This window comes from Epinephelus moara, chromosome 13 (assembly GCF_006386435.1).
Source record: "Epinephelus moara isolate mb chromosome 13, YSFRI_EMoa_1.0, whole genome shotgun sequence".
Lineage (NCBI taxonomy): Eukaryota > Metazoa > Chordata > Actinopteri > Perciformes > Serranidae > Epinephelus > Epinephelus moara.
In genome coordinates, this window is record NC_065518.1 from 14,109,875 (window position 1) to 14,180,788 (window position 70,914).

The 70,914-nt window shown below is 40.5% G+C and overlaps 5 protein-coding genes across 15 annotated transcripts; 3 read left to right on the forward strand and 2 right to left on the reverse strand.

Moving 5' to 3' along the window:
* Nucleotides 1-23,457: 23,457 nt before the first annotated feature.
* On the reverse strand, nt 23,458-26,168 carry fbxl15 (F-box and leucine-rich repeat protein 15). 2 transcript variants are annotated; one of them, XM_050059956.1, is made up of 5 exons: nt 26,012-26,168; nt 25,554-25,713; nt 24,965-25,467; nt 24,625-24,850; nt 23,459-24,493 (listed from the first exon to the last, which is right to left on the reverse strand). In XM_050059956.1, exons 1-4 carry the CDS (start codon nt 26,035-26,037, stop codon nt 24,661-24,663), a joined length of 879 nt encoding a protein of 292 aa, XP_049915913.1. In that variant the 5' UTR covers nt 26,038-26,168; the 3' UTR covers nt 23,459-24,493; nt 24,625-24,660. The 2 variants fall into 2 exon arrangements, with proteins under 2 accessions (XP_049915912.1, XP_049915913.1); XM_050059955.1 differs by lacking the exon at nt 26,012-26,168 and having other exon boundaries at nt 23,458-24,493; nt 25,554-25,763.
* Nucleotides 26,169-27,164: 996 nt separating this feature from the next.
* On the forward strand, nt 27,165-30,000 carry gpx9 (glutathione peroxidase 9). Its single transcript, XM_050060199.1, has 5 exons — nt 27,165-27,377; nt 27,487-27,580; nt 29,222-29,352; nt 29,476-29,606; nt 29,713-30,000. Exons 1-5 carry the CDS (start codon nt 27,246-27,248, stop codon nt 29,768-29,770), a joined length of 546 nt encoding a protein of 181 aa, XP_049916156.1. The 5' UTR covers nt 27,165-27,245; the 3' UTR covers nt 29,771-30,000.
* A 169-nt stretch (nt 30,001-30,169) lies between these two features.
* ndufb8 (NADH:ubiquinone oxidoreductase subunit B8) lies at nt 30,170-34,067 on the forward strand. Its single transcript, XM_050060845.1, has 5 exons — nt 30,170-30,302; nt 30,540-30,666; nt 30,855-30,954; nt 32,522-32,677; nt 33,909-34,067. The coding sequence occupies exons 1-5, from the start codon at nt 30,170-30,172 to the stop codon at nt 33,999-34,001; spliced, it is 609 nt and encodes a 202-aa protein (XP_049916802.1). The 3' UTR covers nt 34,002-34,067.
* A 222-nt stretch (nt 34,068-34,289) lies between these two features.
* sec31b (SEC31 homolog B, COPII coat complex component) lies at nt 34,290-52,136 on the forward strand. 9 transcript variants are annotated; one of them, XM_050059926.1, is made up of 26 exons: nt 34,290-34,426; nt 35,146-35,392; nt 36,406-36,601; nt 36,701-36,796; nt 37,270-37,410; nt 39,721-39,863; nt 39,947-40,046; nt 40,125-40,286; nt 40,673-40,825; nt 40,985-41,215; nt 41,316-41,390; nt 41,506-41,598; nt 41,693-41,810; nt 41,910-42,088; nt 42,170-42,296; nt 43,923-44,068; nt 44,462-44,635; nt 44,722-44,883; nt 45,325-45,511; nt 45,591-45,989; nt 46,095-46,133; nt 46,818-46,876; nt 48,356-48,481; nt 48,569-48,688; nt 48,811-48,882; nt 50,795-52,136. In XM_050059926.1, exons 2-26 carry the CDS (start codon nt 35,190-35,192, stop codon nt 50,972-50,974), a joined length of 3,681 nt encoding a protein of 1,226 aa, XP_049915883.1. In that variant the 5' UTR covers nt 34,290-34,426; nt 35,146-35,189; the 3' UTR covers nt 50,975-52,136. The 9 variants fall into 9 exon arrangements, with proteins under 9 accessions (XP_049915883.1, XP_049915886.1, XP_049915878.1 ...); XM_050059929.1 differs by having other exon boundaries at nt 44,731-44,883; XM_050059921.1 differs by having other exon boundaries at nt 48,356-48,688.
* An 8,201-nt stretch (nt 52,137-60,337) lies between these two features.
* scd (stearoyl-CoA desaturase (delta-9-desaturase)) lies at nt 60,338-68,614 on the reverse strand. Of its 2 annotated transcripts, none has more exons than XM_050060558.1 (6): nt 68,137-68,614; nt 67,637-67,897; nt 64,434-64,564; nt 64,086-64,291; nt 63,540-63,772; nt 60,338-62,519 (listed from the first exon to the last, which is right to left on the reverse strand). In XM_050060558.1, exons 2-6 carry the CDS (start codon nt 67,869-67,871, stop codon nt 62,320-62,322), a joined length of 1,005 nt encoding a protein of 334 aa, XP_049916515.1. In that variant the 5' UTR covers nt 67,872-67,897; nt 68,137-68,614; the 3' UTR covers nt 60,338-62,319. The 2 variants fall into 2 exon arrangements, with proteins under 2 accessions (XP_049916515.1, XP_049916514.1); XM_050060557.1 differs by having other exon boundaries at nt 67,637-67,894; nt 68,137-68,613.
* Nucleotides 68,615-70,914: the final 2,300 nt, after the last annotated feature.

Below are 70,914 nucleotides of genomic sequence, written 5' to 3' on the forward strand. Positions count from 1 at the left end.
AACGCAACAACATTTAGAAAACACAACATTTCAGAGAACACAACATTTAGGACACACAACACTTCAAAAAACACAACATTTAGAAAACACAACAACGCTTAGAAAACGCAACAAAATTTAGGACACACAATAACATTTCAGAAAACACAACAATATTCTAGAAAACACAACAACATTTAGGACACACAACATTTAGAAAACGCAACAACATTTAGAAAACACAACATTTCAGAAAACGCAACAACATTTAGAAAACACAACAACGTTTCAGAAAACACAATAACATTTAGGAAACACAACGTTTCAGACAACACAATAACATTTAGGAAACACAACAACGTTTCAGAAAACACAATAACATTTAGAAAACGCAACAACATTTAGAAAACACAACAACATTTAGAAAACACAACATTTCAGAAAACACAACATTTAGGAAACACAATAACATTTAGCAACAACATAACATAACAATTAAGCAAAAAAAAAGAAGACATTTATAAGTTTTTGCTCCATGAAAAAAATCCTGTCAAAAAATCCTGTCATGTCATATGCGTAGACTGCACGAGCGTAGTACCTGCTCACCTTTGGCTCTGCTTACCAAACACACAAAACTCAACTTGCAACCAGTAAAACCTAAAATGAGCCTTCAGATTGACAACATTATCAAACAGCTAATAACATGTTGCTAGTGTTAGATAAACTTTGCTCCTAGTTGCTTTCCTTCTTTCATTGTTGTGCAAGTTGGATTGGCCCGCAAAGTCTGGGATGTAACAAACTCTGGCTGTTAATCTGTGTTTTTGAGACTGTCATTAGGTGATGCTTATTGTGCAAAGTCTTAGGTCTGCTGTGAAACTGCGCCTACTTAGGGCAACAAAAAAGTTTATCTCTGGTGCGTTGGTACAATGGACCACCAAGAAACGACTGCAGGAGAGGAGGAGATACCTGCACACCAATAGAGCTGAGCTGGACAGCCACAAAAAAAGGTTCACAGGCTGAGATCAATGCCAAAAAATGTCAAATTATTTAGGACATCTGTGCACAAAAAGAAGGGTGCTCAAAAAAATAAAACGTAAAGAAAAATGGCAAACATTTCAGTCCTTGACCATCATCAGTGCTACTGACATGAGTGCTTCACAGTAAAGATATAGACACAGATTCCTACCAGGTGTAATGAATCAGTCAGCTGGTGGCACTAATTAGATGAGATCAACTCTGAGGAGCAGAGGACTGACTACCAAATCACAATGACCTGACTGCTTATTTTGCTCATAATATGTCTTGAAGCATCTATAAAAAAACATCATATGAACATTACAGGTTAAAAACTTGATTTTTACTTGAGGGTTAGTGTTTACAACTACCTCACCATAACTCAGTTATTTTTCTTCAAACACAAGAAAAACAGCTGAATTTGAGACACTTCCTGAGACGTCTCTGCCACTACCAGCACATAGCTGATGAAAACCAAAAACTTTTTTTTATTCTGTTACCTGTCAGTGAGGATGGAGGATGGATTCTGTGACTGCACTGCTAACACAACTACAGCAGGACCAGGAACAGCATATAAAACATGTTGCTGTTGTCTCTTCTTGCCCTTCTTGCCTTGTTTTCCTAACCCTAACCAAGAGTTTGCTGTGTCTAAACCTAACCACATGTTAACCTCAGCACAACATGATTACTATTTATTGAAAAATTAAGACAATTGCAGTGAAAATGTTATGCTCAATGTATTGCTTTCAGTTAGTGTCAGCCTGGTTTTGTTCAGACAGGTAGCCAGAATAAAATGGCACTGTACATTTCTGCAAACAAAGGATATGTCACATTCGTAAATTATGTCATTGTCTCTAAGGTGTCGTAGTTTATTTTGCAAGTACATGAGCTGAGCTTCTCAATGGGAAATAGAGGGGACAGTGGATGGTGTTAGACCTCGGCGAGATGACTGCCAAGCAGCAGCAGATCTGGCCCAGTCACAAGAAGAAAATGTTAAACAAACCACAAAACTAACTGTGATTTAGCGAGTCCTTGCTTTGTCTCCAGTAGCTTTTAAGGCACTAAACATGGGAGTTATTCCATTGAGGACAATGCCAGGACTGTTGGTTGTTTTTGAAAGACATCACTTTGTTTCCAGCTGTAATTGTTTCCCCAAAAAACTGGTATTTTAAGCCAGAACATGATGTCTTTCTAACCCTAACAAAGTGGGGTTTGTGCCTCAACCTAACTACACATTAACCACAGTGTCGTCACAACATAAAATTGAAAATCAAACCATAAATGAATTTAAATTTTCAACATATCCACCACAAAATGAAATATACAAATGTAATATATCCATCGTTTGCAGAAACATACAATACCAATATTAATTCAAGTGACACTTTATATATATAGTTTTGGGGATTTCAGGGCGCCATAAAGACATTTGGGATAAAAACATATCACAAATTTTTGGATTTGGGGGTGCTACCACAAAACTAGCCACTGTCATGGCTTCTTTTAAGGTAGTTATTACGCATATTTGTCATTTTCAGGGTATGAAATCCTGCTTAGGTCCCAAAAGTCACGAGCCAGCAAACATTTCACGAGACTAAAACAACCAAATCATGGATTACAGGATACTCACATACTCATGTGATACGAAACAATGTAATCAGTATGTTTACAGGCTCTGATAATTAAATCTGCTTTGTGCAAACAACAGAGGTAAACATCTTAAACTCCACAGATGATCGGCGGCAGTGACTCCCAGCCACGGGTGATGCAGGCAGGGGGGTAAAGATGACCTAAATCCTTGTTTGTGAGGCTGGCTGGTCGGAGCTGAGGAGGGGAACACTGCTGGAGGCGCTCAGAAGACAAGGCCCGACATAGTCCAGGTCATGCCTGAGCGACCCGACTAGCCCCAGATTTACACACTGTACACACCCCAGCATCTGGGCCAACAGGGAGCCACACATGCGTGCACACAAACACAACCGGCTCGCAGATACACATGCACGCGCTGTAGATGTGAAGAGAGGACAGGGACTCACCATGGGGAAATCTATACAGTTTATAATTGGGGGGAGGCTACAGAAGGAAGAAGAGAACCATAACAAATCTACACAAGGGTGCATGAGGCTAAATAGACCTGAATGTCTAAAAGGAGACTGAGAAGTGGGATGATTTCAGGAGAAGAGGTAAGATAGATAGATATGAAGCAGTGCCATCCATCATACTGACGATACTGTATTTAAATATAACCATTTCCAAGTTCCTCCAGGAAGTTCTTCTTTGTGTGTTTTGATTTTCGTATTAAAGCTGGTTATATGTAATTGGCCGGTGACAGGTGAATGCTGCACAATCTTAAATAAAGAATCACAGTAGGCTGTTAACTACACCTCACCTGAAGACACAAAGACTTAATTTACAATCCTCAAACTGTACTGCAGTGATTTCTGTGTCAAAGGATTTGTCACCTCTGCTGTGAGGTCTTCCTGCTTTACAAAACACACAATGGGGGAAAAATTAAATCCCTGGAGGAGGATTTAGACACTTATATAACTCCCCAATTATAAAGTTTTTTTTTTCCCTTCAAGAAGCCCCAGTGCCCTCCCCTCTGTTTATATGACTCACAAATATCTAATACTGAACTGTGTATAATGCCAGTATGCCCACATGACTGCAGAAAAGGCTCTTTTGCTTTCTGCCCGACTGAGTCAGGCATAATGGGAGGCTTGAAAAGCTGCGAGCTTAAACCAGCACGGTCTTGACAAAGCCTTGGTGGCTTGCTGGGAGACTGTGCATCCTAGGAAGTTGCCAAAAAACTAATTTTCAAGAGCACTCAGCATGGTCTTAAAGCTATCTAATGGAACCACACCCAGACTGGACGTTAAATACCTCACTCCTGCATGGGCAATTTGCTGACAATGACGAGGGAAATGACTGCGTAGGCTACTACAGTATAACTGTCATTAACATATAGGAGGAAAATCAGAAATAATGCAAATAAATGTACATTTTAATGGACATTCAACACTTTGTGCCATATTAATGAGTCATTTGCAAGGAACAAACTATATGGACAAAAGTATGTAGACACCCATTACATGTGATGATTGAACACCTAATTCCCAAACTATGAGTATTGATATGCACTTATAACAATGTCCATTTTCCTATGAAGGCTATCCACATGATTTTGGAAGCTGGCTGCATTCAGCCACAGGGGTCGGAAACTGATGTTTTGGTGATGAGGCCCGGCTCGCAGTTGCATTCCAGTTCATCCTAACAGTGGTGGGTATAGGGCTCTGTGCAGGCCAGTCTAGGTCTTCCACACCAGGGATGCAACTAATGATTATTTTCATTATAGATTTGTCTGCCGATAGTTTTCTAAATGTATCGATTAATTGTTGAGTCAATTAAATGTTAAAAATAAAAAAATGTAGTGAAAATGGTCTCACTCCTGGGGCATCAAAAATCAGTGGCCCGTGGCGTCAGATACAGAAGCACAATGCCACCTTTAGCATCTGTGCGAGACACACCAGGCTTTCAACCAACTCCAGTATAGTCCCTCTGTGTCATTATTAGCCCCTCAGAGGAACGGGCACAGTATAAAGACTGCAAAAGGCCGCTTAAGGTGGGTTTGGAGGGGAGGTGGACAGGTCCAACAAGCACAGGACTTCAGCCCAGGAGACCGTGTGAAGTCAATGTTGAGTTACTTTGCCACGTCAGCGGTTTGTCATGTGAGTCAACTGACATGACTGACGTCAACCACAACCTTTTCCGAACCCTAACCATCCAAGTTTGTGTCCTGATGCAACGCAAGAGGCTGCCCCGGATTCTGCCCGAGCATTAAAATATGATGAGCAGGGATGAAATCACATTGGTCCATTACAGCTTTCCCGAGCCAAAAGTGACATCATTAAACAACTTTTTTTTGTTCGACCAACAGTCCAAAATCAAAACGTATCCTATTTAATTTACTATCATACACAGTATTATATTTTATTGGTATTTCACACAAAAAAAGTGGAAAAATTACGGCTTTATTATTGCTTTAATAATCTTGTGACCCCTTGGATTTATCTTGGGAAACCTAAGGTTAGTAACAACTCTATAAGGTATGTGTCATCTAATGGAACAACATCCAGCAGGAAGTTAATTACATCACTCTTGCATCTGCAACTTATTGACAATGACAGTTGCAATGAGGACATAGGCCACTATAACCAACAGCAAAGGTTATAACTACTGCAAATAACTGAAACTACTCTCTGAAATTTAAGAAAAAGGAATCTAGAAAAGAGCTTATCAACCATCAAGTATAAATCAATATCTTGTTAATACCTTAACAACTTGAAAGTTGCTAGGAATTTTTTCAAAGTGATATGACAAAGACGCCTGTGATCTAATGAAATACTGTATACAACCCCAGAGATATAACAGTCAGCAATAAGCAGAAGCAAAACTGTGACAATGCACGTACCTCACATATTGTATATGTCTCATGTCCTATTCAATGGAACCTCACCAAGACAGGACATTAAACCTTACACCTGCACCTTCAATTTGCTGACAATAATGACAGAAATCTCAACATAGACCACTATAACCAATAGCAAAAATTTACAAAAGTAATGCAAGTAACTGTCTAAGAACTAAGTAATTTACAACCCGAAACATTTACAACACTTGACAGCTTGTTGAGGAGTGATTATAAGAAGTGACATATCTTTAAACTTATCAAATACACACCCCACAGATATGAAACATGCAAAAACTAACTGAAAATGCCCCTAGACATCTTATACATTTCTTCCCTGCAGTCTAAGTTAGGAATAAACCTGATATAGGTAGGAGTAGCTTGTACAAAGAATGCCTGGTATTTGCCTTTTTAGCCTTGTTCTCTTACAGGACATATTTTATGATAAACCACGACGCCAAGTCACGGAGAGGTCCCAGTCCCCTCTGATCCCCCTGTACCTGCCAGCCTCAAACCTCCCCTCCCCCCTCTACTTATGTTTCAACCCACCTTGATGTACCTGTTTACTTGTCTGTGGGTGGTCCGCCTGGTGCTAAAATAAATTCCCTCCCTCCCCCGACCCTGGCAGATCCAGGAATAGAGTATACCTGCTCATGTGATTTCAGGAAACAACTGAGCCCGCTCGTTTTAGAGTTTATGGCATAAGAGAGGTAGAAAAGAATCGAGGGTGGGCACATGGGCGGAGGGGATCATTCAGCGAAACAGCCCCCCAGCCAGGCCTCAGGACCACCTAACCTGTGGCTTCTATTCCTGACCCCATAATGTGTGTGAGGGAGGAGGAGGGATATTACCTTTTCTCCGACAGTGCTTCCCCATATTCCCTGACCCCACAGAGACATTACAGTGGGCAAATATAAAGCAGGGCTTCATGAAGCCTGAGCTTATCTGGGCTCTGAAAGTATGTGAGACATGCCTGGGAACAAAAGGCCGTCTCTCAGCCTGGGAGCAGGCCAAGGGGATCTCTTTCAGCAGCCACAGATTGCCCTGTGTTTTCTTAATTGACAGACCCCAGCCACATTTGATAGAAATGACATGCAGCTGGCAGGGAGCCCCGGCCTTCCAGGTAGACCACCTTTCAGCAGGAAAATTGTCCTCAATCTAGTTCATAAAGAGTGTTCGATGGAGGTCTCTCAGTCTGCGTCATACACATACTGTGCTGTGGTGGGTTCAGGTCGCTGTGGATTAGTACACCTGCGTGGGAAAAGGTGGTCATCTCAGAGTGTGGGGTCAGCTCTTATCTACAGCCACTGATGAGCTGGGTGGTGACTGTTTCACAAAAACTGCATGGAAAATATCCAAAAGCAACTTCTATTAGTTTACAGGGCCAAAAGTATGAGCTGAAATCTATTATCAAGGGAAACACCCACACTTAACATCAGGTGCTCATTTTTATTCCATATCTAACTGACTGTATTAAACTGACCTTCTTCCAGTGTATAGACTCTTTTGACGTCAGTTTGTTAGCTGGAGGAAAAACATGACTCTCCACCACAGGGCTGTAGGCTACATAGGAGTCTTAAAATGTCGTCTTGTTGTGTTATTGGGAGCCAGAATAGAAGGAGTCATGGCTCAAAACTTATATCACATACAAGCCACCACTGCCCGTCAACAAAAACAACAACTATGGTTAAACGCAATAAGACAAAAGAACTGGACGAGGTGATCATCAAAAATGCTCACATGTGCAGAGCACTTCGTATCAGGTTAGGGAAAAAGCATTTACTGTTGTAGGGATGAATAACGTTATGTGTATTAAGGGTTTTCATGTCCACCTCATCAGAAACTGGGGACGTATTAAGAGGAGTGCTGGAATTTGTAACGCTAACTTTTTAGCACATTAGCTAATGTTAGCTTCGATAGCAAAACAAATTGGAGGAAATCATTCAAGCATCGTCCTCCTTTTTAAGATTGGCACGGTAATCAACCACAAAGCTTCCTGTGACATCATCTATCCACTGAGTGAGCGCATACGAGTCGGCCAGTCTGGTCCTGTTGGTCAGTGTTTATTTATTCAAGTAACACTCGAACTTGCTTTCATAAATTCAGTCTGACACTCTACACAAAAATGAGAGCCCTGTTGGTTGAAGAAACGGAGCATTATATTTCTACATGAATTAATGAATGGTGAAGTTAATCATACATTCACTCCCATGGGCTCTCTGCTGCTCTGTCTCCGCAGACAGAGTGCCCAGAGTGCGCTCTGCCACTCTGAGATAACCGAACAGTGCATTCCAACATCGCTCTGAATTGTCGAACAGTCCAGTTTGTGCCAGAGTGCACTCCAGCACTCGGAGTGAGTATTTCCGAACGCACCACTCACATAATCTTCCTCCATTGTCTAAAACAAGACAACAGAACTTGTTAGCTAGTGTTAGCTAATGTCTGTGGAGAATAGTTTTGCCTCCAGCTAAGCCCCGCCCACCTAAGAACGTCATACTGTTTACTAACAGTAAAAGGGTCTATACTGTCATGTACACATATGAGCTTACTGTTTATGACATAACAAGACTAATTCTACTGTATAACCTTTTCGTTGGTTGCTGTCCACACTATACTATTATAGTTACTTTACTGACATAGTTATAGTCACATTCATTCATACTGTACATTTTGTATTTTGCTTATTGCCTTTTTTTTTGACAGGATAGATATAGTGTGAAAGGGGGGAAAGAGACGCCCCTGCTTTGTTAATTGGTAGCATCCTATCTCTTTATTGTTTAGAATCAGAATCAGATTTAATGGCCGAATAAGTGTGAACACATCCAAGGCTGTATTGTTTCTTGTTCTTATAGTACATACACAGTTATGCACATACATGCCCTGTCTATACGTACACATATTTTTAAAAAACATAGACTGTAAAAATAATGGATACAGCTACCGTGATGTCTACCCATTTGTTTGCGGATTCCCGCTTTGAAGCCTTGAGTTTGGCATTTTAGCCGGTGCCATCTTAGTTTTTTGGATCCAGAAGTAACCATATTCTGGCACGAGGCTCGCGCTGCAGAGGAGGGAGGGGTTGCCGCTTGTAAAATCGGGTATTTTCCCCCTCCTTTTCATAAAAATATTAAGTCCACACTACCTTCATTTTCCAAAATATCCCCGTGCATAAATGCAACGCAAAAATGACCCCAAATGCACAACGGCATTGGCAGGTAGTAAGGTGCACAGGCTATAGGGTTACCTTTTTCAAAGATCACATCACCATTGATTCCCCTTCGATATAAGGATGAAGTAGCTCACTCACTCTGGACATGCAAGTTTTCCTTCATATCCTCATTGACAACAACCCCACTCTCAAAACATTCCCACCATCTGCCTGTTTGACCAGGTCTGATTCAAAACTATAATTTTTTATGGACTTTAAACAACGGACACTGATGAGGACCAACAAAAACTGGGTGCAGCAGAAGCCTTCATTTGTCCATGAAGTGGTGCAGCAATACTAACTTTAAGTGTAAAGTAGTCATTGGACCAAACAGTGTGAACAAAACATAAACAAACGGTAGTCCGCCATTGTTGTTATTGTTTTAGGCTCATGGTCATTACACAAAGCACCAATGAGCATGCATGAATTGAGATGATGACGCCATTGTTTCCCAAATGCTCCGTTTCACATGTCCACACAAATACAAAGGAACCAGAGTTTTGAAAAATCTGCTCCTTAGAAGACCTAAAAATCCAAATGCTTATCAACAAGAGGCCACAGTTAAAACAAGAACAACAAAGCTGAACAAAGATAAACATAACATCTGACTATGGAATGCATTTGAATAATATGTACAGATATTAATATATGTACAAAAGTATGTGTAGAAACAACAGCACAGTGAAACTGCAAATAGTAAAACAGTAGTAAATGGAGCAGAGTGCAAATGATCCTGGAATAAAAATGGAATTATTACTGTGACAGGTTGCTTTATGTACATGAGGTGTGTGGATACAGAATACAGTGATGCTTACAGTTATGATATTAACATGTTAAAGAACAGTGAGTATTTAAACTATGACATAAATTGCTGGTAAAGTGGATGCTTGGTGTTACAGGGTTATTGCACAGGGATTGTTCCTGACACTGTGGACTGGTGTTAATTCTGTACATTTGTTTTGCTTTACATATATATGTATATGGACATTTGCTACGGTTTGCACTATCTGAGCAGAAGCTAATCTTACTCTGTGCAATGACAGTAAAGTTGAGTCTAATCTTCTTGCTGAGCTACATAAAGCTATATGTTCCCCTTTCCCAGTCTGAGGAAAGCATGTCCTCAGCTGGCCAGATACAGTAGTGCACCCTTTGCTTTCTTTTTCTTTTCTTTTTTTAAATGCCCTGTCAATCAGTCCTCAGAGATGTAACCTTACTCCGTCTGTATTTACACATTTAAGACCAAAATTTAATCTCTAATGAATGTTGAAGCTGATGGCTGCTGATGTGTTGTGATATTTTAAAATGGTGTTGGGTTTTATTGGTTTAAATGATATTATAATTTGTTTCTAATAGTGTTTTGACAGCTTTTGGATTGTTTTGAGGTGCTATTTAGGATGAAATCTTTAATTTGATTAATTTACTTTGTGACTTTATAATCATATTTCTGTCTTATTGTGATTTGTGGAATATTTTGTGTTATCTTTCTCATGTTATTTCTCTGTAATTTACTGTTTGTTAACTGCAGTCATCGTTTATTGTACTTTGGGTTGCAATAGCCGTCTCAGAAAATATTGCAATTTCAAGGCATCACAAATATGGCATTACACAATTATTATTATTAAAAGTTACAATGACCTTTAAAAGAATGAAAACAAAAGGGTTTCTTGGGGTTGAACAATCATTTTATTATAATTAAAACTTGAGTAACTTGAGTAAAACGTCACCCTTTTGAAAATAAATTAAATAAAGGTGAGATTCTCTGTATGATTGGGGTTTTTTTTTCGATACTGCAGATAAACACAGTATAATAACCGATACCATAGTATCCCTTGTAACCAATAGACAGCTGCAACCCTGATAGTACTGAGGTTGTTTTGTGTATGTACCGTGTAACAATGAATCTTTCTTTGTCTTAATCCTAGAAAAAATTCCGGATGTAAAAAAGGTTACAAGAATCACTCAGAACATACGGTGATGATACCATTTCATTTAAATCTCAGTAAGCCCAGTTTTCTGCATGTTTGTCTACAGATACAGTCACATCTCCAGAGCTGAAAAATGCAAATGTATCTCAGTGATGTGCCAGTAACCACAAACAACAACATAAACTGCCAAAATGCCTTTGTCACGGCACATATTGTCAAAATCTCTTGTGTACATTTAGATGCTGGGCACCCCAAAGGCCCCAAACTCCACAGAGAATAAAAAAGAGGCCATATGGCATCCATGTCTCAAGCCCCCTGTGATCCACCCAGGCTGATTTCCCATCCGGTGCAGGAAAAAGGATTTCAGGGTGCCAAACGGTGTCGGTCCCCTGTGGATATTAGTGGGCCATGGAAGATAAGAAACTAGCCATCCTAGACAGCCAGTTCCATCAGCAGATAAGAGCAGAAAAGGCCCCTCAGCTACACCTGAAACTCCACTGATCCACTTCAGGACTGATGTGATGTGACTTTACAGCATCCATCCATCGCCAGTATTTTTGTTATTCATTTATTTTGGGTTTACATATTTGTAGTTGTGTTATATTCTTTGTTATGGGTTTCACAGGGTGTTGTCAAGAACATTCTTAGCAATTTGTTTACACATATAGACACATACAGAGAATACAATGAAATCTTAATATCTTTGAACTGTGTTTTCATATATTTTGAAGTAAAAATGACTAATTTATTGTTCATAAAAAGGAGATATTAACATAAAATATTACTTATGCATGCACACATATCGTATCTTAACACCGAGCCTCAATTCAGACATACTACATATTTATTCCTTATGTGTTGTCTCATATTTAGAGGTTACCATCAAGTACTGTATCCTCACTTAAAGCTAAAACCACACAAGCTTTAATTCAAGCTTGAACTCAAAAGTTGAAATACTGACCACAGTTACGCTGCAACACTTTAAAAGTAAAAAATAAAACACTGTAACCTGTAAGTGCCAAACTTGACACTGTGAAGGACATTGGGGAGATTGTGTTTTGTTGTAAGTGACTTATTGCCTTGTTTATAAGGCATTGTTTTTGGTGTCAGCAATGGGCATCAGTATGTGCTTTCCTTTTACTGAACGTTCACAAATACAAGGGAAATGTCTCTCGCGTCAACAATACAAGTGTTAGTGTGTGTACAGACAGCTGAAACTTTATTCAGGCTTCAGAATTATTATATCATTCATGATTTTTGAAATGTTCAGTGCTTTATCTGAATTTTTTTACCATTAAAATGAATGGACGGAGTGGTCAAACTCTAATATTCTGCCCTTTTTTAGACGTTTTCAACTTCTTTTAAACCTCTTAGTGCTCATTTGTACTTTCACCTACAAACTTCATTCAAACTTAAAATAATAGGTCATCTTTTTTTGTAGCTTTTATGGTGTTTACGTCATCACAGTTGATGTTTTGTGCATTTTTTAAACTTCCCGCAGAGGCTTTTTTGACATTGTTGTGTATAACACAATGTTCAGAACTGTGGGTGACCCATAGATATCTATGGGGTGACCCTTCGCTAAGTCTTGCCCCTCTTAGTTACTAGCTATGTTTCCATCCAAAAGTGATTTGAATCATTGGGAAATGCGCATTAAAAGAAATACGAATCCTGTGTGTTTCCATTAAATGTACGGATTTCGGTGAAAACTACAAACTTGCGCGAGTTTTCCGCAGAACCGGAAACAAAACAAGTCTCGCGTTCTTCTTCTTCTACATTTTCTGGCGGTTGGCAACCAGCTTGTAAATGCATTACTGCCTTCCTGACCTGGAGTGTGGATATCACCATGGAGAGAGGTGTGCTACGTCAGACTTAAATCGAACATAACTGTTTCCATCCCCCGTTTTGTGAATCAGCATTTTTTCGAATCAACCAAAACCCGGCTAAAGCGAGTGTATTTTAGTTTGTGCAAATCAGGGGATTTTAATTTGAATTTTGGCGTTTCCATCATAATTTTCCGATGCAATACTTCTAGATGCGCATCTAAACAGGCTGATGGAAACATGGCTACTGTTGTCACACCTGTAAAGCTGTCACACCAGGCATGTTAACATGGCAATATCAGCAATATCAGTGGGAGATATGCAAGCGTCAGGCACCCCACGTCTTGACAATTCACGTCAAATACAAACAGGAGCAACAATATTCTTGCACAGCTGTGAAAGTCAATATATTGTTTTATTTTAAGCTAACGTTTAAGTATGACTTGCCATACCCATTACTAGAAAATGAAACTAGCTGGCTTTTCTATTTGTTTAAGCACAAACAGCCTCAAATGGTTTAAGTTACAACTAACTTAAAGTTAAACATAACAAAAACAATCAACTGTCTTTGTTTGCTAACGTGCTAAGTTTGCTAATGTTAGTTGGCATCTTACCTTGGAGCAGACGAAGGAGTTTTTGTTGTTCTTTAATGGATTCAGCTCAGAGTGAAGTCTTCAAAACTGTTTAATCCATATCTGACATCTCTCCTCTTGTGTTTTCAGCCTTGGAAAAACGAAAAATACAACACATACCTTTAAACTTTAAGGATATCTGCTGTCAGAGCCTCAAATGGTTTACAAGTTCCTAACTTAGAGTAAAACATAAGCAGGTATAACTTATAATTGATAATCAACAGTCTTTGTTTGCTAACGCGTTAAGCTAGCTAACATAGCGTCTTACCCTGGAGCAGACGAAGGAGTTTTGTCGAACTTTGATGGATTCAGCCGTGAGTGAAGTCTTCCAAACTGTTTAATCCATATCTGGTATTTCTCCTCTTGTGTTTTTAGCTTTGTGAAACAAAATATGACACCTCCCTGTAAACTTTGAGGGTATCTGCTGTCAGACTTGTAGGTTCCTATGTACTTTGACATTTTTCTGTAAGCTTGACAGGCCTACTGTGCCTAGTTACAGTTGCTAACGTAGACTTGTACAGTGGCTGCTCTAGGTAGGGGAATATAGTGAAGGGTTGATAGAATGCCCCAGGAATGAGTCTTAAAACCCGGAAATTAGTTTGCATTTTGCTACTCACGATACCCTTGTCTCAAAGTCAGTGGGTTCTTTGAATGTGTTTTTGGTTAGATGTCTGAAATAAGGTCTATTGTTAACACAAGCTTAAGAGACTTTCACGTTTTGTTCTACGACATAATATGTCGTAGAACCCACTTGTGAATTTTGAAGCTTTTATGTGTCTTTATACAGGCAGTTGCCAAGTAGCTAAATGAGACTCCAGAGCGTCATCATGCTGAACACAGCCACCTCGTGACAACCTTAGTCATGCGACCGTGGTGTTGTTCGTTTGCAGCCTATAGCTTTTTTACTTCTTGTGACTGCATTTAAGCTTCAAAAATCAGAAAAGTAGTGTTCATTTGTGAATATTATCTTGCTGAACAAAAGTATCATAAATGTGTGTTTGCTACAGAGCTTATTTTCTGCAATAGTCCAAAATCCAATGGAAAAATCCCATTAGCTTTTTGACGAGGGAACCAGGGCATCGTTTACTTCTGTCATATGACACTTGAACTGCTTGCATCACTGACATATCAACAGATATTTCCACTGTAACTACTATAGGCCTATTTCACACATAGCGAGCGGGAACCAGATATAGGGAAAACCCACATTTGGTTATTTGTGCTAGGGATAGAAACAACCATGGAGTCATGGAGTCAGGCATTTAGCATTCCTTCATCCTCAAATTCCAAAAAGAAACAGCCATATTTGTCCTTCTACAGCTTTCCAGTCGACAAGAAGTTAAGAAGGACATTGACTTTGTCCATAAGAACTACTTTAAGTATATGTCTTATTTGAGCTTCAGCTATAGCCTAACATAAAATGTGTCAGTGTTGAAACTATTTTCAGGAGCAATTTTCTTTATCCTTTTTTAGTATAATTTCAAAATGCATTTTTGGAAGCAGCAACACGCTTCTTATTCTTCTGTGACCTGAAACTCTATACACCAAAGACTCTGACTCTGAAACACTCTGAAAGGGACAGAGATATGAAAACTTAAGGTCATCTGATAACTACTGAATAAGCCATAGAATATATATGCATACACATAGAAAATATCAGCTCTGAGCTGAGCAAAAAACACTCTTTGCTTGCATGCTCCAGATTATTTTATGAGGGGGGTTCACAGCCAAATGAAACTCTGTCACTTTGTGCCATGCTGCCTTTGTGCACAGGAACCCCTTTTTTCTCAGCGGCCTAGTGAAGGCAGAGGAGGGAATCTTTTAGGCAAAAGACGGGTCACAACTTCCCTCCCCTGCTCTACAGATGCTGGTCGGTTAATGAAGTAACAACAAATTGGGCTGCGGGCTAATTTGGAGTGGCGTTTCCTGGCCCCTCTTGGCCCATAGAGATGTGTTTCATTTTCTCTTATCAGTGATTCAGTCATGTGGATTTACGCATGGACGCCTCTGTCTCCCCCGATCGCTGTGCTAATGGAAACTTCGTTAATGTCATTAATCTACGGGCCCGAGACATGCACTAAACACATATTTTGCTGTTTGTTCTCCATTTGTCAAACAGGAGCTTCCTTTGTGTCAGAGTTTCCAGACAGTGAAGCAGCACAGAAGAAATGAGACAGAGGAGGCGACTGTTGTCACACACTTTGGTTTGGATTTTTTGACGAGTTCAGGTGACATTAATCTAATATGGCTTTAAACGTGTTGACTATATCCTAGTACAAATAATCATATTCACTACATCCCACAGACATTCATGGTCTATAATTCAAATTAAACAAGTACGGAGCACAATGCAAGCCTCCAACCACAGCTTCTTTGTCTTAAACCTGATCTTAATCTCCATTCTTCATACGTGATGAGACAGCCTCTAGCATCATTCAGTGTCCGCTAAGCATAACAAGATGTGATCTGTGATTACGGCAGAATGCTGAACTCTGATCTCTGCTGGCTGGAGGACACAGAGTTCACCACAGTTACTTACAATTTAGCAGCCCAGATTAGTCAGAGGGCAAAATGCTCCTGCCAGGACGAATCCTCGTCATGTTTATTGTATACATATTCTCTATTAGGTAAATCAGTGTGTTTATATTGCAGGCAAATTGAGCGTACAGCTACAAAAACTTGGCCTCTGGGTGCTCAGAAATGGGCTGGACTGGAGCCTGGGTGGCAGAAGGCTTGAGGTCAAAGCGGGACACCAGCAGGACGAAGGTCACCTCTTTAACTGCAGGACTAAAGGCTGAGAAAGTGGAGGACAGTTTTTTAAGTGAGAAACAGAACCATGACTTGTAAAGCAAATTTAGTAAATCTTTAACCAATCAGTAAGTGCTAGAACGCAAATTTAAGTGCTTGATTATTTCCAGGATTTAACTGTATTATTTTACAATACTGTACTAAGAGCTTTATTGTGAAGTCAGTGCCATTTGCACCACAAGGGGGGGACCAGAGGGGGGCAAAGCGACCCTGGTACAATTGCTCGCATTTTTCTCTGAGCACCGAGGGTTAAAAAATGTTCAACTTTGGGTTAAATGCTGCACTCATAACTTCCACTTTTTACCCAGTCATCAAATCACAGTGGAGAAGGACAACCCAGTCTCACTGGAAGTGTTTGAAAACCAGCGCTTGGTCAGTGACTTTCGGCGTCAGACACCGACAAAAAAGCCGTCCTTTAATGTCGGCATGATACGTGGCCGATTGCCATTATTGTTTAATGGTGCCCTGTGTTGTCAAGGGGAAACGCAGCGGGACAATAAAGAAAGTTAAGGTGGCGGAAGTCCAATGAGGGTGGGTAGGAGGAGTGTTGGATGGGTCCAAGGACCACTGACTTTCACCCGGGAGGTCGGTGTTCACTTCCTGTATTATTGTAAAGCCAAACCCTGTTCTTTTTTCCTATACCCAACCACGTGCATGTGTTGGCTAAACATAACCATGTGCAATTGTTGAAAATTCACAGTGTTGTACTGACGTAGTGCGTTTGTTTTGAAAGAGACTGTATGCAAACTGTATATTTCCTATGAAAATGTAAGTGTATTTTGAAGACAGACAATGCGTGTAACAGGCTGAAGTTGACACAGCGTCCCAGAACATCAACAACCAACACACGCAGAGTACCTTTCATGTCATATCTCAACGTGACCCTGACCAAGCAGCAACAACAACAATGGAGGAGAAATATGTTAATATACTGTATATATATTAATATATGTTTCCTCACATGAACCCACATAGACTACCAGGTCCATCCTTTCTGCCTACATGCTTCAGCATCCCATAATTCAGAGCAAGTAGGCTAGTCTATGTTGTGCCGATATTTTAGCTTCCATTGATATTCCATATCACAGCAACCAGACGCAAATAAACGCAAGTGTGTCAGCTGATCAAATGTTGTGCTTCAAAGGGCTCCAAACCAGCTGGGTGTTTAATGAGGAGCACGTGGTGTTGTCAGCTGGGAAAAGACACTTTGGTGGACACAGGGCTTAACAGTAAAAGAAGAAACTAAAGTATATTAACTGTACGATCACATGTCCAAATGATGATGTTGTCCAGAGCGTAACTATGATTCAGAGTCGGGGGTAGGATTGTCTTCACACAGTCCTCAACATGGAGGTGGCTGAGGCAGTGGCTAGCAGCTAAAAGTGCTAATTCAATAAACAGCACTAACAATAGCAACAGTGCTGACATAGCTAGCATTATTACCTGGAGGGGAACCAAAGGGTGGGCACTAGGCTTCCACAACATGGGTGTTCCGATTGCAGTAACAGCTGTATGAGCGTAGTGCAAAGAGATCAACCAACGCACCCAAGGTAACCTGCAGGTCATATGTCGGCGTGAAAAGTCCATGACCAAACATCGATATGTGATGGGAGTACCAAGATGACATTTTGAAACTATTAGTTTTGTCCAGACAAGAGTCCAAAATCAAAATATATTCAATTACCTATGACTTATAAAAAAAAGCAGCAAATCCTTAAAATTGAAAAGCTGGGACAAATTAATATTTGACATTTTGCTTGACAAATTACTGAAATTATTAAAAAAATGAACACAATTGCTGTCAAATTTTGTTCTGTTGACCAACTAATCAATCTAATTCAGCACTGTACGGAGCACCCAATAATACTGCCACAAAAAAGACATAAAAGATTTATTAGATATTGTCATTCTTATATTTTTAGTTGAAGATCTTCAAATCAAATGTTGAGAGTACAGATTTCCAAAATCCACCCTAGAAAGTAACTCTTTTTTCCCATAAAGAAGTGGGCCAACACATTCTTCACCCAAGCATTGAGTAGTTATGAGTCACATGATGACATGATGCTCTATTCATTCATAAACTATGTGAGTCACCGGTGGGGCCGGAGCTAGCTGACCGTGTGTTTCCTGTCCAGTCTGGGGTTTGGAGTGCAGTAATTAGGAAGATGCTAATGGGTCTGACAGTTAAAGCTTCAAATGTCGCTTCAATTAGACGGCACCCTGAAGACATCTTGTGTGGCATTGTCATTCATTCCTCTCAGAGGCTGAAAACACAACTGTGCTTGGCCTGAATCTCCACATAAAAGTCTTTCTTTCATCTGAAGACTCACATCTGCGACACACACATGAACCCTGAAGAGATTCTTCATTAGTTCATCTGCACCTTCAAAATCTTCCTCAATCTAACCCCAAGTTCTCCAGATTCTAAACATACATGTTTATTCATGCCGCCGTTAAAATCCAACATTATTTCTTGCTTGGTTGATCGACATTTTGATGGCCACGCTCACAAAGCCACTTTAATGTTGTCATTAGTTATGCTTCTCTGGTGGCCAAAGGATGGATCCCTAAGTCGCGGGATCCAATAAGGTCGTATGTGAATGGTTGGAGGAGATAAACTACATCAAATAAACGAAAGAAAGACTCATCCACTGATGGAAGACGAGAGGAAAAGTCTGTTAATTAAAAATATGAAAATGAACAAAAATCTGTGACACAGTTTTGGGCCCGTCTGAACAGCTACAGTAATTTTCTCTCCACCTTAGATGAACTTCATTTAATTAACAGGAAGCTGAAAAGTGGCCTGAACCAATTTCTGATCATTTTCTCAAGTTGGATGCTGAAGATGAAAGGAATATTTTAAGTTCATATGAACAACTAAGGAAATATTAGAGTCATTATAATTCATTTGGTTAATGTTACATGAAAATTACTTCCAAGTATATTTATTTCTCTCGGTGTTCCAAAATAAAAAATAGCCTTATTTACCTCACGCTGGAGGAAAGCAGAAAAATGCTTTTTAATTGTGTTTATTGCAGATGTGCCCGCTTGTTCACAGATCGTAAGCCAAAATAAATAAATAAATTCTCCACTACTCCACTACGACATTTTGTTTGGTTTTGTGTATCCATCAGTCAGACACCTGCCTTCCAGAAACTAGCGTCCAGGTGGTAGTGTTGCACCAAGCAGGATTGTCATTGTGTCATTGAGCAGCCCAACGAACATTTTTCCATTGAAAAGACGTTGAAATAACGTCACAGGTGAAAAGACTTTAAAAAAAGGTTCAAAAGTGAACGTTTTTGCACCTACTATTTAACGACATTGACCCGTGGAGTCTGCTTTGTGTTGATATAAAGAGGCCCAGACTGTGGATATCGTTGGAGGCGATCTCTGTTTATTCCTGACAGTAGCCAAAAAATCCTCCGTCAAACACAACCATATGAACTTTAGCCCATCTCTCATAGAGTGCAACAACAAAAGGGCGGCCATGTTACATTCAATTTAGTACAATAGACACAGAAAACATACCTCACAGCAAGAGGTAAAAACAAAATCATCAAATACAATCATATAAACTCAAGCCCCTACTCAAATTAAGCGACACAAGATTACGTTAGCATAAAATGAACTTAGCTTAACAGCGCTAAAACACGGAAATTACCACAAGGGCAATGTCGCTTACCTCTACCATGGAGTACAACAGCAAAAGGGCGGCCATGTTACATTCAATTAAGCACAATGAAACACAGAAAACATACCTGACAGCAAGAGGTAAAAACAAAATCATCAAATACAACCACATAAACTCAAGCCCCTACTCAAATTAAGCAACACAAGATTACGTTAGCATAAAATTAACTTAGTTTAACAGCACTAAAACATGGAAATTACCACAAGGGCAATGTCTCTTATGTCTCCCATGGACAGCAAAAGGGGAGAGGTAAGGCAGGACATCCCGTTATAGGTAGGGTACCCACAAAGGTGAACGTAGGGGTACCGAAACTGAGTATCAGAGGTTCCACACATTTACTACAGAGGTCTGAGCATGTCAGGTAATAACAACTGAAACAAATTTCATGGAATTATAATACTTAATATTAAGTATCAGCCAAAAAGCCACTGGCATATAGGAGAGTACCCCCACCTCATCAACTACCACTACACCACTGGTGACACTTGTGTTTTCTCCTCCTATGACAAGTCAAAATGTCTGCCATGACAAAGGCCTGTTTTCAGAGGCATCACAGGACCCTTGTTATGCGAACCAGCCGCCACAACACACACGACTGAACCTCTGGAGCCTCTGAACAGCATCACTAAGTTACTCTGTCACGGAGCCGCTTTAAAAGCAGCCAGAGATTAAACTTAGATTTATTCTTTGTTTTAATAAGTACAGTATATTACACGCTGCCGGAGGGGGGCTGAAACTGCATGCTGAATAAAATGCGCCAGCATCATTGTTGTGCCCGGGTATAAAATGATCAGTTGCTATTGATCAATAATTTAGACAAGTGCCAGATTATTGACAGGAAGACAAAATATGTTAGGCCGGCTATGTTTGAGAAATCCCCCCATACACTCAATCACTGGAACAGAAATTGCTCCATGGTATATAATAACGCAGCTATGTTTCTTTCCCCCCCTGCAGATCAATGCTAATTGAGGTCCTACATGATGAATGTAGTCTGAGACGTTTTTAACCCGCTGACTGCTGAGCAGCAACGAGGACGGGCCACTGAAGATGTTATTTATATTCATTATTATACAAATGAGAGTTGTTTTTTTAGTAAGTGTGTCTTGGAGTGAATTAAAATCCTTTCCATAATATATATCTTGCATCTTTTGTTGCTTTAAATGATGCAAACAAGACTTTTCACTCTAATTCTTGCTTTAAAAGCTGAATTCCTGTGTAGATATGGGTACATACTGCACAATATGCAGCGTGAGTTCCTCCACGAATTGAAATTTCACGATTTACTTTATAACTAATGACACTGAGACATCTCCACGGAGGCACAGCAGTACAGTATGATGATCAGCACGGTTAACAGAAGGATGCCGGTCGATCCCTGAAGCCCTCCCCAAACACAACTCTCTGTTGGTGCAAATTCAGCTTTGTGGACAGCACGCAGCAGATGGGGTAAACCATGCCATCAAGTGGAAAATAGACCTGTTGTGTTGTCACAGAGACAAGTTACAATATAGTCTGCCAGTCAGACCACCAGAGGAAACTGTAAGAGGGGGATTTTTTTAGCACGTGGCAACAAAGGGAGGCGTTAAATCTTACTGTGCGTTCACTGCATCAAGTGTTAACAAGATCATTTTAGTTTCACAGTCTGCCTGAACACTTAAACATTTGTTTCTAACTCTAAGAAAAATATGTATACACCTGACATGTATCCTGACATGTTTAACACTACACACCATCACTATGGCTCCTGCGTGTGCTGTAGCTCAGGACTCATGCAGCCTCTCATACACCAGGAAGAAGACAGACAAATATCCCGACTCACTGCTGCCACCTTGTGTCACTGATGATGCATTAAAGAGGTGAAGCCAGTATTTAACTCCACCACTATAAGGCTGTGACACCACCCTCTTAAGCCTGACAATCAGGGGAATTATTATAGGAATTAAAGGAATCCTGTTATTCAAAGCAGGGTACACATGTGGGTCAAATTATTCTCATTTTCATTTATTAGGAAGCTGAATTAAAAATTAAGCCTGGGTCATTTTCTTTTAACATGTTTATAATAATATTAATAATAATCTTTATTTATAAAGCGCTTTTCAAAACAGTTACAAAGTGCTTTACATGTGAATAATTAAAAAGACAAGACACTGATGAAAACACTTTAGCGTATAAAATCAGAGGAAATAAAAGACAGTTTAAATGAACTTAAAACTCAAGTAAAATCAATACAATAATCCAAACGAGGGGAAATGAAGACACTCATGACTATCTTCAGGTCATGAAATGAGAGGATTGGTTTGAGTTTCACATTGTTTCTAAATTGGAAACCTTTCACTACAGAGTTAATTTGTTTGTCGAATTTTAAAGCTGAGTCAAAGATGACACCAAGATGTCTGACCTGGGCATGAAGTTTAGGTGCCAAGGGCCCCAGGTGGTTTGATATACCCAGGATCGAGTTGGAGGGACCAAATCTGTCTTACTGTCATTTAGTTGAAGACAGTTTTTTGCCAGTTTTATTCAGGCAAGAAAAGAGGCTGTATACATTATATCTGTCAAGAACACATGAAAAATCAACAGTCACTTATTCTACCTAAAACCATGTTATATATACTTAAAGAGTATTTTTTTTAACTGTCTTTAAGCTCCATATTTAACACTTGTTTGGACATCTACCACTCCACATTAGATAAAGTTTCTTCACCAATATCACTATAAATTTCAATGATTTTTGCTCTTATCTTATTTACATTTAATGAGAACTCTGTTATTTTTCAACCTGGACCCTATTTCTCATGTTTTTGTGTCTAAATGACACGTGGAAAAAACAACTTTTTGAAATTGGTTGAGTATTGACAGAGAGAGCTGCAATCAGCACTCACCAAACAAGCTTGTAACCACTCAGTGCAGGTGGGCCCCGTCAATTGATGTCCGTTAAAAGTGCCTGTTTTTGCCACTGACAGGCTCAGATTGTTATCGTGAGTGTCTGACAATATTGTAGACAGACCATTTTGTTTGTGAGATCCCAATTGTACAGCCCCAAAATCACCATTGCCAACCTCACCACATTCAACCCTCCGAAACCTGAGCAAATTGGCTTGATTTCGTTTAAAAACATGGGAACAAAGGGAACAAAAAGGACCCGACAGAGAAATAAAATGTGTTTTCATACCTGTCACTTGTTGTGGTCTGTTTTGTGTCCAAGTTTTGCTCAAGGAAAAGTCTTGCTCTGAAATCTTGCAGTCTTTTTCACATCGTCAGAATCGGCACTCAAAGTCTTTTAGATATGACTAAGCTACACTTCAATTCAATTCTATTCAATTCAGTTCAATTCTTTTATTGTCCTTGTAAATAAATACAACAAAATTCAATGCACAGAATAAAATGGAACTCATTTTCAACAAGCAGTACCAACATATGCCGTGAGCATAAAACAAGTTAAAAATATACATAAAATTGAGTTGAAAGTTGAAATTAAAACTAAAATTTAACTTTCTGTACTCTACCACAACTCTATTTCCACCATTTTCTTCCTGCAACAAGTCACCTTTTGTACAAGACTTTTCCTTTAGCAAAACTTGGTTACAATAAGAAATAGTCCAGCAAAAGGTAGGAAGAAACTTTGCATTTGTCCGAAGTTCCTCTGCATCATGTTGTCAGACACTCATAATAAAAATCTGAGTCTGTCAGTGGTAGGCACAAACACTTTCAGTGGACGTAAATTGACAGGGCACACCTGTCTTGAGTTGTTACTGTTTCTCAATACCACACCAGTTTCAAAAAATTGTTCACGAGTCACTTTGACACAAAAATATAGGTCAGTAGGGTCCAGGTTGAAAAGTATTGGAGTTCCCCTTTAATTCAGTGATGGCGGTTAATCTGAAACCCTAAATTGAGGTGCATTGGGAGAGGAAAGAGTCGGATTGTTCATCACAGCAGAGTTAATCCCCTTTATTAAGTGGAAAAGTGACAACACTCATTTCTTGTATTTTACAATTTAATATTTCTCATATATTCAGTATCACTGGGTGACAGCATTTCAACACTTTATTACAAAACTCATTTTAAGACTTTAACAGGAAGCAGTCATCATAAGTTCCTACACTTATTTCAAACAAATACGAGGCTATACATGTACGCATTTATTAACAGTATGGATTAAAGGGCTGCTTCACCCACGTCACAAGAAAATATATAAACATTTTCCCACTGATCTCCGGTGGCGTCGAGCCACGCAGATAGTTTTGGTGTTACAGTGAGCAACGAAGCAGGTCAACAGTCTTCATCTAGAGGAAGCTGTTGACAGTGAGGTCTGTGGAGTATCCTGAGGAGCCAGGACGCTGCTTCTGGAAGACGCTAACAACATTGCATTCTTCATTGTACAGTGGCGGCAGCAGAAGTCTCAGTAGTGGAGATAATAAAAACCTGAACGCGTAAAACCAATTGCTTGACAAAACTAGCAGTAAGTGAGGAAAATGTTCTAGCGTGATTTGGGTGAATTGATCCTTTAAATCAGCACATCCATGCAAAATAAAATGTTCAATTAAACTCAAACATTTCTGTAATGTTTCTAAATGAAACATAAATGATTCTTAAGACGTCGTAGACACAAAGTAAGACATGTACTTTGTTTAAAAACCAACAAAACACTACACCGTACTTTGGCGAGAATTGCTTTTCTATAAAGCCACGTTATTACAACACTGAATGATTGACAGAGAGTGCAGTGACATCTTTTGGACGTGAGGCAGCAATTCTTAAAAGTACATGGCTTTCTTCAGTTTGCAAATGCAGACTTAAAAATGCATTTTTTTAAATCACATTCCAATGAGGTTTTTTTTGTCCCCTTTAGTTTTAAAAATCCAGATCTTCTTGGATTGTCTTGACATTTCTTCGAGCAACTCGCGTGCACATGTAATGCAGCTGAGAGCTTTGACGAAGACTCCTGTAACAAAGGAAGGCAATTACAATTTATCTGCAGCAAACAGACTACTAAGTGCTTGAGTTTGGGTATTTGACAGACAGTTTTGGACATGAAGAAGCTCATACAGTAGATACACTGCTCATATTACCTACCTGTGTGCACTTGTTGGACAGATCAATGCCCCTTGGCTATATCTGCAGATTGATAAAGGGAGCAAACCCCAGCACGTCCTGAAGAAGCACCAGAGCCCTCTGTAGCGGCGGCTCAACATCTATCACTACGTTGCGCTTCCGCAGAGGATCCAAGCTGGACTCTGTCACATTGTGACAGTGATTCACCTTCAGGGACTGCAGCTTTGGGCAGTACTCTGCGAGAGTCCTGTGAGCACAGCATGCAGAGGATCTTATGGACGGGTGCACAAGCAAGGTGGCGCGTGTGAAAGTGTGGGCACAAACTTAGCTGGATCTCACTTGAAAATAAGACGTGATATACCTGATGGACTGGTTCCTGACCCGCAGGCAACCCGTCAGGTCCAGCTGCTCCAGGCCCCTGCAGTTCTTGGCCACCTCCTCCACCGACTCGTCAGTGACGTTGGCGTTGACTGCCAGAGATAGAGACCTCAACTTGGAGCACTTCTTGGCCAGGTAGCAGATGGCGTCGTCCTTGAGCTGGCGGCAGGCGGTGAGGTCGATCGACTGCAGCCCCCCGCAGTGGTCAGCCAGGCTGCGCAGGGACAGGCTGTCCACCCACTCGCAGTGCGCCAGGCCGAGGTGCTGCAGGTGCATGCAGCTCAAGGACACAGCCACCAGGGAGTGGCGGGTGAGCCAAACACACCCGCTCATGTCCACTCTCTGCAGGTGCTGGTTCTGGCCGATAACTGGCAGCAGCTCCTTGTCCGTCACCCAGTCTGAGCAGTTCTGGAGAGACAGGCTGTGGAGGACTTTGTTGTCCTTTAACAAGGCGCAGAACGCTTCCTTGGGAATGGATGGTCCAATCTGTAAATACACAACAGAGCAGCACACTTTCACAACCACACCTCTCTTTATATATTCACAGACTATTAACACTCATCAGGACTCACCAAGGACAGATCAAACGTCCTGCAGTTGGCCAGATACACCTGGATGAGGCTGTGAAACTGCTTGCTCACCCTCTGCAGGCTGACAACGTGCTGCAGCGGCAAGTAGCACAGAATATGTGGGACAAGCACATCCTCCCAGGGCAAGTCCAAGAGATGACATCTGCTGACGACATGCAGACCTTGTTTCACAGCTGAACTTTGACACTGCATGCAAAGCCAAAGCACTTAAAACCAACACAGTCACATGGCGACAAAATATATGTAATATCAGCCTTGTGGCAGTGATATCTAATTAAAGTTTGCGGCCATAAATAAATGAGAGCAGCAGCAACCCGGCTGTGTCTCTCAGTGACTGCTGGGTTGTTGTTGCTAGCACTGTTAGCCGAGAAGCTAACCTGCCGGGGCCACCAATACAGCTGCTTTTTAAACATTTAACTCCATTTTTAAAGGGTACTCACGTTCGTATCTTAGCGTCTTCACCCATTCTGAGTCAGATATGTTATACAGAGTTTTCACGGGCGTGTTGTTCTTCACATAAATGCCAAAATAACGTATTTTCCTTAAGCATCTTGCAAGCGTTTAAGGTGTAACCCAAACCTAATGGTGCCTTCAGGGACCGGCGGAATACATGTCTTTATACCGAAATGACACATAAACTATACAATAACGTTGTAAAGTCTACAAAATGTGGCATTTAAAGGAAGTTAGAGCCAAGAATTGATGGTGAAAGGAATAAACACACACATATAGACTTTTAAAGCTGCCTTGGAGGATGTATTTCCCATGTTGAAGGCTGTAAAAATCAAAGTAGCCCATTCTGCGCTATTGAACTCCTTAAATTAAACGAAAAAACTAAATAAAAATACTGCACACCTTTAGGGAGTACATTTGTCTTCGTCCCTTATCAAAAATATCCACATTAAACGTCAAAGCAGTCATATTTCAGTTATTTGGGTGTAACATAATGATGAACGCGCGCGTTTACGAGGATACTTGAATGCAGCAGGTGTAATTTTCCGGGTTTACGTCAACGATCATGTTAAAGCAATTTACATATTTGCCATAACGACTATAAAACAACAGTTTGACGTGTTTTATTGATACCTCCTGTACAAATATATATAAAATTATGCATTTTCCTGCATTGTCAAATTGTTTCATAATTATTTTTACAACTTATTTATTTACAAAACAATATAAGCAGTGTATAAATCAAAATAACTGGCTACAAAGATCTTTCAACAGGGAAAAAATAGTCTATTTAAGTAGATACAAGTCTGTATAAAATGCTGTGCATGCTGGGATTTCAGACTATTGAGCAAAAGAAACAAAACATTAAGAAAATCATTAATTTTACTCTTAATATTCAACTTCTTTCTGTGACTGTGAGCTCTAAAGAGGCAAATATGCAGGTAAAATCCGTGTGACACATATTTGTTTTAAATATTCAACATCCCCCAAAGCCAATTAGCTGTCACCACATTAGCGGCCTCTTTTTCCCTCGAACACGTGTGCTGAACAAATGACCACCCTGCCAGCTCACCTCTGCCCAGGAGAACAATGAAGTCAGTCATGCTGAACAATTGCTGACCCATGAGTTATGTTTCAGTGAATGGGATGAGCCAACAGGATAGCCCAGTGAACACTCACTCTTGACTGACTACAATCCCATATACAAGCTAAAGTACAAGCATGGCGAATAAATCAATCTATGATTTCTCTGTCGAGACCCTGGATGGACAGGTGGTTCCGCTCGGTAGCTACAGGGGTAAAGTGCTTCTCATCATCAACGTTGCCACCTTCTGAGGGTCAACAATAGAGGAGGTAATATCCTGCGAGAGCACTGATTGATTGCAGTCAGATCACATTATCTCATAACCTGTGCAGTCATTTTTCTATTTAAGCCATTTGATTTTTTGTCCTGTTCCTGCAGTACCACCGACTGAATGCACTGATGGAAATGTTTGATGACCTCAACTTCACTGTCCTGGGATTCCCCTGCAACCAGTTCGGTCTTCAGTCACCTGGTGGGTACACTGAGGCTTTGGCAATGTGTCAGAAGTAACTGATTATTAACCTGGTAGTGTACTGTGCCAAGATGGTAACTGAACTTGAGAAAAGTTTTGAGATACCTGTATGTTACGTGAGGATTTCCATTTTATTGTTAGCTCGTTGTCATATTTCAGTCGTCAAAGAGTGATTTCCTCTTACACCGTTAATCATCTAATGACCCCCTGAGATTTATTGCGTGACCCTTTGACACCTGGGTTAAACAGCAGTGAATCAAACTACCAAACTGTATATAAGTGACTAAAACTAGCTCCACCTTAATAGGTAAAATGCTCATTATGTACTGATACATCACCAGTCTATTAATGTGAGGTGAGGTCAGGTAATGTGTGACACTTTTTGGTAGATAAACCACCTTAAGTTCAGGTGATTCCCTTAAGTGTTACTTTTATATCTTGTTACGTGTGTCTGCTAGTTCTATAAAGAAAATATGTTGGCAAGTAAAATATTTTAGAAATTTTGGACCTTTAAACACATCAAGAACCCCTGACCTCACTCTGATGACATGTTCAGGTAACATGGGACAGCTGGTAAGGTAAAAAGGGACAGTCATATTTGTTTGTCTTATAAATGGTTGAATCTATTTATCAGCTCAGTCATTAATTCCTTAAATCATTATTGTAACCTAATTGTTCATTTTTTAAAAGCTTTCATTGTTCTTTTGCTGCCTGTTCTGTTTGTGCCATATTGTCTACAATGAAGATGCATATGTGCTTGAGTGTGTGTAACAGTGACGGCTTATTCTGGACTATTGCATCATCTTTAACATTTTTTAAGTGACAAAAGTACTAAAGATGTCTGTAATCTTACAGAATGGCACATTAAAGCTTAAGTCATGATTTTATGGCACCTGACTTTCACTTTAGAAAAATGTCCCATCTTAGCTGAATTTTTTGTCCTGATTTTACCTGCATGCATCAAGTACTCACTCAAAACCCTTCTCAATTAAAAGTAAAGTGTATTGGTATTTTTAAAAGTCACACCGTTATTAAAGGGCAACGTCCTACAACCTTGTTTGTTCTTGTACTCTTATTGTTTTAGCTGCAGTTCTCTTATTACCAAAAAGAGGAAATCAACATGCCACATAGCTTCTCTTGCACACCTGGGACCAGTAGTGTTTTTAATCTTTGGTCCTGGTCATCTCAGGCCAATCAAGTGATTGTTTCATTTGTAGTAACAATGCAAAAATATGTTTGATGACTTGCTGCTAATATTTAAAGAGCCCAATGTGTAAAATCGTATTTGTTCCATTTTACCTGATGTCTCTCTGATATATAATCACTAACAGGGAAATGCATTACTCTGCAGAATGAGTACTTTTACTTTTGGTGCTTCAAGTACATTAATTCTGTACTTTTTCTTAAGTAGGATTTTAATGAATAACTTACTTGTAATAGAGAATGTTTACCTTCATGTTACGGTGCGTTTACCTTAATTAAAGGCTCTGAATTCTTCTTTTACTACACATGCTATTTGTTTGTCTTATGTAGATGCTTTTGCTAAACATTGCAAGTTATTTGAAGGTAGACTTGTCATGATAAACACACAAGGCAAATGTGCAAAACACACCAGTAATGACTCTTTCTTTTCATTTATAGAGGTGAACCACGAAACCCTCAATATCCTCAAGTATGTGAGACCTGGTGGGGGGTTTGTGCCAAAGTTTCCTGTCTTTGGAAAGGTTGAGGTGAATGGATTAAATGAGGAGCCTCTTTTCACCTATCTAAAGGTAGTGTGCTTTACATAGGATCTGAATATATACGATTAATAGATTAAATTTGTGCTGCCAGTGCTGCAGCTGTTTTGCCCTATAAAAAAAGACAGATACACTGTTATTTCTCATTCGCCACAGGAATCTTTGCCATTTGTGAACCCTATTATTGGAGACACAAAGAAATTCTACTGGTCCCCAATCAACGTCAATGACATTCGGTGGAATTTTGAGAAGTTCCTAATCACTGCAGATGGCATGCCCTTCAGAAGGTGAGGTTACAGACCATAGACTGCCAGCTAAAAACCTAATCAGCCCTTCAGTAAATCACACATCGGTTACTATAATAGTGTCTCTAATGTTTTCCCTTTACTGCAGGTATGAACTTCATTGCCCCATCGAGAACGTGGAGAATGACATAGCAGAGCTTCTCTGATGGATTCGCTTCGATTTGTCACCGGTGGCAGAGTGACGATCCCCCAGTAAATGCAACCGTGCACCTGAGCTGGATCTGATGGGAAGAGGAACAGGACTCGGGGCTTCAGTGCATTCACTCTGAGGACAAGTTCCCTTCAGCCACTGATGGAGCTTTCATGTCACTGTCATGCTTCTCCCTCATGTGATGGTGTCTGCAACTCAAAAATAAATAAAACACTATCAAATAAATATTCTAGTAGTTGCTTTTATTGTTACTGATATTAAAAAATGGTATTAACTCGTATTACTATAGTATTAATGGGTTGAATTGCACTTTACACTGTTAATACTTTGTAAGTAGATGTTTGGTACAGATTAAAATTGGTCCATATGCCGACCCATACTTCCAACTTTGCGCATGCGCACTTCTTACACTGTCAGAGAGCAGCAGCCAGTAAACATGGCTGGTGTAGGTTTCCGACGGTTGGCCCAGGCTCTCTCTCAAAGGAAAGCTCCTGGCTTTTCAGCCCTTTTGTCGGGATGTAGAGCGGGTCAGTAGTGTTTTATCTCTCGGTCATACGGTCTGATAAATGTCTCTGTAGTTACGTGTCAGATATTAAAGTTTAAAGCCTCGAATGGACGTAACCTTGACGTGCTAACGTTAGCTTAGGCTAGCTAGCTGAGCGGCTACCGCTAACATAATAACATTGTTTCTTAATTTTAATCCGCTTGCGAGCTTGATACTTCGACTTCGTTCATTTACACGTGTGATGTTTTGTGTGTTTTAGCCTCCGGTGTGTCAAAGGACAGTCTGCCCGGTCCATACCCTCAGACCCCCGAGGAGAAAGCGGCAGCTGCAAAGAAGTACAATATGAGGGTTGAGGACTATGAACCATTTCCCGACAAAGGCGAGGGGTGAGCTTTATTTTGAATACCATACATATCAATGCAAGCTGTTCCTGTTTTTTCTGCAGTGTTGAGGCAGATTTTTTTGAAAAGACATTAAGCTCATACATTATGTGTATCAGATACATCACCATTGGTGTGGTACATCAATAACAACGTCATGACGTATAACCAAATGCTATGTTGTGTTTTTGCAGCTATGGTGATTATCCAAAGCTACCAGATAGATCTCAGCATGAGAGAGACCCCTGGTATCAGTGGGACCACCCTGACCTGAGGAGGAACTGGGGAGAGCCGGTAAGATACTGCTGACTTTTATTTCCTGCAAGTGGAATAATTTATTGTTGTGATATCAGGTGCACATGTGCAGTAGGGCTGCAGCTACCGATGATACACCTTACTGATAAATCTGTAGAAGACCTGCACTGATAGGTGGACTAATCACATAGTTGTCAGCTCTGAAATTAAGCACCAACTAACTCTAGAATTGATTCATCACTTTGAGTATTTTTTTTTTGACGAAAAATAAGTCACAATTCTCTAATTCAAGCTGCTTAAGTGTGAATGTTTATTTTGCAACAGTAAACTGAGTATCTTTGGGATCTGCGGCATTTGCAACAGTAAACTGAGTATCTTTGGGATCTGCGGCAACAACTCATCGATCAATTGAGAAAATAACTGACAAATTAATCGGCAATGAAAATAAATGTTAGTTGCAGCCCTAATCTGTAGATTGTTGTCTTGATGAATTGATTAATCATTTGGTCTACAAAACATGAGATAACAGTGAGAAACGCCTGTTACTATATTCTAGAGCCTAAAGCTACTTCACGCAATGTCTTGTTTTGTCCAACCAACATTTCCAACCCCCAGAATATTTAATTTACTACAATGTAAGAACAGGGCAAAGAGCAAATCCTCACGTTTGAGAGCCTGCAAATGTCACTTTTTTGCTTGAAAAATGACCTGAACAATTAATTGATTGTCAGAGTAGTTGCTGATTGATTTTCTGTTGCTCGAATAATTGATAAATTGACTTATCGTTGCAGCTATAATGTGCAGCACATGTATTGGTTAGAGATAAGAGCTTGTCACAGATATATCAGTATTGGTGTCAGCAGGCTATAAGTACCAATAAAATTGCAGTACAGGGGCTGGTTCTACCAAATTTACAGCATGCAACATGAAATGATTTCTTTATCGCTCAGTCTGACATGTTACTTTTGCATAAGCATGCAGGAGCCCTGTAAGACTCTCCAATAAATTTTAAATTTCAGAGCGTCAATCATTAGTGGAATGTGGTGCAACTGGCTTATGTGATCTGCATGTAATCGGTGCTCTTGCCCTCAAAATTGCTTTTGTGAGACAGGCCCCAGAAATGTCAAATATACAGTATGTTTGCTGTAAATAAGAAACAATGTTCCCACTCAGAAGAATTTTAAAGATAAAAAAGGGAGGATATTTTAAGATATTCTTATCAATAATGCTGAATGTTACGTGTATTGACAGTAAGCTGCAGCTATAAAGAGTCACAACACTTACATAATATTAATTAATCTCTGAGGATTGTATGCATGAGTTTGTCTAGACTGTGTTAAAGCACCATTGTACCTTTAGATTTTGACATTTCATTAGATAGTAACATAAAAACATATTTATGAATTGCAATATATTTCCTCTGTGTAGACACCATTGTGTTTGGATATTCAGACAGTATTTAGATCAGCTTAATTGTACAGATGCACTGCCTTGTTTTTATAAGACTGTGCCTCTGTACAATCACCTGTTCACTTAGATGAGTATAAAAAGTTATTAAAGCATGAGATTGTCCAATAATTAGTGATTGTTCTCTGTCCATCTTTAGATGCATTGGGATTTTGACATGTTCATCAGGAACCGTGTGGATACATCTCCCTCCCCTGTGTCCTGGTCCACAATGTGCAAACAGCTGTTTGGTTTCATCGGGTTCATGCTGTTTATGTTCTACCTTGGGGAGAAATTTCGGGCCTACCAACCTGTTGTAAGTACAGAGCAATCCCAGGACTAGATATTTTTTTTTAATCATTGTTTAAAGGAGAAGGCGAAATGACCAATCCATAGTTTCATAGTCATAGGCTGACTGCTGGACCAATTATCCAAAATGACAGTGAAAGAAAACGTGGCCATCTATCCAGCAGATTGGACATAATTATTATAAAGTTGGCAAGGCATGTTTGAAAATCACCTTATGTTTTGGATACTTATTTGAGTATGTAAAGCAGTCTGAATACAAAAATAATTCTAATATAATAAATATCATTATAGAACATATTTCCATGTAACACTTTTAAGCTGTGTATAGATGTAGTCAGATAAACTTGCCAGCTTACTTTGAGACACACATAGGTCAAGTGTCAACGATATCTACATAACAAATTGTCTATTAACTATTTATCAGTAAACTGGTTATCATTTAATCTAGTGTTTATTGCACTTAAATTGCTATTAAGTACAATTATTAAATCCCATAAAAACAGTCTAGTAGACACGATGTACAGTATGATTATGTCCAACTAGTAACTCTGACTTCGTTATATAAACTAAAATAAAGGACCCTGCTTATTGTTTTTACTTTTTTCTGGTTGCCTCCATCCTCAGTTTTGCATTTACTACATTTTAATCATGAATACTGTTTTATATAAAAAAGTTATGACAGATGTTACAGTATATGTTTAGTAGTTTTCAAGTATTTAAATGTTGTTTCTTTAGATGAGATGCTTTTATCTATGTGCTTTATTTAAAGGTTTGAAACCTTTAAATAAACGACAGAAGAATTGGCCCAAAAAATTAGCAAAAACAAATTAGTAAAAAGAGGAAATTAAAAACAAGAAAATAAGTATTAAAAAAAGAAAGAAAGTTAAAAACAAATAAACAAGGGAATAACCTGTAAAATGTGCTTAAAAATAACATTTTAAAATGCAATGATAATAATAATAATAATTATTATAAATATAGTTTTCCTTAACTTTTTTCCCCTATTTCTTTTTTTTTTTAAATAATTTTCCAAATTATTTTTTATTTTTTTCCAATTTGTGGGACATTTCTTACCAAGTTGCTCAATGCCTTTTTTCCCCATGTTTTGGAAGAAAATTCAAAGGTTTAAATACTTGTGAAAGGCATCTGAAAGCAGCACAAGAAAACTGATGCAGCTTTAGTTTTCAGAAGGTTAATAAAAATGCACATTTTCAATAAAGCATTTGTCTCTCTTCCAGGCACCGAAACAGTACCCCTATAACAACCTGTACTTGGAGAGAGGAGGAGATCCAGAAAAACAACCAGAGGAAGTCAAAAATTTTGAAATCTAATGACTCAGATCTGATTCTACTTGTGTACATATATTTCTGTCAAGAATAAAGACTTATGTGAAGTTACATTCCTCACTGTGTTGCTGTTGTTTTGTGTACAGAAACTGACAAATACATAAATGTATTTTTCACATATAAAACAACTAATTTAAACTCATAAGTTACAAAAAACATTTTCTTGTATTCCTTTTTGTGAATGAAAGCTATATATGAAACACATTTGTGGGTCAGCGGTATGAGTGAGGTTACCTTAGGCCACTGCCAAATGAAAAGTGTCCGCGTCGGCTACCGTAGCTCAGTGACAACACAGCAAAGTACTTTGATCAGAGGCTCCCTGCGGCTAAGCTGCTAGCTTGGCTCATCAGAAGCTAGCTCTCCGGTTTGTTGTGGGTGCGGACAGTCAGGCTGTGACAGAGACAGTTGACGTGAGTTACTCTCAAAACTATATTATTTTTTTTCTGGGCCCAAACGTGTGTGACACAGCGTTTCTGTTGACATATGGCAACAAGGGTGGTGGCTGTTGGATTGATAACTAACGTTAGCTAGCAGCAATCTGGGCTGCGGTTATTCGCTGGAATAGACAGGCAGTGCTAAGCAGTTACCTCAAATGACTTCTTACCCATGTAGTGGTATGCATAAGAAATTAACTAACGCCTTTAAACTACTTGGAGTGATGGTTAGCTAACGGCTGCAGATATTCCGTGTTCTATGTTATTAGCTAGCTAACGAAAGCTAACATGAAGTGTAAAATGTGTTAGGAGCCGCAATTGCGAAATGCTAACGTTAGCTAGCTGACGTTTCATAGTAGGTTAGCTTACGGTAAATGGGTTTCTGTGTAGCTAAGCGACATTTTTTAATAGATAACATGACTGGCAGCCACTTTAAATTAACTATCATGTAGTTGGCTTATAATGTACGTTTAATTAACATTTGTAACAGGGGTGCTAGCTAGCTATATTGGCAAACGTAAGATAACGTTAGCTTGTAGCTTCAGGAAATAGTTGGAGGCTGTGTGTCAGTAGGGGTGGCACCCTGCCAGATGCTTAATTGGAAAGTATGAGTATTTGAGTTGTGATTTCATTTGTGTGCGGTATTTAACGACATCTTAACTGTTGAGTAAACACATGTATTATCTTTACTGTAGTGGAGTCCGTTCGTCTGTCCAGGACTTGAAACTTGTAGAGGACTATGAGGCTGAAGGAGATCCAGAGGACTGCCCACCAGGCGTGGAGTCCAGCCCAGCACCATCCCATCCACCTGGCCTTAGGGACATCAGCGCAACAGCTCGATGCCTCTTTCAACACCACAGCTGCCCTGGAGATATTTGAGGTGGATTTCTCTGACCCAACTCTGGACATGCAGCTCAAAGGGTCATTACCCACCACGAACAGGTAATTTAAAGAGGTGATGCACGAATAAGACACAAGATACCGCCACTGTCCATGTCAGCCACTGAGAAGAAAAGACGGGGCTTTTGTGTGTTCCTTTTTGCTTACTGCTTTATTTTGGTACAGCAGCTATCTCAGGTTAACCACAATCCACAGAAGTCACTGTCAACTGTCACAGAAGAAGTTCCTGTGTATATTCTGTGGCTGGTAGTCAGATCTTAGTCAGATCTTAAAGCGGAATATTTTTAAAGGATGTCAGCTGTCAACAAGCAAATTCAACAGACACTTCACCCTTTCAGTTCTGCCTGTTGGCAAAATTTGGTTAAAGTTTGTAATGGAGAAAATGCTTTAGTGCAAGAAAACAAATGTCTGAATAATGAAAACGAAAAGAGCCTCAAAACTTCATCCTTACTCTGACACCTCTCCCTAACATACAGCAACAAAGCGAACTCTGGTGGGTGGAGGAAGAAAAAATAGATAAACAGATATGATGCAAGCGACAGCAACATTCAGAGGGGGCCCATTGAGCCTAGGCGATGGCTTGCTGTTGCTCTGAACGTAGTTTGGAGGGGGAGCATGTTGAAACTTCGCAGGCGGTTTTTCCAACAAGCGACACATCACTTAGCTTGTTCGCTGACACACAGAGAAGGTTAGGACATTTTTACTGGGCAAAACTGAAACAATCTGATGTTTGCTCATTGGCATAGAACCCAGTTGGGAATAGCTGTCAGCCTTGTGTAGTTTTGGAAAGCATATTTAGTGTTTACTTGAAATACTTTGGGCAGAATGTGAAATAAATCACGGCTGATTCTAAATGAAAACACAAAACTTGCCGCACTTGACTCACCCATCTCATTTATACCTTTTTGTTTTATAAATTATGTTTAATTTTGACCCAGAAGTCAAAGTGTATGATCGTTTTGTAGCAGTATACAGAGGACAGCTTATCTGGCGCACTTTCTCTTGAACCATGCCATTTGTAGTGAATAACTCACCATACTTTTCGTCTTTTACAGGTTGCACAGCATCGTATGGGTGAATTTTGGAATGGGAGCAGATGGCACTGGAGGGAGACTGGTCGGTGGCAGTGAAAATGGCACATTAACTGTATATAACCCCGAGGTCATAATGAACTCCGGAGCAGACGCAGTTGTGGGACAGTCTGACAAACACACAGGACCGGTCCGAGCACTTGATTTCAACCCTTTTCAGGTAAATGCGATGCTGTGTCATAAGCGAGGATTCATACAGAAGGACTTCTCTTGCCTGTTAGTACGCATTATTAATCCTTCTCAATGTTTCCTCTCCCAGAGTAATCTCCTCGCATCAGGAGCAAATGACTCAGAGATATATATCTGGGATCTGAACAACTTCAGCAGTCCAATGACACCAGGAGCAAAGACACAGGTGGGTGTGTGATTGAGAACTCACAGGTTTAATAAAGTTCACACGTCTCTCCTGAGAGATGAGTTGACCTCTTGTTTTGATAGTGTCTGTGTGAAAGCACAAACTTGAAACCACAACTGGCAGCTTCTTGTTTTTTTGCCTGTGTAGTTTCATGTCTGTGAGTTAAGACTGAAAGCCACAAAAAAGTTTTGTATAGGATTTCCCTTTTATGTATTTTGTAAATCCCCTTAGATAATGGGGGTAAGGATGCCTTGTCACATTGACTTGACCAAACAAGCCATTCATTCAAAGTTTGATTTTTACTGAATATCTCGATCCTACATCACAACCAGCAGCTTCCTCTAAAGGCTTATTTAAATAGCTACAGTGTTTGCATGGCTCAAACTATGTAGTATCATCATTTGAATATCTGTTTGTCCCAGGCTCTCGGTCAGGTTTGTTTTGACAGTAACAGCCTTTGTCTCTTGTTCCAGCCTGCTGAAGACATCAGCGTCGTGTCCTGGAACAGGCAGGTCCAGCACATCCTGGCCTCTGCCAACCCCAGTGGGAAAGCAGTCGTGTGGGACCTGAGAAAGAACGAGCCCATCATCAAGATCAGTGACCACAGCAACAGGGTCAGTGGCTTCAATACAGTACACAGCAGAATCCAGCGTTACTGCCTGATAAATCACTGAACGTTATTTGGCTCATCTGCCACACTTCAGCGACATTTTCAGATGATTTAATATTTGTATAAAGTTACTCACAGGCTTTGTGTGTTCGTACGTGTCGGCCACTGTACCGCGATCGAGGCAGAGTCTGATTTGTCAAATCGCAGCAAAACAATGGCTCTGTATTAAACTCTCTGATTTGCTTTTTATAGTTTTTATCACTCTCCTGGTCCTTTAAAATAAGGACCAGGAGAAAATAAATAAATTTTAACACATTTATTTTAAACTCAATAGCTTTCTTCTGATTTCAATCACAGCCATCAGTCAAGGCATGGTATAAAAACTAAAATAAAAAATTAACAGTTGTCTCTTAACATCAAGTAAAGCTAGTAAATGCTTTCAGGCAAACATATCTGTAAAGATGTGCAGCTGAACAGAAGACTATGTACAGATGAATAAGTGATTCACATAGTGAGGAAAGTGCTATGTATAAATTAGTGCAAACCTGAGGTAGACTTGTAATGACATGTAACCGCTCTGCACACTGCCTTTGAATCGTCCCCCTCTTGAAGTCGAATCTTTTAATCCTCTCTCTTTTTACAAATCTTTCTTGTATTCTTTCCATATTTCGCCCACTTGTTAGTGAAATAGTTAAAGAACCTCCATTAATTGCGCAATTTAAATGTAAAAAGTCTCATTGACTGAGAAGGAGAGGGGCGGAGGGAGCGGAGCTGTGGAAACATCCTGCAGTCCGGCATGCTATCATGCGTTTAAATAACTTATTAGACGGATATATATAGAGAAAGGCGACGTTTAGAGAGCAAGCCCAAATAAGCAACTCCACTTTAGAAACAAGCCCAAAAAACCGCAACCCGCGACTACCAATATTTGTAAGTGACTTTACAAAAAAACAAGCCCAAAGTGGCGGCTAATAAGCAGACCTGGCAACCGTGATGGTGCAACCAAACCTGACTGTTTGCGTGACACCGTTGCTAGGTTACCAGGTAGCAAGTGAGTGTGTTCATGCAACCAACCTTGCACAGCCCGACGCCGTGGGTAACTTGCGCGGCTTTCCTCGTGCTTTTTCCCGACAGAATACAGTAACATTATCGAACGTCAATCGACGGCGCATACGTGTTTATCGCGAGACGATATGTTATCGTTTTATCGTCCACCATTAATTGTCTGTAGGAGTTTTCTATCAAAAGATTCCCAATAATTGTTAATCTTGGAAAATATTTTTGGAGTAGGGCTGCACCAAAATGTTTTCCAAGAGCTGACTCGGCTTCTCTTATTTATACTTTATATATGTTTTGAAAGATGCGCAACATTACTACTGGGGGATTCATGATTCTCCAAATCCATGATTGGATTTGACTTTTGATTTTAAGATCATGATTCGATTCAATTTTCGATTTTTAAAAACATTCTAGCACTCAAGGCTATACCTTGACTAGACTATGGAGTCCTGATTTATAAAGATCAAGAGATTATTGGTTTTATGTCTTGACAACTGACATTTACATTTTCAAATTCTTCTTTTAGAATACAGGCTACATGGTATTCATTGTGATATAAACGCTATATTTTTTGGGGAATGTATCCTACCACATTAAAGCCACATGGTCAAATTTAAATAATTTGTTTAAAATATATAAATAACAAAAACTTATTTGACCAGTCAATTGAACAAACTGTTAAACACAAAAACAAAAAAAGAGCTCCAAGACAGCAGAAGGAAACTTTATAACAGCAGCTTGAGTTTCCTTATTTGCAAAAAGCCAGCAGATCCTGGTGCTTTTCCCAGTCAAATCTATTTGTTTATGATGCCTGCAAATTTGTCCTGCTGCATTAGTCATGTAGCCTGAGGTGGCGAATGGTTTTCATATGCAGCACAGCACTTTAACACGACAACCTTTAGTTTTTCTGTCGCATTCGTTGTTGCATAACTGACAGATGATGAAAATTAAAAGCCCATTTCAATGCGTTTTTTATATAAAATTGGATTTATTTTTTATTTGTTTTTATGATGCCCCTAATTATTACTGAGATAATGTTTCTTCAATTTACCTTTACCTGTGATAATGAGAAAGATGTTATTCATGCCTGCTGTACAGGACAGTCCAGCATATCTACACTACAGAGCCCCACACTGATGCAGTGAAAACACCAGCTTGATATCAAGTCTCAGATTAAACTCGGTTAAAATGATAATGTTGCGCTGTGTAGAAACCCCTTTTATCATCCCAAATCTCATCTGTTATGTGATTTCAGATGCACTGTTCGGGAATGCTCTGGCACCCTGATGTGGCCACTCAGCTGGTGTTAGCCTCTGAAGATGACCGACTGCCAGTCATCCAGATGTGGGACCTTCGATTTGCCACATCGCCCCTTAAGGTCCTTGAGAACCACACAAGGTGAGGCTTTAACAGTCTGTGCTCATTTAATTTTAGTCATGCTACAGAATACACTGTATGTAGCTTCTGTTGTTTTCTTCCAGGGGAATTCTGTCCATATCCTGGAGCCAGGCTGACTCTGAGCTCCTCCTGAGTAGTGCTAAAGACAACAGGATCCTCTGCTGGAATCCAAACACTGGAGAGGTACATGACATCAGCTGTGCTTCTCTATTACTCGATGATGATGCCACGGGTTCTCATGTGTCATTCCCTTCATTTTAGGTGATTTACGAGCTTCCAACAACAAACCAGTGGTGCTTTGACGTCCAGTGGTGCCCCAGGAATCCAGCCCTGCTTTCAACCGCCTCATTTGACGGGAGAATCACAGTGTACTCTGTGATGGGAGGGAGTTTAAAGTCTCAGCAGCAAAGCACAGCTGATAAGGTAATGGCTGTTCTTAATGTCCTGAGATGCTTTGTTTGTCCACAAGATGGTGCTGGAGTGAAGGGATTGACGATCAACTCAATGTAACGTTGAATTTGAAAGATAGTACAATGATTGCTTCAGATTATAGAGGTAACTACGTGGAGTTTTGGGTTATGAAATGCCAGAAGAATAGTTAGAAGTGTCCATCACAGTTTCACAAAGCACAAATTCACATATTTAAGTGTATATTTTTGTCTCACCAACTTTCCAAAACCAAAAGACACTCAGTTTGCTGTCATAGAAGACTAAAAACACAGCAGATGTTTCCATTTAAGAAGCTAGAACCAGTGAAAATCTTCTCAAGAGTTGTGCTTGTTATTAACATTTAACATTTTATTCAACAGATATCCTCCTCGTTTGATTCGATGGATCCCTTTGGTACAGGGCAGGTGCTGCCTCCCCTGCAGGTCCCCCAGCCTACATCACAGGACACCATAGTTCCCCCTCTGAAGAAGCCACCTAAGTGGGTGCGCAGGCCAGTGGGGGCTTCCTTTGCTGTGAGTGCAATATTAAAATATTTCATCAGCATATTAAAGGGATAGTTCAGATCTTTTGAAGTGGAGTTTTATGAGGTTTTACTCATTCATAGTCAGTGTATGACATACAGTAGATGGCAGTTGTCATGCCCCTTTGTTGTTGTGTGTTATTGTCCTCAGTTTGGTGGGAAGCTGATAACCTTTGAGAATCCCAAGCTGCCCCCAGTGCAGAGCCCCCAGCCTGTCCCCAGACAAGTGTTTGTGAGCCAGGTTTCCACGGAGACAGAGTTCCTCCAGCGCTCCAGGGAGCTGCAGGCGGCGCTGCAGTCGGGCTCCTTCAACAACTACTGCCAGGCCAAGATTCAGGGCGCCAAGTCGGACGCTGAGCAGGACATATGGAAGTTCCTTCTGGTGGGGCCGTCATGTCCTCTTGATATTGTGACATGATGTGTAGTCTGTCAGTTGGTGTGGTGTTATTTTATTTTATGTCAATTTAATCCTCTGTTTACAGGTAAACTTTGAGGATGAAGCCCGCGTTAAGTTCCTCAGACTTTTGGGTTTCAGCAAAGATGAATTAGAAAAAAAGGTATTCTGCCTCTGATTTATGAACGTAGCTGTTAGCTGATATAGATATCAGATATGAATCTACTTGTGTGACTCATATTTTATATCTTAGCTGTAAAAATGTTGTGTTTATTCAGATTTCAAAATGCCTGGGGAAGAGTTTCCAGCCCAACGGACACGGAGTCGATGCCAAAGATCTGGCAGAAAAGATGCAGCGGCTCTCCACCGAGGTCAGCAAGTCTGCACGTATAATGTTTGTCTTCTTCTTTTTTCATACCAAGTCCTGCAGCTCTTGTTTACTGTAAATATTTTCTGTATTTCCAGAGATCTGATGTAGCAACTGCAGTAGGTGATGCAAGGACCTCTGGTTCAGTCTCACCGGCAGACTTCTTTAGTCAGACCCCAAAGGAAAACTCCAACTTCCAGATCCCCGTATCATGTGGTAAAATCCCTCATCTGCAAACACAGTAATTCATTTGTCATGACTTTAAGTGTAACTGCAGTTTGGGTTGATGTGTAACGGCCTTGTCTTCTGCTTCAGATACCGATGGTTTAATAAGCCAGGCGCTGCTGGTCGGTAACTTCGAGGGAGCCGTGGATCTGTGTCTGAACGACGGTCGCTACGCTGAAGCCATCCTGCTGTCCATCAGCGGAGGAGAGGAGCTGCTCAAGAAAACTCAGCAGAAATACTTAAGCAATCAAAAGAACAGCATTTCAATGGTAGGACGACATTTGATTCACTGTCGTTCAGTCAGTGCGATCACAGGGAAGAATTTTAATTTAATTTGTCCTCACCCGCAGCTCATATCGTCAGTGGTGACGCAGAACTGGAGGGACATCGTGCAAAGCTGCGAGCTGGACAACTGGAAGGAGGCTCTCGCCGCTCTGCTGACCTACGCTCACCCTGAGGATTTTGCCCGTCTGTGCGGTAAGCTGCTCACAAGCAGAGGAGCACATCGATCGTGCTGCGACTTGTCTCACTTCAGGCAGTTTGTATAACTTTAGTATAGAGTACTTGTTCTACTTGCTGAATAACATTTTTTATATGTACTTATCCTCCCTGCTCTCGTTCAGCCTTCACTCTGTCTTTGAAGTAAGAGAAAGATAGTTGACTTTTTTAGTCTTGTTCCCAATTACCGACACTTTGGGGTGGTAGTCAGACCGAGCCACCAACCCAAAGCACTGGTATTTGACAACCTGGGAATTAGACTCAACAACCAACCGTCTTTCTCCAGACTTACATACAGCACCTTTAAATAAATGTCTGTTAAGTCACTGTCTATCGATGAATGCAGTGACACAATGGGGATTGAGCCTATGAGCTAATGGTGAAATTAGTGCATTATTTGTATATTTTCGTGGGGAAAAATGCTGTGTTAAGTTACAGCTAAAGCAAACACATTTCCTACTGCTGTAGCTTCACATTAAAAGCATTTAACTGGCAAAACACAAGCTGACTTTTATTATCTAGTAGTAACAGGGAAAGCAGTGTGTTCTTCTTTTACTTTAGCACTTACTGCTATTGTTTATCAAAAATGCATCTACAAAAGACATCGGCCATTCTTGGCTGTTTTTGACAGCTGATCAATTTGAAATATTGCGACAAGAGAGCTGGCTCAAGCTGGAGATATACTTGCTTTTAACAGAGCATGTGCATACACATGATGGCTGCTGCGTATATCCTGTGTACGTTTGGAGCATTGGTTGCGCGCATCCTAAAAGATTAACGAGACCGCAAGATGTAGTATTTATAGGTAGTTACGGTGTTGGAAGAACAAGAGAAACATAGTCCCTGTTTTAGAGGCCTCACATGGCATTTATACTGCAGCTGCTGTCACTTTCTCTGCTGCGATAATCACAGAATTAACAATATATTAACCTCCTCAAGTGTCGCCATGTTTATTGTTTATATCATGTGAATCTGGAAGTTCTGTACGGTCTAATTTCTCTGGTGTACCTGTGAAGGACTTGTGTTGTGTTACAGCCTTTAGCTTTGGTCAGTAAAGAAAATTAGTTATGCAAAGGTAACAGTCAGGTCAGCAGAAGACCCAAAAGAGGCCTCGAGGTCAGGCTACTTGACCTTTGTTATGAACACACTCCATCTATCGTCTCCCAGTTGTGGCGGAGGGAGTACAGCTGCCCAGATAAGGGTGCCTAGCTGGCTCTGTTGCCAGGGGAGATCACCCTATGCCCCAGGCTCATCAAACAAGAGTCTCTTTTTAGGTGTGTGCATTTTGTAAGAGACGGTTGAGGTGATTGAGAGCGAGCCAGGTGACATGCTTGCTGTTTAAAGTCAATAACCAACAGAAACTTCACAAAGCCACAGAGTAACTCGCAAGGAAATACTGTTTGCGTAAATGCAAGAACTGGACAAGTTCTTCAACAGTATCTTCCAGCAACACGCATAGTACATAGGCTAGTATGTGAACAATTGTGTTCACTGCGTCTGTGTGAACACGTGGTTGAAAAGCAAGTTTATCTCCAGCCTTAGATGAAGTGAAGTCTTCAAGAATGCCACTTAAACATTTTTTAATTGTGTAACTCTTCTCTGTAGATACCCTTGGAGGTCGGTTGGAGCAGGAGAAGACAGAGAAGCGCTGCCTGCAGGCCTGTCTGTGTTACATCTGCTCTGGGAACATTGAGAAGCTGGTGGAGTGCTGGGCCCTGCATAGAGACTGCTCCTCCCCTCTTGGTCTAGAGGTATCCTCTTTGTAAAGGGGTTTTCTCTTTGCATGAACTCAATACTACACTGCTGCACCATGCACAAAAGCAAATGTTAAATATGTGTAGTCTTATTTTTATGTGCTACAACATCTGAAAATGATCAACAAGTAGAGTAGAACAGTAACTAAGGTGACACGTTGTGGTAATTATGGATTTGTGCTTTGCCAAGACATCTCACGTGTACCAGAAGGTTCCCACTGATATATGATGAATTCGATATGGCTGCAAGTACTGACACGCATAATTGTTGTAGCAGTTTGAGCATTTTTTCATGTGCTGCACACACTGTGCAACGTGCCATCGTAGCCTAAAGGTAAGAGCAGTGAAGAACACAGCAGCTGCAGTGTTGTGTGTCTGTGTATTTTCCAGGATCTGGTTGAAAAAGTCATGATGCTGCGCAAGTCAATCGAACGCCTCCGCAACAGCGAGGTGGCGGTCCAGAGCCCCATCCTGGCCGAGAAGCTAACCTGCTATGCGGGGATACTGGCTGCAGAGGGCAGTCTGGCCACTGCCATGACCTACCTGCCTGAGAACACAGACCAAGTAAGAGGCACAACGGTAACCTGATTTCAGAATCAAACACTGATGATTTCCTGATAAATACCTTTGTCTGTATTTGCACAATGTTGCCTCTTCAGCCTGGGATCAAGATGCTGAGAGACAGGCTGTTCCACGCTCAGGAAGAGGCTGCGGTCGCACAGCAGCCTCAGAACTCCTTCAACAGAGTCAGTGTGTCCACAGCCAAACCCACTCCTGCTGCTCAGGCTGCTGCACCAAAAGCACAAATTATGGTATGGATGCTTTCCCCAGAGACTAGAAACTACAAACAACACAGGACACACTGCCTTTTGTTGTCAACAGACACTTTGATTGCTCCATCGTCATCGTCATGCCATTTCCACTACTGGGGATAGGAACTGCAAACACTTTACACTGATACTCTTTGGTAACTGGGAATAGCTTTCCCCAGTTGCTATACCAAAAGGGCTATCCTCTTCCTGTTTGTAATGCAAGGGGTGACTCACTTCCTTAGTGCTTATGAGCCTTCATAATCCCAGGAGATCGTACCCAGAGGCAGACAGAATTGCACAGTGCAAGCGGGGCCTACAGGAAACCAATCTAACAGCCATCTATTTTCACTTTAAATCATTCCTGTATTTTGCGAGGTTACCTTTCCCATGTTATTGTGGATGCTTTCTCTAATTTACAGTGTTATTTTCCCCCAACTTCAGAGTCAGTACCAGCCCTCTGCTCCTCCGCAGGCTGCCCAACAGCAGCCTCCTGTGCCGTCTTTTTTCAACCCACAAGCTCCAACCAACACTGGGCCTGGTCTGCCACCTTCCTCTCACGTACTGCCGCCCAGTACGACCCGCCCTACCTTGAGGCCTTCCTACCCCCAACACCCTGCTCCGGCTCCAGGTTTGACGCTGACTGTTTGTCTTCTACTTTCAGATATGATTTAATTTGATGTAGCCTAATTGAACGTGTCCTTCCCCAGGTTTTCTTCCTCATCAGCCATTCCAGCCTCAGCCCATGCCCATCGGCGGACCCTCAGGCTTCCCTCCTCCAGGTCCTTCTATGCCAGCTGCTAACTTATCAGGGCCGTCACTACCGCCTCCGTCGTCCAACCCCGGAGGCCTGCCCCCCATGCCCAGCCCCGGGGTGCCACCAACAAGCTTCATGCCGTCTACCTCTTTACCCTCAGGCCCCATGGCGCCCAGCTCCCAACCTGGAGCTCCTGTTCCCATGTACCCAGGGGGGCTCCACAACCAGGGGCCCGCACCCCCTATGGCATCTGGTCCCTTTGCCCCTCTTGGATCAGGGTACCCACAGGGAGGCCCCGGAGCTCCTGCTGTAAAGCCCTACGCGGGCCCTGCTGTTGCTCCTCCTCCTGCAGGTACATGTCATGTTGGTCACTTTGAGACAGATCAGATGTTGACAGCAATCTGTTGCTGATGGTTACTGAATCCTATTCAGCTGTCCACCCTCGTTTGACTTGCAGGATTCTTTCCCTGGCTGTATCACCAGTCTGATCATCAAGGTGACAGTTGGGGTTGGATATGGAATAAGAGTGTATCAACAAATACACAAGAGTGACCAGAAAAACACCAAAAATACATCCCTGCATTACTTTTGTATCAGACTGCACTCAGTTGTTCAAGGTGTCCTTTGTATTTCTGGTCACTCAGTGTAGTTTGGGTGGTCTTTGCGTGTGCTGCTGTATGGTTGAGGGAAATGTGATGACCTAATTTATTTGTTTGGGTGTCAGCTTCAAATATAATTAAAAAAAAACAACACAGTTTCCAGGCTAAAATCAAGATACTGTAGGTTTAATTTTCGGTCATATAGTGTGAGCTCTTTTAGTAATAACATCCTCAGTCATATATTAATATTGAAGTAAAATATATACATTTTACAACATTTTCAGTTTATACACATGAGCTCAAAAAGATAAACTTATATAAGATGCTTTTGATTATTCAGCGTAGGGATATTGCTGCTACTGAGTGATTTTGTGGATGATGCTGGAACATGTGCCCATATCTGCAGTTTTGTTTCTGCATAAACTGCTGAAATCTTTGGCTTAATGACGTGTTTTTGGCCATTCAGACTAACCCTTGGCTCAAATTGATTGTCCTGTGTAGATGATCTTTGACTGCTTGAGTGTGACCTGTGGAAAAAATGCAACTATTTCATTCACATTCTCACTTGTCTTCTGATTTAGGACCCCAAGAAGGCTGGAATGACCCACCAGCTGTACGAGGTGGACCCAGGAAGAAGAAGGTACTTGTATTTATCACTGTCACTTGTCTTTTAGGTCAATTTTGTTCAGTCTGGGCAATATTTCCTTAAAAATATCATAATTTAGAATAATGTTCTTTCATGTAGTTTTTCCAGTCTACAACTAATGCTTTTAGCACAAATGGAGTTCTTTATTTGTTATCTGCACAACAGTAACAGAGAAACAGTTGTTGGCAACGGAAATCAAAAGTCTCAGGCTCCCTCCAACAATGCTTATTAAATATGTATTAAAAAGAAAAAGATGAACAAGCAAGTAAAAACAAAATGAGAGTCTAAACTGAAAATGGTTCAAGTCAAAATAAAGAATACAATATAAGATATGTAAAACCTAGACACAGACCTAGAGTTGTCTTGCTTTGGTCCGAATCAGGGACTAATTTTGTCACAAAGTTGCATAAATGCCTAGAGTTGGTTCGTGTTCTCACGGCAGCATTTACAAGCGGACCAGAACAAATGCCTTGTGCGAGAAAGCTGCTCTTGATTGGTCAGAATTTCCATGCGGGAAAAATCCAGGAAGTAACCCAAACATTGAAGAAGAGTACACTTGCAAGATAAATGTGACACTTTCTAATGTCACAATGGAGGGACAACTACGCAGGTTGATTTTAGCGCTGCTCATCGTGGACTATATTGCTGTCATTGTTCATTTTAGTCAAACCATACAGTTTGAAAACGAGGCGCGGCTCCAACTAGAAAACAATGTTTTGATGGCAGTACAGGAGGAGGTGCACATTAATAATCCTCCAGGACTGTAACATGCTCATGTTTAACACAAACAATGTGTCATGTGACTGCAGTTGGTTCGGATCCAGGTCGGAACACGTTCTCACCACAAACGAACCGCACCAGAGTTCGTTTGTAACCAGACCGAGACCACCCCTTTAAGAAGGTCTCGGCCACCTGAGTGTGATTGCTGTGTTCACCCCTGCCCAAACGAACCGCACTTAGGGGGCAAATGAACTTGTTTTAAGTCGAAATACCCCTTGGGGTACAGGCACACTGTTTGGGAATCCATGCTCTAAGATGTGTGGCATGCATAGTAGAGTGCTGTGTAGTAGTACTGGGCAAAGTAAATAATTCAACCCATCAAGGGCTCAGTTCAATAATTTATTAATGTATTGTTCATTCTTAAAGCTGCACTGATGAATATTTGATTCATAACAATGAGTTAAATGACTAGATGTAATTTGAAAGGGGTCGTCCAGAGTGACAAACCCTCAGAGAGTTACCACTCAGCGCTCATTAACCTAATTTCCAGTAGCAGAGGACGGGTGTTTTCAGTAAACACGCGCTGATAAACCTGCCACCTGTTTAACCCCAAGAAGCAGATAAACAAACTTTGAAATTAGAACATCCAGTCTGGTTGTCATGGAGTTCCTCTGCCTTAAAGTGGCCAAAAAAAAAATGTAGCTCAGTTTCCTTCCTCTCACTTACTGGTTGTCTCTTACCGTGTGTTCTCAGGTCCCTGACAACTACACTCCACCCGCCCCCATCACCGCCCCTGTGATGGGATTCCCTGTGGAGGCCCCTCAGCCCCACGACCACGCCCAAGTTCCTCCTGGAGCCCCCCAGGAGCCCAGCGTGCAGGTTGGTGTGTGTGACAAGGGGCTGTTATCTGAACTCTCACATGGCAAACACGCCAACACCTTGCGTTTGTGTCCTTGTTTTCCTCAGCTTCTTCAGCAGCTGCCAGCAGAGAGGGTGGAGCAGAAAGAAATCCCCGCTGAACACATGGTCCTCAAATCCACCTTTGACAGCCTGGTGCAGCGCTGCCAGCTCGCAGCGGGAGACCCAGTAAGTCTCACAGTGTGTGTGTGTGTGTTTTTTTTTGTGTTTGTGATAAAGCTTGTATTGATTTAAGGAAAAAAGTTTGGGTTTTATTGTTTATAAAATGACCACAAATATTTACTTTTCAGCAAACAAAAAGGAAACTTGATGACGCAGCCAAACGTTTGGGATACCTGTATGACAAGCTGAGAGAGCAGTCGGTAAGGAATTAATACATGCACACGAGGTTATCCTCAAAGAAAACCCCAAAAGGTTGGACAAGCCTCTCCAAACCATCTACCTGGGCTACATGACACATTTGTGATTTAACTCACACCCTCTTTTCTAATAAAAACAAAACCCTTAAAGATAAAATCCTTCAGACAATTCAGAGCATCCAGAAAATTAATATCTAATCTTAGCTTTTAAGAACACAAACACACACAGCAAGGTGTGTGTGACTTCACAAGCTACCCAGCAGTGCGTTTAATTCACCAAAGACCTTCTGCTGTCTTTGCGTCATCAGTGAATTCATTACTGCTATATCTTAGCTTCACTTACAGTAAACAAAGGTGTCCCACAGGGATCTATTTTAGCTCCTCTCTTATTTTCTGTTTTATAAAGGACTTAGCTCATGAAAGAAATCCAACTAAGATACGTGTGTACAAGGATGACACAATCAGTGGTGAAAAGTAATTAAGTACTGTACTCAATTACAGTTTTCATGTACTTGAGTATTTCCATTTGATGCTACTTAATTCTTCTAAAAGACTACATCTCAGAGGGAAATATTGTACTTTTTACTCCACTACATACAAACAAACATGGCTGAAAGTGAAATTATTACCAACTGTGGTGGCTCCAAAAAGAGGAGCAGCTTCAGTAGTGTGGAATAAACTGTGACTTCCTGAATGTTTTATGAACAGTTTCAGTCCATATTTGATGACATTCAGCCTCTCAAAAACAACTTTTTCACTGCTGTCACACTGTATATTATACAATGGCGATGTGATTTACATGCATAAAGCCTCATGCCTGCTTAAAAACTGGATTCTGTTTGTAGCAAAACATAATGCAGCGTGATAAACAGGCTCATCATTGCATTTTAAACAAATCTATGGGATGGCCCTCCCTGTACGAGTGGAGAAAAACACACCTTGCTGTTTATTGTCAGGTTAACTGCCCACTTCTATCTCCAGCCTTGTATCCTTTCATACCAGCAGCTACAGCTCTGTATCTACACATCAGATAACTTTAAAATGTCCCCAGGGTGCACTCAGAGCTTGGCAACATTGCCTTCTCTCTTTCTGCACCCTGGGCATGGTATGAGCTGCATATTCCATTACGTTGGAGGTTCTCCCTTCTTTGAATACCTTTAAAGGTCTTTTACAAACCGCCCTGACGGAAACTTGTTGCTGTTCGACATAATCCTTGACTTAGGTGGAATGAGTCATGATATCACTGGGACAGCCTGTACGCCTCTCTTCTTCTACTGTTTCCCTTGTGTTAGTTTTATGTGTTTTATCTGTTTCTAGCATGTGAAATTGATTCTTAGTGAAACAGCTTATGGGTTCTTCATGCTCAGTGCTGTGTATGTATATGGACAGAGCCTTCTGTTCGTACTCATGTCAACCATATTTGTGCACGTTTCCTAAAAGCTTGAGGATATACTGTATAGACGAAATGGATCAGTACCATCGGAATTTGTGGGGCCAGTGTGACATAGTTAAGCGGCACACGACTGTAGGACAAGACAAAGACATTTTAAAGATGGCAGAACAGAACAAATAGCTGATGGAGTGGCTAATGGGCATGTAGCTACTTGCATGTTTCAGATGATATGTCATGTTTGTAGTCGACCAATGAAGATGAGTTTACATATCACCTTGGGTTCGTCCTTCACCTTCTCAAAATGATCCCACACTTTGGATTTCCTGCCTGACATGTTATTAACTAGCCTGTGGAATAACTGCAGGTACCACCCCTGGAAATTAACGTGTTCTGCGACTAAGCGACCAATGAAATCTTGCCGACTAACACCCTCTCTGGTTGACTAACGTTTCGTCGACTACCAGGGGGCAGCCCTAGGAACCACATACTAACGTGTAACCTTGTTTCTCTGCCGACCTCCAGCTCTCTCACAACATCCTGAATGGGCTCCACGAGATCAGCCGCTGTGTGGCGAGCCAGAACTACCAGCGGGGCCTGGAGGTCCACACCCAGGTGGTAAGCAGCAGCAACTTCAGCGAGATCTCCGCCTTCATGCCGATCCTCAAAGTGGTCATGACCATCGCCAACAAGCTGGGCGTCTAACCTCCCCCTCCTCCCCTCCAGCAGGGGGCAGCAGCACCAACCAGACTTCAGTGTTATCATAATGTTATATATGTATTTATTTCTTTTTGACCTGATGACGTGCTTTGATAATGAGAATAATAACTGATGATATTGCAGATTGTGGTCTTCATCACTCCATACATATTCCTTCCTGGAGGCTGAGTTTGGGGCAGTGAGGTGGGGTTTTGTAGTCGATGTTGCCGTGGTAATTTTACGATAAAATGAATGTACTCTGAAAGTCGTGATTCTGTGTAAATTCAACAGTTGGTGTAAAATACAAAGTTTGAATCAAGGCGGTGTTTGTACGAGTAGTTACATTTTCATAGTCGCCATGACACTCTACACCCGTGTGTGTTCTCTGATAATCTCTGATTGAACTCAAGCAGTGCTTTAACTGCAGAAATGAAAAACATCTCGGTCGAGAATAAAAATTCGGGTTGCACTTACACTATCCTGCTGGTGTAGTTTGTACGAGGGAGGAAACACACCATGTTCTTTTTACTGTGTGTCATTTCAAGCATCAGAGAAACACTGTAACATAAATACTGATTGTTCTCCGCACCTGCTGTAACAGATTGTGTCCAGTTGATTGTGCCATGACAGGCGTTTGGGCCAAAGCACTGCAGAAGAATGCCATGCAGTCATCGTCAAGTTGCTGTTTGTTTAAACTCGTCTCCATTTTGTGTTAACCAGGCTCTCTTAGCACTGTTAATTCCTGATAGCTTGTGTTTGAATGACTTTGACCTGCTTCAGTGTGCATGTTTCCCCCGCTGAGTTCACACCACGGCAGCTCATAAACAAAACTCACATTAATTTATAATGAACTGCAGATGACATCCATGCTTTTACTCATCTTCCTACCCAGGCTACGTCTTATCTTTTGTAACTCAGAATTACTTTTTTTTTTAATGGTATTTGTTTTAGATTAGACCATAAATGAACATAAATGACCTGACAGATGAACACATGATATCGTGAGGTTTGAAGCTGGACATAAAGCTGGATAGTTTGGTGTATCATGGCAGCAGAAGGCAGTAAAGTGCCTCTGTGCTCATTTTGGTTGCACAGATATTTATACAATCCATGTTGCTTACTTTACTCATTTCAGTATCTTTTTCAAATAAAACTTCACTTCAAAGGTTTGGGACTTGATTAATTTCTTCCACTGATACATGTGACACATGTTTGGTATTACCTAATAAGGCACTGTTCAGAAAGGTGTAACTAATGACTATATTAACCCATTTGTGCCCAAAGACTAATAACAAAAAAATCCACATTTGTTTAGTCCTGAAATCCATAACAGACACTTTGGGCAAATATCTAACAATATGATTTATACATTTTTTTACATCACATTACAACTCACACATTTATCAAAAGTCAAAGTCAGGATTTTTGACAAATGCAAACACGTGTAATTAAATATTTTCAATATGAACTAAATCTTTTACTGCGTGTGTGTATATATTTTGTTATCTTTTGTTACAAGTAAATAGATTCCACATGTTTGACTGGATAGATAGATAGATAGATAGATAGATAGATAGATAGATAGATAGATAGATAGAGGTAGGTATGTAGGTGGGTTGGTGGGTAGGTAGGTGAGTGGGTAGGTAGGTAGGATGGTAGGTGGGTGGGTTGGTAGGTAGGTATGTTAGGCAGGTGAGTGGGTAGGTAGGTGAGTAGGTATGTAGGTGGGTGGGTAGGCAGGTTAGTGGGTAGGTAGGATGGTAGGTGGGTGGGTATGTAGTAAGGTAGTTAGGTTGGTATGTAGGTGGGTATATAGGTAGGTTAGTAGGTAGGTGGGTGGGTAGATAGGTAGTTAGGTTGGTATGTAGGTGGGTAGGTAGGTAGGTAGTTTGGTTGGTATGTGGGTAGGTAGGTAGTTAGGTTGGTATGTAGGTGGGTAGGTAGGTTGGTAGGTAGGTAGGTAGTTAGGTTGGTATGTAGGTGGGTAGGTAGGTAGGTAGGTAGGTAGGTAGGTAGGTAGTTTGGTTGGTATGTAGGTGGGTAGGTAGGTTAGTAGGTAGGTAGGTAGTTAGGTTGGTATGTAGGTGGGTAGGTAGGTTGGTAGGTAGGTAGGTAGTTCGGTAGGTAGGTAGGTAGGTAGGTAGGTAGGTAAGTAGGTGGTTAGGTAGGTAGGTAGGTTAGTGGGTAGGTAGGTAGGTAGGTAGGTGGGTGGGTGGATAGGTAGGTAGGTAGGTAGGTGGGTGGATAGATAGATAGATAGATAGATAGATAGATAGATAGATAGATAGGTAGGTACATGATATCTCACTTTTCAGCCAAAAAGTTTGACTGACTTCAAAAATTTCTTTAGCTTTGTTTTTAACCAAGCTTAGGGAACAATTCAGTGAAGGGAATGTTTTAGAGATTAGATGGAGTTATTAGTCGTTAATAAGAACAACTTTGTGGTTGTCATTTCACCTGTCTGTCTTCTTAGCTACCCCTCTAATTAATCATTAACTTTATCTGTTGTCTTATTAGCCAGTGTGCAACCTGTTATCCCTTTATTAACTGACTTAATTAATATTTATAAATGTAAAAATCTGTGACTTATGAGAAAGGCCGTGACTCTTTATAAATCACATACAGGGGCATTTTTACAATTTGGCAACTAAACACTTGGACTGATTAATGGCTTATTATGCTATAAAGTATCAGTAAATTGAAACTGGTACCCAGACTTCACATTTAGGTTGTTCTGGTACATTTCACGTAAATTCAAATACGTAAATTAACACATTAATGTGAATTTTCGTTTGTTATTTTTTTCCTTTCTTTTTTGTATTTGATAATTAAATGTAATAATTTTAGAGTTAATGGAGTAAGCAAACCTTTTGCTATGCCTTGCACCTATTCCCCACTAAAATCACCAGTTACTGCACTAAAGTGCAAATTTAAGGTACTTATACTTACGAACTTTTACTCCACTACATTGCTTCATGTACTCCAGGGCATATAAAGGCATACTGATATGTGTAGGATGGGAATGTATGTTTAAAATACAGTGAATCAGATGACCAGCATTACCTAAGTATTAATATGTTTATAGGGGGTCCTACATGGAGTATATGAGGTAAATGACTATATATAGTCACTTCAAATTCAAGATACAAAACATATAATGAACAAATACAATATGAAGCATTAAAGCAGTTAAACATCTTGACTGGTTACATTAAATACAACAATAAAACCTACTTTTAATGCTTTTTTGTTGCTTTAAGTGACATTTTAAATGCAGGAAATAATCTTAATATTATGGTACTGCTGCTTTTTTATTTTGGTCACTTCTACACAGTTTCCATGTTGAACAGCAGATGGCTCTCTGTATTTCCTTTCTCTTGGCTGCACCAGCACTAATCAGAATGTTCTCCACCTCCACCCACTACTACACCAGCTGCAGCTCTACTTTCCCACTCCAAGCAGAAGCCCCTGAATGCATCAAACTCTTCATATGACTGTGAAGTCTCCGCGGGGGCGTGTCAGGTCACTACGACTCATTGATTCATGTCACATCCTGAAGGTTTGATGTGTCAGTTTACAAGTTGGCACAGGTGGTTCACGCGCCCGACCCGTCATTGGTCCAGACGGGATCATAAGTCAGGACCTCGCTGCTGATTGGCCGGCTGGAGTCAGACGCTGTAGGGCTGCGTGGTGTGAATGTTTTGGGGTTTTCTTTTGAACTGCAGTAACCTCTCCGCCATGTCAGTGTGGGGTGATGGTAATATAATGCAACTTCACCACACATCACACCACACAGCAGCGTCCTGAGTCATGCTGGGCTCTGCCTTTATAGGACACCGTGTTGTCAGGAGGTTAATCAGGCTGCAGGGTGCTGACTGACTGACTGAAAACCTCATGTACTAATGTAACCCTACAACAGGTCACTACTCATGATTTCACCTTTTCTACATGAATTCACCCCTTAAATCACTCATTTTATTTTTTTTAAAAAGTCAAGTTTTTTCTATAAAACTTATATGGTTCACCAGAATTTTTGTGTCAATTTAAAAAACAGCAGTATCATAGAGCTGTAATATGCTAAAAGAAATGCCAGAAATATTGGCATTATACATTTATGCAAACCATCTGCAGGCGTCATCATATCAGCGTCTCTAAGTCGACCTAATATATTAGCTGACTTTAAGCATCAGGATTGTGTGTGGCAAAGGTGTAACCAGCAAAGCACCTGCTAATGTGTGCTCACCTATTTTCTCTGGTAACTTCAAATCCAGACTGTCCCAATACCCACACTTCCCCTAGAAATACCCACTTGCACTTGGTTGTGCGCATTCACCTTTAGGCTAGTAGTGTCCCAAAACAGAACTGGGGTAGTGGAAGTGGTTTCCAACACTTAAAACCCGCCCTAGATTCCAAGGGAGCCCCGACCCACACTTTAAACGGAGTGGAAGATGGAATTTCACAGAACACCTTGCTAAGTCAGCAACTTCGGCAAGTTTTGGAAAACAGTTTGTTACTGCACGATCGGAATGTAGGCTATACAAACAACAGATGGTTGGACTAACGTAAACTCATCAGCAACTCGGTTGAACATAGCGTCAACATATTTAAACAAATCGACTTACCCGAACAAAATCGATCAGAACTAGAAGACGTCGTAGGCGCCCGCTGTTTTCAGCATTTCTTCTCCGTTGATTCATCAGACGGAGAAGAATAAACATAGCACACGCCACAACACAAGCGCTGTAGCCGCCACTTTCAAACCTGAATGACTGCCAGTATCTTGCGTCGCTACTAAGCATGACGCATGCCTGCACGTCGGCCACGCCAATTTGCGTGAAGTGGTGTCTCATTTCTTAGGGAAAGATCTCTACCCTGATATTTCTCACTTCCCTCATCAAGGGTTATCTCGCAAACGAGGGCACTTGGTACCAAGTAGAAGATTTAAGGGGTAGAAATGGGATTGGGCCCGAATTATCTGCAGAGTTGTCTTCCTCTCTGAAACAAACAAACTAGATGATTTAAACTAGTAACAGTCACTGAATAAAGCAGTTTCACATATTTAAAAAAAAAAAGATTTAAAAAAAAATCAGTGTTTGGTTTGTCCATTCTGGGCTACTGTAGAAACATGGCAGTGCAACATGGAGGACTCTTTAGAAAAGGACCCGCTCTGCTCAGTAGATACAAACAGCCCATTCTAAGGTAACATGATTCTTATTCTAGGTGGTTAAACATGCAAGAAAACATACTTTTATTATATTCTATATCTGAAGTATTATTTTAGATTAACCCTAATGAACTCATGACAGGCTAGGCAGCAATGAAATCTAGACAATGAAAACAGTTTTCACCAGATTCAACTCAGTTCCTTTGGCTCGTACCAAAGAGTCTTTGAAAATAATGGGAACAGTAATGAATGTAACGCCACGAGCTGCAACCTTAAAGTGATGCTAACACGTTTGCATCAATAAGTTATCTGAAATAAATCTGCATAACGAGCACTTTTGGGTACTTTAAAGGTCCAGTTTAGGATTTCGGGACATCTGTTGGCAGAAATGGAGTATAATATTCATAACTATGTTTTCATTAGTTTCTAATCACCTAAAAATAGCAATCATTGTGTTTTCGTTACCTTAGAATGAGCTGTTTATATCTGCATACAGAGAGGGTCCTCTTCCACGGAGTCCGCCATGTTCTACAGTAGCCCAGAATGAACAAACTAAACACTGGCTCAAGACGGTGCAATGCCATTGTTCATACGGCCCAAAATTCAAAGCCCCATCACTCCAAAAAAAATGTCCCTCTGGACTGAAAGCCCATTTTTCCGACAGCCTGTTATCCCGAAAACAAACACCCATTGCTCCGAAGTTTTGTTTCAGTTTAACAGCAGCGTTTGAGCCTTCGAACCCGGGTGTTTTTAACCGACCTGTCCCTGCTTTTCCACGACTCTGTGCCACGTAACATTGGTGTTTTAAGCCAAAACGAGATCTTTTCCTAATCACACATTCAACACAATGCTGCTGACAAATGTAACATATCAGTGGTTTACAGAAACAGACAATGAGACAACATTTATTCTGGCAATTGAGTGTTTATATTTGGAATAATGAGACTTTGGAGCAATGGGCTTTTGTTTTGGGGATAACTGGCTGTTAGAGAAATGGGCTTTTCAGCCAAGGAGACAGATTTCGTACTAACATGGCTTCGAAATTTTGGATCGTCAGAACAATTGGCAGTCCCCTTTTAGAGAGGACAATTCGAGTTTTGATGTCAGCCACCATTGTTCTCCAATAACACTTGGCACACAGGACAAGTTTGAGTTCTGCAACTTCACCACTAGATACCAATAAATCCCACACACTGGACCTTGAAGTATTTTTTATGGTGATACAAATTTAGTAGTAGAGGAGTACTCCTATAGCATGGTATTGTTACTTTTGCTTTCTTTACTTAAATACCAAAACACTTGAGTACTTCTCACGTTAAATGAGCAGTGTGGTGGAAAGTAACTACTCTGGACCAAAAAATATACACTTCTGTCTTTTTAGATCCCATTTTTCACAAGACTTTTTATGCACAGAAAAGACAGCAGCACTTCTCCCTCTCCCTCTCCCTCAGGTGTGACATATCAAGATGCTGATTAAACAGCATGATTACTGCGCAGGTGTGCCTCAGCCTGCCCACAATATAAGGCTGATAAAATGTGCAGTTTCTCCTTGACAAAGGACGTTTATAAAGCACTCTGAACTGTGGATTTCATGAGGGTACTTTAGCTCAGTAAAAGTGGCATTTTTATAACATCCAAAAACACAAAAGAGTCTGATGTAATCCAACTAGAGACTCTCTGGTCTGATGTAATATAAACTGGTCTCCAGTCAGCACACTGGTCCCACATTCCTCTCTGCCCTGTGTAAACCATTTATCACATTTTGAGAATGCTTTATTCATCTGCAGCCCAGAGCCAAGAGCTGCAGTATTAAATAGTTGGGATATATTTGCCTTGCACTTTGTGTCAGCAGCAGACTGGACGTGTTGAGTTCTTTACCACAGAAGGCAAAAAACTAGCCAGGGAACAGAAAATCCCCCGACAAGTCCCAGTTGGATCATTACCAGAAAACTGCAGATTGTTATCCTTTGAATTCTCACACAAAAACTGAGTGGAGGGGGAAGTAGTCAAGTTATTTAGCTGAGTAAATGTGGCAGTACCACAGAGTAAGACTACACCATTGAAAGCAAATTAATATAGTATTATCAGCAAGATGTTCTTAAAGGGACGGTTCACCCCCAAATCAAAAATACATATTCCCCCTCTTACCTGTAGTGCTGTTTATGAGTCTAGATAATTTTGGTGTGAGTTGCTGAGTGTTGGAGATATCGGCCGTAGAGATGTCCGCCCTCTCTCCAGTATAATGGAACTAGATGGCACACAAAATTCTTTCCAGAAATCTTGACCCGGTTACTCGAGATAATCCACAGACCCTGTGTGAGCAGTTTCATGTAGGAACTATTTTCTTTCTACCAAACTACAACCCCCAACTGTATCAACGCTCAGAAGGAAAGGTGCATCTACTCATGGACGAAAGGCACATGCTTGTGACAGTGCAAGATGTAAGCATTAACTGTAACGTTAGCTAGCTCATTGGTGCTAATTGAGCTAGCAGTAGATGCAAACCTGGTCACACTCCAAAGTCGCTGAAAATCCGGGCATTGACTTGCTTGGCGGCGTCGGGGGGGAAACGCGGCAGGACACGAACAACAATTAAGGCGACAAAAGTCCGAATAAGGTGGGTGAGAGTTGTGGTGGATGGGTCCAACAAACACGGACTTTCACCCGAGAGAGTGGTTGTCAAGGTTTGAATGTGACGTTGTTTCCTGTTTTATTCTGAAAGTCTTCTCTTTGCTCTCTGTTAGATTGTCTTGTCCTTCGTGTGAGCTTTCTGTGTTCTTCTGATTGACCTTTTTTGTATTTAGACCAGTGAGGGTTTGTCTGTTGATTTGGATACCTCTGCCTGAGCTGACGGCCTTTTGTGTACTGACCCAGACTGTATTACAAACCCTGAACCTTGGATTTCATCTCAGTCTGCATTTGTGAGTCCACCATTGTGTCCGTTAGTGGTGTTTGTGTCCCGTAAGATTATAAAGCCAAACCCTGTTCTCTTTTCCTAAACCTAACCACGTGTGTTATTTGTTGGAGGCAAAAAAACATCAATTTGCGATGTTGTACTGACGTAGTGCATTTATTTTGAAAGGGACCGTATGTAAAAAGTAAATTTCCCATGAAAACAGAAGTGTATTTTGAAAGAAGACAATGTATGTAACAGGCAGAACCTGACACAGCATCCCAGAATGCAAAACACCAACGCACCAAGGGTACCTTTGATGTCGTATCTGGACATGGAAAGTCCATGACCAATTGTCGATATGTGTCGAGGTCGGAGTGAGAATGTGTCGTCCTACATGAAACTGCTCACATCGTCTATGGATTATCTTGAGTAACCAGGTCATGGTTTCTAGAAAGTGACGTTTTTCAAATGTGATTTTTTTTGGCACTTTGAGCACCACAAGCCGAGTATCGTCTAATTCCATCATATGTGAGAGAAGGTGAAATGTGATGATGTGCAAGGAGCACTTTTATGTTGTGTGGAGCTCTTGGTTACAACTTTAATGCAACATTAATAATACAGCTAGATCATGTCTCACTTCTGACTGATCTGTCCATCAGATAACATACAAAAACCCAAACTAAGGAGAAAATGGAGTCAAACTGCTGCTGGGTTTTTGTGGTGCTCACACACACTACTGTGCTTATTCCACATGTGAAGGGCTCATTGCATGGTTGGAACATGATCTCACAACTCTCTTTCAAAAACAACCCAAGGCACACTGTAGGATTTGTGCAAAATTAAAATGCCTTTATTTTATGACAATATATATATTTTAAAAAAGTCGGCGTTGCAACCGACTTTACAGGTCATCATCAGGGTCATTGTCAGCAGAGGTAAAACAAAGGAAGTGTGCACTGGATTGTTCTTAAAGGAGACTTACTCCATATACTCCAAGTGCCGAACATGGCATATTTGGCATCCTAGGTATTCTGCTTCCCTCCCTAAACCTTTACTACAAACTCTGGAATTGAAAGCAAGATCCTGATGTCAGAATTGTGTTTACATTTGTAGCTGAACCCAATTTTAAAAGATGTACCTGTGTTTTATCAAAGCCTTCTAGTGGAAATTTTAAAAAAAATATCACCATCTGGCATAAATGTTGAGGGGTACAGCCAGTCAGCAGTTTTCAGAAAACTCAAAAACTGTGCAGTGCAGATTTATATCAGAAAGACACTGAGACAAAGAAGAGCAACAACTCTTAATGGAATTACGAGTGTATTGAAAATATTGTGAATTTTTATTTCAGAATAGAATACAGTTGACGTTATCATTCAGACCGACAACCTCTTGATCCTCCTCGTCATCGTTAGGAAAATGTTGATTTGGGCGCTCTGGGCTGCAGGAGTTGTTTTGCATGGCTTGTGGATTTTGTCGGGGTTTTGGCAAAGTGCTCTGACGACGCTCTCACGTCCCTCACGACAGCACCTTTGTTGGATCGGAACTACTTGGCACATGAGCGCCTGACCTGTATTTCGCAAATTAAATCTTGTGATTAAACATTTGCACCAGGCGTTATCTAAATAGTCGACTGTGAACCTCGAGCGTCTGATTGCATTTACAGTACCTTGTTGTTGTCATGCTACCGTTTGCCTAAATTAAAATGTTATCAGAATAAAAACAACGCTTCGGCCTGTAAACACGGTCAGATCTGTTTTGAGCCTTTTTGTCTTCACTGACAGGACGTGAAGAAAACCAGGAATGGATGCAAGTCATAAGGCATTAGGTTGAATCCTGACTCTTGGGGAAAACAATTTGATATATTTAACCGCCAAATCTTCTTCAGGTTAGAACTTTTTTGGTCAACAAGGAAAAAAACGAAATAAATACATATAAATAACACAACATAAGCATTCCGCACGTCTGAATCGAAGATGAGCGTAAACATCGATGCACCTGAAGCTTTGTGGGACGTCGAAGGGAAACCAGACCCCATCTCAGAGATCACCACAGCAACAGTTCTGATGATCCAAAAGCGATGCAGCTCCACACTTAACGTTACAAAAATAGACACAGCTCTGCCATTGGAGTCACTGATAAAACACCTCACTACAACACCGACTACAGAACATCATCATGCACGGGTTGTTTTTGTAACACCAGAACTGTCACGTGACGTCAGCCAATGAGATCTCTGCTTGTTTCTGGACGAAAGGATTGTGGATAAGTGGGGTAGAGGACGCAAAGCCACTGATGCCACCATGTTAAAAAACTTCCACGAGTGAAGAAGCAAAATCGACTCAGGTGTGCTCTAAATATGTCGACAGTTGGCACGCTCTTGGCACTATGATCATTAAAACACAAAAAGAGTTGATTAAACGCTGCATGGTTCTGAGTTAAAATTACATTTATCAGTATTTATTGTTATTATATATATATATTATACGGCAGTTTTTATTTGACGATAAATGCATCCCTTCTATAGTCTTTGAGAATACTTAATCCAATTACTACACCGACTTAAAGTTTGGTTTTCTGCATGAGACAACCAAGATACACACCGCAACATGCTGTTTCCATACAGTTTTGGCGTACCAGCTCTCAGTACAGTTACAAGGAGAAGGTCTGGGTTCCCTCACTCTTCCATCATGTGCCACGTTTCATTAAAGCCAGCAACTTTTTAACAAAAACCCTCATCCTTTGTTTTCTCCAGATCTTAAAGCGCTCAAAAATTGAATTAACTGTGTATCCGAACGGTAAAAACTTGCTGTAAACTGCAATAAAGGCAACCGTCTCCAATCTGCATCGTACCTCATCACTTCCTCCATGTTTTTCAGTGCTTCGTTTCTTTTCTGTTTTGATTAATAATTGAGTAATACTTACATAAATAATGATCGGCTACATGACTGACCTTGCATGAATGATGCACACAAAAGTGGCAAAAAAACAGCAGAGAATGAAGTTGACTTTTTTAAAATGAATCTACTTCAAATCTAATTCATCTTTGCAAGACCTTGGCCCGACCGGACAGTAGAAACCGAGGCCAAGAGCTTAGCAAAGTGTGTTTGGTTTTTTTTTTATCCGTCTCGAACAATTTGTTAAGTTACAGCTACAAAAACCACAAAAACAAGCAAAATGTGGTCAAGGCCCTCATGAATCCTCGGAGGATGAGAAATGTATAGCTGTCAAAGGACTGTGAAGCTTCTGTTTCGGTTTGTTTAAGCCTTCGAAGCTGACCACAATTCGTCAACCTTAGCCACTCCGGTGGCTTCCGTCGCCTGTGCGCTGTAATCTGGCCAGGACCACCTCGTGGGACACTCTCTTGCGGTCCTTGGCCAGGCCCAGGAGGCACATGGCGTCGATGAAACACGTGGTAAGGTTCAACTTGCAGCCAAACTCACTGGTTGCATAGTCAAAGGGGAACGTGTGGTGGTAGTTGTGGAATCCCTCACCTGTAAGGTAAAAGACAGAGTGGTGATAAATTCATACTGAAAGCAGGAAACAATTAATTGGACGTGATCATTTTTGTTTGGTTAGTTCACAGGATATCTTGCAAACTAATTAACAGACCTCATTTAAATGTAATGGAAAGATAAGCCATGGGCCAAAAATGATTAGTTCCTGGTTTGTAAACTTCGCCACAGTGTTAATTCCATTGACGAAAACTATGACAGAAAATTCCATGATGAAAGCGTTGACGAGACGAGACGTGACGAAAATGTTCGTGGTGGACTATCGGACATTGAAAGCCAAGAATGCTTTGTAATTATCTTCAAATGATGCACGAGTGACAGACTGGTCAACTGTGCCAGGATGTTTCGGTAGCCAGCAAAAACACTCACACCTGAGCAGCATCAGCCGTTGGAGCAAGTTGTGAGCTTTAATTCAGCAGTTTATAATCAGCCGTGTGTGTCTGGACGTGGATGGTGGAGCTGCTGAATGGATTTGTGGAGTTTGTTGGTTGCAGCAGTGGCTGACAGCAGCTCTGCCTGCCGCTAAATGGCAGCGGAGCTAGCGGCCACTTGCTGTTGGACCTCACATCCAGACTGGAGAAGGTTTATGGTTTAATGCTCAGTTATCTGTGAATGTAGCTGTGCTGTAAGGACTAAAACTATGGCTCATGACACAGAATCATGGCCCAAAGTTGGCCTAAGAGTTAAGTTCTTGTAAACCCCTGCAGAGACCTACAGTAGGTTTCAATTCAAACACAACAAACACAATTGGTCTTGATTCATTAATGTTGTTTTCCACAAACAGAACTGGGCTGTGAGGCAATTTTGTTGAAGTGGCCACATAGAGAACTAGTGCACAGTCATACATGAGCAGGTTACCGTGGCAATATTCATGCTGAATGTGGCCTTATGTGACAGACGTGCAAAGCTACCTCGCTCACTAACGTTGGGAAAAATAGAGATAGACTTCTGCGAGACAGGGCCCTGAGGGCAAACTTCTCGCACGTGACGAGTTCATACCTATAGCGCTGAACGCGACGAACTTGTTCTCCCTGGGGTTGATGTTCTTGTCATAGGGCCTGTTTCCCCACATGTGAGCCGCGCTGTTGACCAACCAGGTGGCGTTCAGCACCAGGGTGTACCTCAGCAGAGCTGGGATGAAGTACGCCACCCACAGAGACTCCCCCCACAGGTACCAAGGCACGAACATGGGGACGAAGAAGCACATGAGCAGCACAGACGGCTTGTAATACCTGCAGAGGAGACGGAGTGGGTGGAGCTGTTTACTCAGTACGACATGAATATTGAACAATAGGCCTGTTCATTATCACTTTCCCTCTACATGACAGTTTTGAATGAGGCAAACCTTGAGTCACTCTCAATGTGCACAGAAGACATGTTAGTATTGTCACCTTGTTAAACCTGAATGACCACAATTTCTGAAATAAAATTATGAAACTTGATTCTACTTGTTAACAGTCTACACCACCTGCCAAAGGAGTCAAGCGCATATTTTATTGATTAACTACTTGAAGTGAAGATCAATCATTGACTGAAGCCACTCACTTCCTCTGAAACATTACGACTTTGTCAGCCGTCAGGTCGCTGAGTTCCAGCTTGCGCCCTTTCTCAATGACGTCAGGGTGTTTGCGCACCAGCAGCCAGCCAATGTGAGCGAAGAAGAAGCCCCGGACGGCGTTGTGAGGGTCAGCATCTGTCTCTGAATATTTGTGGTGAACCCTGTGGTCTCGAGCCCACTCAAAGATGTCATTCTGTGGGTTCGAGTAAAGACAGAGATTACACACACTGTAGGCACAACGTGGTACTTACACGGTAATGAAAACTGCTATTATCACGACGGTAAGTGTGCGTTTGTGTGGCTGCAGGTCTGTGTGATCTGTCTGTTTGGGGTACCTGAAATGCCATGGAGTTAGCAACACCGAGAAAGATCCTTAGAGGTAATGAGGCCTTGTAGGATCTGTGACTCCACAGGCGGTGAGCTCCTGCTGTGACTCCTAAAGCACTTATCAAAAAACAAAGAACGGCTGTGGAGAGAAACAGATAAAAAAGAATTAGTGCTGCTAATTATAATACAGCACATTCAAAGGTCTGTGTATCAGACTTGTACTGTCAGTGTTGGGTGCTATTTCGCAAGGGAGTCATCTATAATACATTATTATATCTGTGTTAATGAAGGCGGGATCACCCCATTAACTGGTAAATAGACTTTCGAAACACATAAATTATTAATGTACTACAGCATTTGTTCACCACACTCTAGTCTACACTGCCTTTCCTTTTCATCAAAGGCAACAATCATCCAAATTTGTCTCTGACTGCACTGGTTTGTACTGGCCTACTTGTTTCACAGAAGCTTAAACCACCATGAAGGAAGAAGGGCATGTTACATGGATCTGTGACTCTCTCTGGGTAATGTAATTACATCATATCAGATGATGACTGGACGGATAACGCTACATCATGATTACATGTATGGTGAGACTGGAAGTCTATTTATAGATGCAGCCTCTGTGGTTTTGGTTCATGAGAACTACACATCACAATGGATTCTGACGAAATGTTATAAGTAATAAAGCAGCATACAGTTTGTTTGATTACTCTTGATTTGCCCTACCATACTGTTACTTGATAGGCTTGGGCGTTATCTATTCCGTAATCACATTTTAGTAAGGTATACGGTATATAATGGTCTTTGCGTGAAAATAACAATAATGTGACGCTCTACGTTGGGCTTGACAGTTGGAGAAGTAATAACCTGTGCAGCATCTTTGTACTCAGTATGGGAAGTTATTGCATCGTACGTTGTAGACTGTGATTCAGTAGGTGCTGTCATCGTATAGTCTGCGTACATCAAACGCAATGTGGTACCCAAGTTTATTCCTAAATTTATAGGATTATGAGACTGCTAAAATCTTGCAGCCCGTAAGGAGGCTAAATGTTGTCCCCAACACTCACAGCCACCATCTATCTCAGCTCAGCTGCCTGCCCTGCTGGTAAAGACTGACCTCTGGTGATGATTGCTGTGCACTACGTCGACTCAATACAGCATCTCCTTACAAGTTTAATAGAAAGACGAGAATCTGTGTTTTGACAGTACTGAAAATTATACCGTCAGGATGTCTAAAAATCCTGGTAAACAGTAATGCCTTGATACTGCTCAAGCCTATTATTTGATTTAAAAACATGATAGTTGGTCATTTTTTAGGAAGTACAGGTTATTTTTCTGACAAGCACACACCTGCCTGCGGGACAGATATGATGCCAGGTGGCTCACTGACCATCCTCTAATTCAAAATAAATTGATACACAGGGAATATTATTTGTACTTTATATGTAAATAAGATGTCATTTTAAAAAGGCATCAAAATAAAGCTTGTTTAGCTAAAAAATAGTTATCAACAGAGGTCTAGGCTAAGCCCTGAATGTCCTCGAATCCTAGGGAGATGTCCCTGTGTACACCTGACCTGTGTGGGCTGCTGAAGCTGCACTGGATTTGCCTCTTGTCGAAGCCTTGTGAGGGCAGTAAACAGGTTTTATTATATGTAGGGGAGAGCAGGGTCAGTTGGGGAATTTTTGTTTTGAGGTGTAATAACCCGCTATCACTCACAGACTACTTAAACAGTAATCAGAGTAATTTGACTGAACAGATTTAAGTGTCAGCTAACAATTTATCACACAAAGGTGAAAGGCACATTTTGTAAAATGTAGCCTACAAGGAGTGCATTTTCCCAGTCTGGACAGACAAACTTGAAATTAAAGCTGGACGACATGACAGCTTCCAAAAAGTGAAGCCAAAACATCTGGATGGCCCCCTGGTGGCTGGCTGCAGTATAGGTCATAAACCCTGCCCCCTCCATGTTTGTGGATGGGACATGGGCCAAACTAAAAAATCTCAAAGAACACAACAACTAAATTTTACCCAAAGACGGTTTCTGTCATTTTAGGTAATCCTTGTCACCCTGAAGTACGTTCAAGTGTTTGTTTTACTGGAGTTTAGTCTTAAGTAGTTATTTGATGCTATAAAAAGGGGATTTGACGACATGATAGACAGCCCTGTGTGCCAACTGGTGTACTTCAGTGATGCTGCACGCAATTGGCTGGACAGGTGTGTGGGCGGCGACCGCAGACTCCGGCTCCAAATGACATCACAAATGCAAGATGGCAGCAGCTGTATCCGCGATATTTGGCTTCAGTTTTGTACAGTGGGACTAAGTGGACATGCATTGTCCATCTTTATGTATGTTTTTGGGACATCTTATAAGGGACGCCTTATTCTGGGCTAAAAATGTTTGCTTCTGTTCAACTGACCTCAAGTTCGTTTGTCCCATAAGTGCGGTTCGCTTGGGAAAATGTTGCATTTATCTTGCAAGTACAATCTTCTTCAACATTTTCTTTATTTCCTGGATTTTTCTCACATAGAAATTCGGACCAACCAAGAGCAGCTTTATCAGGTCCACTTGTAACACAAACCAACTCTAGGCAACCATGCAGCTTAGTCCCTGATTCAGACCAAAGTAAGCCAATTCTAGGTCTGAAAGCACCCTTATTTTTACGTCACACATTTCTTTACGGAAACGGAAAATATTTGCAATTTTTTTTTCAGAAATTACTGAGATATGGAATTTGGCTGTCTTCCAAGTCTTCATTTCAGTGGAAACTATCAGCTCAATGTGGTAACCATGTGCTACATGTAGGTATAGCTTTATATAGGCCACTGATTTTGTGTCATTTTGCATTTAAAAAAAACTCAATAGCAACAAACTGAGAGTTAAATAAAGTTTGCACTTTAAAAACAGAACTGCAGGCCTGTATGAAGATCATGCCTGGGCAAAGCAAGCTGAGTATCCCTGCTGCACAGTTTGTAGCTTTAAATAACACGCTGTGAAATTAAATCTCTGGTGATATATGCCCTCCTCTATAATCCCACTACATGCAGGATACTGGGAGGAGCATGCACAGGCAGATTTTTGCATGCAGCAGCGGTGACATAACAGCTGTGGTTTGGCTTGAATACTGTACGTACAGAAAAAAAGCCACATTATAAACACTAAGCATGTGCAGAAATAACAAGAACAGTAACAGGTTTTTGTACTTACACCAAAGCAAGGTCAGAGGATGTGCAGAGGGGATGAGGAACACGCTGTACAGGGCACCTATATGCAACACAGACATCAGACAGACATTTTTCCATACGATGACAGTGGGAGGTTTGGGGCCTTCCTTCTCTTTGTATGTGTGGTCAAACACGTCTTCTCTGGGGGCGTCTGCTGGGGGAACATGTCCGTTGCTGGAGTTGCGCTGCTTCTTCTCCAACGCCTCCGCCTCCGCCATCGTGGCTGCGGTCCGGTGATGCTCTGCTGAGCGGTATGAATGAGAGAAAACGGTAACGTCCATGTTTTGGTGACGAGCTAACGACAAACAAGCTAAAACGGTGGGTGTGTTAATTATTTTTGCTAGCTAACTATTTAAGCTAGCTGGTGAGGAAGAGGAATGTAATGTAACGATGATGCTGACTTCTAGCTGACACGCGACATTTGCTGCGTTGCGTAACACTCGTATTACACCTGTAGAGGAAAGACGTAAAAAAATAACTCACCAAAAAGACGAGTGTAAAGAGAGTCCGGCTGTTAAAGGTGAAGCTGCTGTGTTTCACCCCCAAACTACTGTAACCCAGAAAGACAGACGAGTCGTTAGCTCCGCAGCGCACGCATCAATATGAGCTGGAGCTCGAGGTGCGACTGGCCAATCAGCACTCGGATGCCGCCTCAAGCTCGGGCTGTGATTGGCTGCCGGTTTATCTGCTGTTCACCTTTTATTCATTCTGCAGCCAGATGTATATTTACCTCCTCTGGAGAGCCGCCGCTGCTGTCTAGACATGTAGTGAATTAGGCTGCACGCATAGTTGCGTTCACGCGTGGATTTCAACAAAAGCGACACGAGTGACGAGGCGTTAAAAAAAAAACGAGCTCAGTGGACATCAGTATCCCAGCTGCGGAGTGCAGAGGACCCCCGCCCGTCCACACACAGGGGAGATACAAGGATGCTTGTTCTGTCACGTCATCCTTACTCCCACCCTACATAAGTCCTTATGAAATCAATGAATAAATAAATAAATAAAATAAAGTAAAATAAAATAAAATAAAATCAGATTAAATTAAATTAAATTAAACTAAACTAAATAAACTAAAAAAAAGATAAAATAAAAAAATTAAATTAAATTAAAAAAAATAAAGTCAAATAAAATAAAATCAGATTACATTAAATTAAAATAAAGTAAAAATAAATAAATAGAATAAAGTAAAATAAAATTAAATCACATTAAATTAAATGACACAAAATAAAGTTAAAAAAGATAAAAAAGTAAAATAAAATCAGATTAAATAAAATTAAAATAAAGTAAGAATAAATAAATAGAATAAAGTAGAATTAAATTAGGTTAAATTAAATTAAACAAAATAAAGTAAAAATAAGATAATAGAAAAATAATATAAGATAATATAAACATTCAAGCAATATTAGACCCAATAAAAATACTATAGCATTATTTTTGTGTTGTGTGTCTTGTGTGTTTATTTATTCATGTATTTATTTATTGGTGCAACTTTTTTTATCCTCATGCCCCCCTAAAAACTATTTTAAAAGGGGAGAAACTCAAATAATAGAAAAATAATATAAACATTCAAGCAATATCAAAAATAAAAAATAAAGATAATATGAAATAAAATTGAATAAAAAATAATAGAAAAATTATATAAACATTTGAGCAAAATTAGACCCAGTAAAAATACTATAACAGTATTTTTGTATTGTTTGTCTTGTGTGTTTATTTATTTATTTATTTATTAGTACTTTTTCATCCTCATCTCCCCTAAAAAAATCATTATAAAAGAATTTTAAAAAATCAAATAATAGAAAAATAATATAAACATTCAAGCAATATTAGACCCAGTAAAAATACTATAACAGTATTTTTGTGTGTCTTGTGTGTGATGTGCTTTTCTGTGTAGTTTTATATTGCATTGGCTGTCTCATGTTCCTCTTTGTATCACTTTATATTGTGTGCTTTGTATTGTATTGTTTGTCCGCTGCAATATTCTGTGCAATTATTCAACTATAGAGTAGAAAAAAGTAATCTGAAAAATATGAAGAAATACTGTAATAAAAAATGTACAATATATATGAATACAATTTTTTTTAAATGCAGTGCTTTTTTTAGATGTGTGCAGAAATGTGAAAAATATTGTCACAGGAATGTGCAAAAATTCACAGTATTATGTGTACAAGGAATGTGTATTATGTACTGAGATAATAATCAAATATATTGATTTATCATTCATTATCTGAACTCCAGTCTGCATCTACAGCTTGGAGTAGTAAAGTACAAAAATATCAATTGTGCAGGAAAAAGGTGATGTTGAACGAGGTCACAGATATACGTCACAGGAACCAAATTATAAAACAAAAAAGGAATGACAAATCCACCAGTTGTTACCCTCATGACTTACAGGCAGACGTTTTGTCTCTATCTAGTGGAGAAATGAGGCAGCACAAGGAGCCAGCACATGTTCATGCTGTGCAAACAGGGTTTACGTGTAACTATATTTATGCTCTTTATTGAACAAGAAACTGACAAACAACGAGGCAGGTTGAACACAGTTTTAAATAAAGTAATGAATCAAGGTGCTTAGTGTAAATTTTTATATATTATCTTCAGTTAAAATAAAGGTTGGTATATTCATACTCTATTTATTTGTACAGTCTTACACTTCTTGCCAATTCCTTTGCAGAGTATAAGGGAGGAGTTAGGGAGGATACATAGTTTCGGAAGCTACACTTAATTATAGAAATCTAGATCTAGTGGTTGGTTCACTAAAGTTACTTTGTAAAAGAGAAAAAAAAGACTGAATTGACAATGTACATACAAAATTATGACAAAATACAGCCTAATACAAAAAGGTCACACGCAGCAAAAAATGCCACTCAATTGAGTTTATTGCAAAACCAAAAATGAATTAATAAAACCCCACACTAATCATAGGAAAGTGCTAGTTTTGTTTACAGTGTCCATTAGTCAGTCAGTTGGTTGCCTTCAGACACCAGAGACAGGTGGGAGGTTACACCAAGTTAGCCAGGTAAAATTCTAAAATAGTGTGCAACAACTAAACATTTGTAAATAAATAGTAATAATTAATACGTATGACAAATTGTGTCCAAAGGGTGTTCAATTACAATAGAGAAATAACTGCAAATAAATAAAATATAGTTCAATTACAATAGAGANAGATAAAATAAAATAGAATGAATAAAATCAAATAAAATAAATTTGAAGTAAATTAAAATAAAATAAAATAAAATAAAAATAAAACAGATAAAA

Bases quoted from the DNA above. Each gene is read 5' to 3' on its own strand.
- scd (XM_050060558.1), bottom strand. From the start codon at position 67,871: ATGGCGGAGGCGGAGGCGTTGGAGAAGAAGCAGCGCAACTCCAGCAAC. The intron at 64,292-64,433 runs GTACCCCAAACA...TCGAACCCACAG, and splicing joins CTAACTCCATGGCATTTCAG to AATGACATCTTTGAGTGGGC. The intron at 62,520-63,539 runs GTATGAACTCGT...TTTACCTTACAG, and splicing joins CGTCGCGTTCAGCGCTATAG to GTGAGGGATTCCACAACTAC.
- sec31b (XM_050059921.1), top strand. From the start codon at position 35,190: ATGAGGCTGAAGGAGATCCAGAGGACTGCCCACCAGGCGTGGAGTCCA. The intron at 41,811-41,909 runs GTAAAATCCCTC...CTTCTGCTTCAG, and splicing joins CCAGATCCCCGTATCATGTG to ATACCGATGGTTTAATAAGC. The intron at 48,883-50,794 runs GTAAGGAATTAA...GCCGACCTCCAG, and splicing joins ACAAGCTGAGAGAGCAGTCG to CTCTCTCACAACATCCTGAA.
- fbxl15 (XM_050059955.1), bottom strand. From the start codon at position 25,763: ATGCAGTGTCAAAGTTCAGCTGTGAAACAAGGTCTGCATGTCGTCAGC. The intron at 25,468-25,553 runs GTGAGTCCTGAT...GTGTATTTACAG, and splicing joins GGACGTTTGATCTGTCCTTG to ATTGGACCATCCATTCCCAA. The intron at 24,851-24,964 runs GTATATCACGTC...CTGTGCTCACAG, and splicing joins GTCAGGAACCAGTCCATCAG to GACTCTCGCAGAGTACTGCC.
- ndufb8 (XM_050060845.1), top strand. From the start codon at position 30,170: ATGCGCACTTCTTACACTGTCAGAGAGCAGCAGCCAGTAAACATGGCT. The intron at 30,667-30,854 runs GTGAGCTTTATT...GTGTTTTTGCAG, and splicing joins TTTCCCGACAAAGGCGAGGG to CTATGGTGATTATCCAAAGC. The intron at 30,955-32,521 runs GTAAGATACTGC...GTCCATCTTTAG, and splicing joins GGAGGAACTGGGGAGAGCCG to ATGCATTGGGATTTTGACAT.